General features: G+C 43.1%; 2 pseudogenes; one reads left to right on the top strand and one right to left on the bottom strand.

The window, feature by feature from the left end:
- Positions 1-28603: 28603 nt before the first annotated feature.
- On the top strand, positions 28604-28721 carry LOC126250186 (5S ribosomal RNA; annotated as a pseudogene).
- A 20138-nt stretch (positions 28722-48859) lies between these two features.
- Positions 48860-49929, bottom strand: LOC126249166 (G2/mitotic-specific cyclin-B3-like; annotated as a pseudogene).
- Positions 49930-72089: the final 22160 nt, after the last annotated feature.

Here is a 72089-nt window from a genome sequence, read left to right on the forward strand (position 1 = left end):
TAACCAGTGATGAAATGTCCACTCTATTTGAATCCTAAGAAAATAGGAACCTTCTCACAAAGGAATGTGAGGTGATATCAGAATTTATCCAACATACAAAAATTAACTGCAGGGCTTTCATGTATGCAGTAGTAGCACACAAGGAAATATTATGTCTTGGAAGCGTATATTTCATTTCCTCTTCTCATATTAACGACCTTCTTTTAGTATGAAGTGAGAAAATAAACACGAAAAGCTAAAGTTCCTGAGAAGCATATCAGTCATTTCCTCTTCTATCATAACTTTTATTTTAGTATGACGTAAAAAAGTTTGTGAGGCATAATATGACAACAGATTCTTATCGTAGACGTTATCGGAAACGCAAAACGCAGGGATCTGTCCATTCTTTTGTCCAACAGTCTGTCTCCCGCTAGGAGATTCTTATTTAAGGACTTGCGGGCATCAAGTTCAGCAGAACAAGCCTTATGTTATTGTGCTAATTACGGTATGGAAAAAACGCAACAAAGACGATTTCCCCTAAAGCAGTGGGGATATTTGCAAATGTCTGTATTCAGCAATGACTGCCAGCTGCCACAACACTTCACAGAATCCATGCGACAGGCAACACAACTGTGCGTGCACGTCAGACTTCATTCAGTAAGACGTCAGGAGATGGATGGAAACGTCAAATTAACGTCGCTTTCCGAGTAGTATTCAATCCAGAATGAGGTGTTATTAAGGTAGTAGAGCGTTCTAGCAATTACACTTTTATAATTCCCATATGAGTATTCCGATAGACAAAGGAACCCGTTAGTGTGAAACTATCGGGAACTGCATTAATATCAAACTGCAAGAACTTGAGACAATACGTGAACTCTTCTCTTCGCTGGGTGACCTATTACTGTTATTTAGGATTCTCTCCGTCCTAGACGTAATGCAAATGGAACTTCAGAGGCGCTATTCTGCTATTATTCCACTCGCTCGCGGCCACACTGTATTCCCGCTAGGGTTCGGACGATGCTGTGCGTCTAGCATTGAAAACTTTCGATGACCCGTCGAGACCCAAATAATTATACAGGATGTTTGAGGAGGAATAGTAAATATTGTAGGAGGTGGTGGTATAGACAAATTGCAGAAAAAATGCCATATAACTCCCTGTATATGGATATATGTGTGGTGTCTGTTCTTTCGGGAATGTCCGAAAGAAAAGACACTACGAATCCGTGTTCGAACCTGGTCAGGCACAAATTTTCATCTGACACCGTTGTTCTATTTTAATGCGCATGACAGCCTGGACATCTGTCCTTCAATCTATAATTGATTAACAAGGCTGTCTATTTCGATTCGTAGTGTCTGTTCTTCCGGAAATGTCCGAAAGAACAGACACAAAAAAATGGTTCAAATGGCTCTGAGAACTATGGGACTTAACATTTGTGGTCATCAGTCCCCTAGAACGTAGAACTACTTAAACCTAACTAACCTAAGGACATCACATACATCCATGCCCGAGGCAGGATTCGAATCTGCGACTTCTGAACAATTCCTGTTTAATAAGTGACAGCGACAGTGTCTCTCATCGTTTACTTTGTCGGAAACCTGCTTCTCTCAGCCCTATCCTATACTATAGCAATGAGTGATTGCTCACATTGTTGATACCTCACTGGACGTGCTACTGCAACTGTAGCCAAAGATTCAAATCCCGCTGGAAAAGTATGTTTCGAATCAGATGGGTTTGCTCCTCCCGTACTGTCATTGAAAACGATCACAACGAAATGAAGTAGAGGTATCCTATGAAACCATTGAGTTCATACTGTGGTTCTGTGAAGATGAAAAAAGTAGTTTTTCACAATTATCAGATAACAGATGGAATTTGTCAGATTCCACCAATTATGATTGCATTATTAACTGTTGATTCACAGACGCTTTTCTGCCGCTTATTGTAACTGTTATTTGAATGTCAGAGCTGGAAGAATAGAAACATCAAGTTTTCACCATATGGACTGTTCGAATTCACCGTAAGTCTTCACGCTTCGAACAAAGGCAGAATATCCGTCAGGAAAGCTGACAACAATAAGCCAGGCCATGCCTGTATTCTGGTGGATGTGCCAATGACAGTGATCTCAATAACAATATTGCACAGCAAATATACATTGCCAACTCAACCACTCGAGAAGTTACAAAACTGTGAATCGCGTCTAGTGAAACGCTTTCAAGTTTTCCGTCCGATTAAGTCAGTAAAACACAAATAATTGCCGCAGTTATTAATTTATGACATTTAGTTTGCATTCAGTGCATCGATGTATTACAAGTAATTTTACTCTAGCCCCTAAACTTAGTTACAGAAATGCGAATAAGACTCATTGACATATAATGAGGATCTTGCGGCCCTTGCCACCCACAACATTGAAACGAAGCTATAGTCACTTCCGAGGTCACTCACAGAACACATCAGCTGGTATCCTTTCTGGCAGTATAACTGAAACTTGGCAACAGCGCAGAATATGTTTGGCAACTCTGTGACCGATGAGTTATTGCCTTGATGGCACAGAACTATCCTGCTAAATTCACTTGATATTATCGTGTCATTTCAATTTAATACTGAGTGATTTTAGCTTGATATGCGACATAAGGATATCAGTTAATCCATCTGAGTCCACGAAAGTCATTCCACATGGGAAATACAACTACTGTCGCCTCTTATGTTGCGGTTTATCTGCCACAGGGCTTACTGGGTCAATAAGTAAGTGGAAGACACCGCGCCTATTCGCTAGCTCTTAGGTAACGTGCTTGCCTCTCAGGTGCATGCAGCCTCTGTTCGCCTTTCGAGCCTCCCCGAAAGCTAGATTTTTAATTGATTTGTAGCAGAGCTACAAGCAGGCAGATACAAATTCTATGAGGGAAACGTAAGACAACGCTCTAGCAAAATTCGTCTTGCTTCTTTTAGTAACCCTTAGTGTCAAAGCGAAAACCTTGAGGTACTGTAAATTGTTTTCTGCCGAGATATTTTTTGTTGTTGTGAATACATAATTTTATCTATGAACTGCCACATTTTCATAATACGTGCGAAACAAATCATGTGAAATAACACTTCATCAACTTGTTGGGAAGGTGGAAAAAGCACTACCCTTTCTGGATGCTCTCTCTCTTCCTGGATGTCGAGTAAATGGTTAGAGATGAAGAACCTAGTGGTGAATGAACTCAGAGATGAGATGAATGCGGGAGACTACTCTTGAAAAGAATAAGTAGACGATCTATTCACAGTAAGACTTAGAAAATTTGCTAGTACTATTAAACCTATGTGCAGTGAACATTGTGAAAAAGTATTTAAAGACGAGCCCCACGAGAATTGGTGTAGTATTATTTACGGGGAAGCACGTCCAGGACACATACTGAAAAATTATGTTTCTCGATGAAACTTTAGAGAGGGTTGTAGTGTATCTAGAGGTAGCCCTGGATGGAAAACTATTATGAACACCTCACATAAAGAATATTTTCCTCTGCGAAAGATAATCTTATAAGCACTAGAAGCTGCTGTAGCGTAAACTGGGGTCTAAAACCAGTACGTACTGGATATACATCCCTGAAAAAAGACCAATGATAATTTATTGGCCTATAATATGAAAAACGTCGAGCAGAAGGTGGCTGCTAGGGAGTCTGGCAAAGTGCAGAGACTGGCCTGCTTTCACAAGCAGATGGAATTAGCAGAACATTCACTCTTGGAATGGATATTATGCTAGACATGCCCGCCTTACACCTGTGGCTTAAAATGGAGGCAGCGGCAGCGACATAAAGGCTAAAAATTGGAAATAACTGGATATAATTAGAATATACGGAATCCCAAATCAGTAAGGCGATGGCTGGGGAAATGCACAATAACTTTTAGCTGTTTCAATAAACTTTGTCATGTAACAGTTGGAAACAGGGAACAGTGGAAAAACGAACCACAACACCGTGCAGGAGACATAATATAGTGGTTTACTGACAGGTCGAAAACAGATGAAAGTACCAGGTCTGGTGTACTGCCTAGAATCTCTTTAGGGAAGATGGTCACAGTATTACACGGAGGAAAATTAGAGTAGACCCTACAAAAATCGTAGCATCTACTTTTATTCAGACAGCCAAGCAGCTCTGAAATCTGTATCAGCCCCTGCAACTAGATCGAAGGTCGTTGCAGAATGCCATGAAGCATTTTGTTTCGGACATGTCCGAAAGAACAGAAACCACACATATATCCATATACAGGGTGTTTCAGGAGGAATAGTATATATTTTAGCAGGTGGTAGTACAGACGAAAAAAATTCCATATATGCGTCCACTTTTTATTGAGTACAGAGATACAGCTGTTAGTACGTAACGCTAACAAACACAAAGCAAAGGCAAATGAGGACATTCAAAGTTGATTCTCAAAAATTCACCAACCAACTTCAATGCACATTTGACTTCTCTTAATAACACCACGTGTAGCCTTTGAGGTCGTCTTTGCGTTCTTTTATGAGGGCTGCACTATTCATAAACCGAACGATCAAATCGGCTCTTGGGTTTACTTTTTATTTGTAGATTTCGCCTTTAACCATCCCCGCAGGCAAAAATCCAAAGTGATAAGGTCCGAGGGCCTTGAAGGCCAAGAAAAGTGCCCATATCTAATGATCCAACTTCCGGGAAATGTTAGGTTTGGATAATGTGTCACCCGACGACTAGAACGTGCAGGAGCCCCGTCATGCTGGAGGAACATACGCATTCTTATAGCCAAATGAACCTGCATCTCGGTTCTTACAATAGTGCAACAGGTGGGCACTGGTTAGATGTAACTGAAGAGAGACACCAACTCGGCTTGAGGTTAAGGGCGAATCCCTAGCGCATGGCCACGAACAATTGGGAGCGGAAACTTAATGTCATCGGAACCTTGTTGAAGGACCAAGACATGCGATTGTTAGACCGACTGCAGAAAGTTCACTTTATTAATACATACATACTTAGCAAAATATATCATGTCGTAGCAGTGTTACCGATACTGCAGGTCACTGCACATCAAATCCTTCGATATTTAAGAAGCAATTGTTTTTTGAGGCAATAGAGGTGATTTGCGAACATTTGTCTTGCCATCAGTGTAACGGGACTTCAACGGCATCCAACCCTTAGTCATTGCTTTCTGCCGGCGCTATCCCATGTCATATACATATAAACAAATCGCGGCGGCATTGGGCACTGCTAATCGCTGTACTTGTCGCGAGCCTCGACAACAAGAGCGCACTGTCTCTGCTAACGATACTATGGAATTAATACATCTTACTTAACGTAACGTAATATGCAGGTCGTGCGTTTGTTAAAAATTCCGTTTGTAACTTCCCAGCGGATTAAAATACTTTGCAGTCATATTTGATGCAATATTTATTGTTGGTTGTCTCTCTAATGTTAATAGTATTGATTCAGATTGTGCGTGAACACGAAAACACACACAAACAAACAGTCATTGATTCCAGTGAGGGTGACAACTACTGTGTGTTGAACAACACATGCACCAGTCAATTCCTCAGTTGGCGTCGAGTGGATGAGATTTTTCAATTACCTTGCATTGTAAGGAGGAGACTGAAAGTAAAAGGACTTGTATTTAAAGAGCTGCGACAAAGCAAAGTTTGCCCGAATATCAGATAACTGTCCACATGGGTTTTGTGGACGAGTATACTTTTAGTAACCAACCCACCCACGATCTTTACGTAAGATTTATCGAAGGCGTAGGGGCATTGATTTCATCAAGTCGTCGACAGTATAGCGTGATGGTTTACTTCCCTCCATACGTTTTCTATATTCGTCCAAAGGTTGCTTGCATTTGTAGGTCCACATGGCAATGACCTTGTTACCTCTGCCCACATATTCTCTATCTGGTTGATGTTCGGTGATTGTGGAACAAACGGCAACACCTTTATCCACTCTTGGCCCTGAAACCAATCTCGCACTGCTCTGCTATGATGGATGGGGCTCTGCTCCTGTAAATAAACTGTTATCTCGTTCGTTCATTTATTTATATTTAAATAACATATTAGTAATAAGCACATTGTATTATTATTTTCCACAGTGTTTAAGAATTCAGGCCCTGTCATAAATAAGTGATCTAAATTCAACCGTCCGATTAAGAATGTGGTTTACCCAGTCTATCAAATGATGAGAGTCGCATTCTGATATCCACATTAACCCTGACTGGTTGAATCCGATTAGAACGATCTGGTATCGAAATTACAGAAATCGGATAAATTGAACGTCTGCATTGCAACAATGCTGTGCACATAAATTCCTATGATGGAGTAACAGGTAGCAACTGCCTAAGAAAAAGTGTGAAATATGTCTACTAGCAGCAATGTAACGTAATTATAACCCATATTTATGTGATGGAAATACTGAATCTAACAATGCACATCTGTTTCAGTGGTGGGAAGGTGCACCATATCGTATTTACTGATTACATAATGACAATAATAATAATAATAATAATAATAATCCCGTGAGGCCGATAGGGGAAATCCTCCCTCATATCGTCGGTACCGAGGAAATCAAATACTTGGGGTGAACCAAATACTAACACAATCCTCAACGACTACTCAAACCGTCGAACTCAAATTCCACGCACGTCTGAGTGAAAATCACCGCTACTATGGTCACCGTCTGTTAGCTCAATGAGCTCTGCTGAAAATATTTGCTTCCAAAGGCTTCAACACCCTCTGGTCCTTCCGGTCCTTGAATCACTCAGGCCAAGCCAATGAAACACAAGCAAACATGAACTGTGCAAACTGTCGACAGGCGGCAGTTGGAATTTCGGATTCTGGGGAGGCCAGGTTAGCACGGCAGAGAATATTGAAGATCTCCTGTAAATTTACCTAGAAGCAGAAAACATGCATTTGAAAACTACACGCCGCGCGGAATTAACCGAGCGGTCTAAGGCGAAGCAGTCATTGACTGTTCGCCTGGTCCCGGCGGAGGTTCGAGTCCTCCCTCGGGCATGGGTGTGTGTGTGTGTTTGTCCTTAGGATAATTTAGGTTAAGTAGTGTGTAAGCTTAGGGACTGATGACCTTAGCAGTTAAGTTCCATAAGATTTCACATACATAAGAACCTTTTTTTTTAATAACAAAAATCATCGATACATTGACCAAATACGAAAACTAAATAATCTCACATAATGAATCGACCGCAAAAAAAAAAATTCTCATCGTTGCTCTTCAAGAATCACGACTAACTGATAATGAAACCTTGCATTACGGAAAAGATTGCACGTTCAAGAGCAAAATGCAACAAAAGGTAGCGAAAGACGTACCAATCTTCGGCATGGCATTTCTCGAACACAGATCTATCATCAGTTCTGTCAAAGAAATCACACCCATGTACAATCGACTTATTACTATGCTCATTCAGAGCCCCAGTAAAAAGTAAACACTCATCAATGCACATGCCCCCACCAACGTCGAAAATAAGAAAAACACCAAAAATGTCGAGAATTTCTGGGACTCACTTGAAAACACTATGAGCAAAATTCACCAAGGTGACGTGATAATGCCGGCCGCGGTGGTCTCGCGGTTCTAGGCGCGCAGTCCGGAACCGTGCGACTGCTGCGGTCGCAGGTTCGAATCCTGCCTCGGGCATGGATGTGTGTGATGTCCTTAGGTTAGTTAGGTTTAAGTAGTTCTAAGTTCTAGGGGACTGATGACCACAGCAGTTGAGTCCCATAGTGCTCAGAGCCATTTGAACCATTTGACGTGAAAATACTAAAGGGAGCCCGCATCTCGTGGTCGTGCGGTAGCGTTCTCGCTTCCCACGCCCGGGTTCCCGGGTTCGATTCCCGGCGGGGTCAGGGATTTTCTCTGCCTCGTGATGGCTGGGTGTTGTGTGCTGTCCTTAGGTTAGTTAGGTTTAAGTAGTTCTAAGTTCTAGGGGACTTATGACCTAAGATGTTGAGTCCCATAGTGCTCAGAGCCATTTGAACCATTTTTGAACAAACTCAATAAAGGAATCGTCAGATTACGCTCGAGCAAAATTCGGCTTGCTACTTACAGTAACCCTTAGTGTCAGAGCGGAAACCTTACGGTACTGCCAATTTCATAATGTCACTTTTGTTTTTTGCCGACATGTTTGTTGTTGTTGTGAATACATAATTTTATCTATACAGTGCCACATTTTCATAATACTTGCGAATGATACAGGAAATGAAGTAAATACGGATGTTTTCGAAGTCAAAAGTGTTAAAACAGGCTCAATTGTCTTACAGACAAATAATGCTTTATTAAGATAGATTGCCGTCGTGATGTTTCTGTAGTAAGCTGAATTTAATTTGTATTAGTACAATGAATATTTTAATTGCATTTTCCATTGTTTACTAATCGCAACATTAATCATCAAAGAGAAATTAATCAGCAGGTGAATTTTCTTTCACGATATCTAGAGCAATCTGACTATGCTAAAGTTGTTTGCAAATTCTACGCCTGTAGAAACCTACTGGTTGTAACGATGTCATTAAACCAGTGTAGTTTTAAGAGTATTTACGTCTAGAAATGAATTGCCTTGACGGTTGATCGATCAAGAGCGGGAAAGGTAAAATTTTACGAATATATGACGAGAGGGACAAGTGCTTGAGAGCGGACTTCCCTATCAATACAAGTGCCTGAGAGACGACTTTAATATCATTCTCCTGGATAGTTTTGTTTCTCAAATCAACAGAGTGAGTTATCATGCAGTAGCATAGGTGATGTAGTTTGTTGCTCGATTTTCTTACACTGCGACCGAAAGGTGTCTCAGTTGTTGACAACAAATTCCAGCTGTGTTGCACTCAGCCCTTGGGGCAGAATTCGTGGCCCAACACACACTTTTGGAGCTATCAGATGGAAAATATTATGTTCACACTACTCTTTGCTCTAGTCTACGTCTTTTGGTGGGGCTCAGCCTTTCATTTCTTCTTAGGAAGTTAACGATAAAGGCATCATAACACGTCACCAGTAACAGTACTGCAAAGAAATGCTCAATGAGCGACCTGATGACTTTCAATAATAGTCACTCCGTTGATTTTTGTTGTTTCGAATTAGAGCATGCAGTACTCCTACACCAGACTTCTGAACTTTGCCTGTTGAATGCAAATGTCGCATGATGGTAAATGGTAAAATGTCACATATATAGACTTCCTTAATGTGGAAAAACATTCATGCCAGAACGATCTTTGTTGAAACAAGAATATCTTTTACTGGCGCATTTTTCCCAAAAGCACTCGCTCCACGCACAGTTCAAATCTTTCTAGTTGCCTCCTCTACATTCACCCCTCTGTTACACCAAAAGTAAACGTTGTGTTGCAGATGTTACACCTTCTTCAACTTGCGACTCAATTTTACAATGCTTAACTGTAGTTCATGATTTTCAAGTATGCAAAATCCAATGCTTAACTGCAAGATGATAACAGAACTTCAAATTCGAAACTGGCACTGATACATACACTGACAGCGTGGCGCCGCCTTCACATGGGCGGCGCCGGATTTCAGGCGGCGGGTGGCGTCTGGCCGGTGGCCGCTGCAGCGCGAGGAAACGCTCGAGCGTAAGCTGTTCTGATCGCGACGGAGCGACGATCTGTCCTGCGGAATTGTTTCTGGAATACTTGCTATTACGGGTAGGTAGAATGTTAAGCGGATTGTCTTCGATGTTCAATCAGACTCATAACTTTAGACCGAAATGTGGTAAAAAAAAAAAAAACAGTTGGACGCGAACATGCGACTCTAAGTTTAGCAAGCACGACGATTACCGCAAGACCACGGTCTCACTCCAGCCATATAAGCTCAGAAGTAGAGAACACTTCCTCCTAACACTTCCGCATCTTACAGCGTTGCCAGATTGTGCAGATGGCCGGACTTACAGATGTCAGGGGCCGTCAGTTTTATTGGCCACCTTAAGTGAACGACTCGACCTTAGTCTCTGTGGCGGCCGGCCGGCGGTCAGTTTTTATGTCTAAGACTGTACATGCTGAAAGTAAACTGAGTTCACCTGCTTATTCCATTCGGGAGGACGACGGTTCAATCCCGTCTCCGGCCATCCTGATTTAGGTTTTCCGTGATTTCCCTAAATCGCTTCAGGCAAATGCCGGGATGGTTCCTTTGAAAGGGCACGGCCGATTTCCTTCCCCATCCTTCCCTCACCCAAGCTTGCGCTTCGTCTCTAATGACCTCGTTGTCGACGGGACGTTAAACACTGATATCCTCCTCCTCCTCACCTGCTTATTCTCATTGTCACGTCATTTCAAATTAAAAATTGTTCAAATATGTGTGAAATCTTACGGGACTTAACTGCTAAGATCATCAGTCCCTAAGCTTACACACTACTTAACTTAAATTGTCCTAAGGACAAACACACACACCCATGCCCGAGGGAGGACTCGAACCTCCGCCGGGACCAGCCGCACAGTCCATTACTGCAGCGCCCAAGACCGCTCAGATAATCCCGCGCGGCTCACGTCACTTGCTGTTGTTAATTTATACCAGGTACGGTACTGAAACAAAAATATGGGTTCCTTATCGATGCTCTATCAAACATAGTGTCCATCTGTGAAATACTGATTTCGTTCTCTTTATTTTAGATTCGTTTATGAAACTAAAGGAACATATTTAAGTGCACGTTCCAGTTCTTCTAGCAAATTTTGAAAGATTTTCTAGCTACAAACGCGTGTTGTCTGTCAACAGATTTTCGCTCATATTCGCGATCCTCATACGCTGCTACAGCTCTAAGATGGTTATGCAATTGTTTCCTTCCATCTCCAAAGAATGAGTTCTCTTTTTTAAAAGAATAGCCATTTTGAATTAATTATCCTTTTCTGTGATTTCAGCTCCAACCTACTATAAAGTTTTTCATTACTCTAGTTCGATTTATACCTCATTTTACGTATGTTTTATGTCATCTTGACCCCATTTTATCGATATTTTCGAGTAATTTTAGTGACAATTTTCCAGGTATTTTAGGTCAAAAAATCCTGGCCTTGCGGTTACAGATCGTTTTTCATATTCGCAATGTAACTTAGTTCTCACTAGGGGCAGTTGCCTCCATCCCCTCCCTTGTGGGCGCCCCTGCCATGTAACGATCTCCACGCATTCGCCAAACGTAAACCCTTCTGTCGGACTGACACGGGGTATAGCGTGATTCGTTACTCGAAATCGCTCGCTTCCAATCATCCACTGTTCAGCGGCGATGCTCATTGTACCACCTGAGGGATTGTTTATCACCGAACATACAGGGTTATTGTAGTTAAACTTTAAAACGCTATAGAAATAACACCACTGGTCAGTGTGACGTCAAATTGCAACGGAATATTATCAGAGAAGGGAGAAAACGTATAGCAGAAGAAAAAAATAGTGTGAAAATTGATCAATACCTAGCGCCGTATGTGTCAGATACGTAAATGAAAACACCTGTCATGTGCACGACCCACTGAAGTTTGTATAAACACGCCGGGTACACGGCTTTTCCCCCACCCCCATCTGCCGCCGTGTCGCCTCTATAGTGCTGTTTAAAGTGAATGTTCAGTATTGTGCGCCCCTGTCAGTATTGTGAACAGCCATCACACTGTCACTAGTTGTGTTTTTTATCTCGTGCGAACAGAAACCAGACTGTCGCCGTGGTTTTTAATTGTGCTTGTCTACTTACCGTGTGTCTTCAATCGCATCGACAACGCCGTGTTTTTATATTTTAAATTCCACAACTTCCCGCCATTTTACAGGTTTTTCTAACGTCAAAGTTTTAACACTGTTTTTATGGTTTGTTTATATTCTCATTAAGTTTTTCAGCTTTTCTGTGGGCTGTAGAGCGGCCTATTACGCTGCTGTCAGCCCGCCGCCCCCCCCCCCCCCCTTGCGGAGGGGGAGGAGGAGGGGTGGATGCGAAATGTAATAAGGAGGAAAAAAACGGCTTTTCGTCCTTTCGCGTCTGCGACGTCCGCAATGACTGTCTCAATGCAGGATAACGCTCTGCTTGTAAAGCTGTATTACAAGAATGATGACTGTGCATACGTCGCTTCGCAGAAGGGTTTGAAAAAAGGCGTTGGTCCGATAGCTGCCATTAGTCTGGAGAAAATGATTCGGAAATTCGAAAATACGGGTTCTTTTGATGTGCAACGTGGTAGAGGGAGGAAACGAATTGATTCGACGTCAGTGGAAGCAGTGGCCACAGCATCGCAGGAGGAGACGAGTGGTGGTGGGCAAATGTGTAGTGCACGGAGAATTGCCCGTACATTAGACATACCCGTGAGCACGGTACGTAAAATCCTACGAAACATCCTTCTTTGCATCCATTCAAAATTACCCATGTGCACGTGTTGCTTCCTGCTGACCTGCCAGGAAGGGAGACCCTTGCTTTGGAATTTCATACTCGCATGGAAGTGATCAATGATTGGCTGTGGAAGATTTTGTGGACAAACGAAGTCCACTTCCATGCGACAGGATATGTCAATACACAGAACTGTCGAATATTGGCAACGGAAAATCCACACGCAAATCAACCAGTACCAAAAAATGGCTCTAGGCACTATGGGACTTAACATCTGAGGTCATCACTCCCCTAGACTTAGAACTAACCTACCTAAAAACATACAACTAGCAATGGCTATAATTATTAGCCTGGAAATGAAGTAAATATTGGTGTAATATTGTTCAGTACACCTTCCTTAGTCACGAATAGAAATATCGGCACTTTTAGCCGCTACACCCTGTGTACATTTGAGGCCCACTCTTGTACCTGAATGGTCAGTGTAGATGGCTGTTTTGCGGAGCGTTCCCCATACTGCCAGGGATTTTTCCTTAATGGGAGAACTGGTACGTAGAGCAGTCAGAGCCATGATGCCTACTGAGGAACTACTTGCCCGAGCAGTAGTGGCACCTAGTTCTAGAAAACCGGCAAAACGGCCAGGAGTGCGGTACGCTGCCCACATGCCCCTCAACACCACATCCACACGATGCCACGAGGCGGAGGACAACACGGGAGGCGCTCAACATCTATTGGACCTTGAAGGCCTGGACGAGGAGAACGTTTAAGACACATTTTAATCTGCTTATCACATTCAAGCACTGGTCTCCAGCTACCATTTTTAGCTCCCACACTTCCTACATTACAAAATTAACTGTTCCTTGACACATCATTCTTTCTCTTGGTTTTAGTCACTTTGCGCTACAGCACCATCAAGCTCGTTTCATTGAGATTTGATTGAGTATGTCTCCATTAGTTATCCGATCTATTCATCCAATCTTCCGTAGTCTATTGTCAAAAGCTACTCTTCCACTCTTGTGTGTACTGTTTACTGTCCACGTTTCATATCCACGTAGGGCTACAGTTTAGACAAAAACTTTCAATAAATATTTTTCTGATGCTTAAATTTATAATAGATTTTGCCGGCCGTAGTGGCCAAGCGGTTAAAGGCGCTACAGTCTGGAACCGTGCGATCGCTACGGTCGCAGGTTCGAATCCTGCCTCGGGCATGGATGTGTGTGATGTCCTTAGGTTAGTTAGGTTTAAGTAGTTATAAGTTCTAGGGTACTGATGACCTTAGAAGTTAAGTTCCATAGTGCTCAGAGCCATTTGAACCATTATAATAGATTTTAACATATTTATGTTATTCACAAAATATTTTCTTGTTATTGGTAGTGTGTATTTTATGTCATCTTTACTTTTGCTCTCGTCTTTTATTTTACTGTCCAAATAGCAAAACCCCTTTACTAAATTCATCGTCTCTTTTCTTAACGAAATCTTCCCAGTGTTCAAATGGTTCAAATGGCTCTGAGCACTATGGGACTTAACTTCTGAGGTCACCAGTCCCCTAGAACTTATAACTACTTAAACCCAACTAACCTAAGGACATCACACACATCCGTGCCCGAGGCAGGTTTCGAAACTGCGACAGTAGTAGCAGTTAAGTTCCGGACTGAAGCGCCTAGAACCGCTCGGCCACAGCGGCTGGCCAGCCAGTACCACTTCATCCTGAAAAGGTCACTGCGTGGTGCGGATTTAAGGCAACATTTATCATAGGGCCATATTGTTTCGAAGAGACAGGTGCTTCCGGTCCTGTTACCTGTACCGTCACTTGTAAGCGCTATGAGTGTCTTCTGCGCAACCACGTCATTCCAGCTCTCCAACAGCATGGGTGTGTGGATGGGATCATTTTTATGCAAGATGTCGCACCACCGCACATTGCAAATCCTGATAAGCAGTTGCTGAAGCGCCATTTCGGAAATGCTAGAATTATCAGCCACCATTTTCCTAAAGCCTGACCGTCCCCATCACCTGATCTCAATCCGTGTGACTTCTGGCTGTGAGGCTATCTGAAAGATGAGTTCAGTGTTCCGACTGCAGACTTAGTTGCATTTAAGGCGCGCATTGCGCAGCACTTTCTGAGCGTGACCCCGAAAACACTTCGATCAGTTGTGGAACATGCTGTTTCTCGATTTCAACTTGTTGCAGAAAACAGTGGACAGAATATTGAACACGATTTGCGCCAGTCACACGGAAATTAATAATCCGATTTGATTTTAACTGATGCTTTCTTTCTGTTTTCGGCCTGAGGGCAATTAAAAACCGACTTTTTCCATCCGATGTGATATGACCTTGCCGTGGTGGATGGGCTTACGTAACTAATAGTATCACACCTGTACACCCACGCACACTGAGTAGTAAAGTTTTTTTAACGTCAAACGTACACCTTAGGCATTGTTGTGTGATTCATTTGTCATTTGCAGTCGTTCACAATTAAATTATGATGCTTACAGCGCCATCTATTGCTGCATTTTTTTAACTATTTATTTTGCTTCTACCATACGTTTTTCCCCTTCTCCGATAGAATTCAGTTGCAATTTTACGTCATTCTGACCAGTAGTGTTCTTTCTACAGCGGTTTGAAAGTTTACCTTTAATTATAATCACCCTGTAGATAGATGTGGCTTATGAGGATACTTGATCATCGTACCCCATTTTTCTTGCCTCCCTCCTTAAAGGCACTATGCTAGCTGGAGTGCTGATAGCAGTTTGGAACGCACGAGAGTTTTGTTTTGCGCTGATATCAAGCGAATTTTTCGGCCCTCCCTGTGCAGTGTTCGACGGTGCCCCTTCGTCAGTACATGAGATCTGCCTGGACCTGATTTACCTGTGGGTGTTCGTTCGTATTTCCATTTCACAATCACCTCACCGATAGTCGACTTGGGCAGCTGTAGAAGGATTGAAGTGTCCCTGACGGATTTATTACACAGGTTAAATCCAAAGATCAATCCATGTTAGGAGCCACTGAGCTTCCCTGAACGACCAATTCTGCTGTTATTGCTTGTCTGTTGAAGACAGCATACTCACCGCGTCCTTTCATTTTGGTGAAAGTGATTCTTGTGCTACCCAGTGCTCAGTTCCGCATTACGCAGGGGTGTTCAGACGCTTGAGATCAGACAGCTTAAGTACACTACTGGCCATTAAAATTGCTACACCAAGAAGAAATGCAGATGATAAACGGATATTCATTGGACAAATATATTATACTAGAACTGACAAGTCATTACATTTTCACTCAATCTGGGTGCGTAGATCCTGAGAAATCAGTACCCAGAACAACCACCTATGGCCTTGATACGCCTGGGCATTGAGTCAAATAGAGCTTGGATGGCGTGTTCAGGTACAGCTGCCCATGCAGCTTCAACATGATACCACAGTTCATCAAGAGTAGTGACTGTCGCATTGTGACGAGCCAGTTGCTCGGCCACCATTGACCAGACGTTTTCAGTTGGTGAGAGATCTGGAGAATGTGCTGGCCAGGGCAGCAGTCGAACATTTTCTGTATCCAGAAAGGCCCGTACATGACCTGCAACATGCTGTCGTGCATTATTGTGCTGAAATGTAGGGTTTCGCAGTGATCGAATGAAGGGTAGATCCACGGGTCGTAACACATCTGAAATGTAACGTCCACTGTTCAAAGCGCCGTCAATGCGAGATAGAGGTGACCGAGACGTGTAACCAATGCCACCCCATACCACCACGCCGGGTGATACGCCAATATGGTGAGGACGAATACACGCTTCCAATATGCGTTCACCGCGATGTCGCCAAACACGGATGCGACCATCATGATGCTGTAAACAGAACCTAGATTCATCCCAAAAGATGACGTGTTGCCATTCGTGTACCCAGGTTCGTCGTTGAGTACAACATCGCAGGCGCTCCTGTCTGTGATGCAGCGTCAAGGGTAACCGCAGCCACGGCCTCCGAGCTGATTGTCCATGCTGCTGCAAACGTCGCCGAACTGTTATGCAGATGGTTGTTGCCTTGCAAACGTCCCCATCTGTTGACTCAGGGATCGAGACGTGGCTACACGATCCGTTAAAGCGATGTGGATAAGATGCCTGTCATCTCGACTGCTTGTGATACGAGGCCCTTGGGATCCAGCACGGCGTTCCGTATTACCCTCCCGAACCCACCGATGCCATATGCTGCTAACAGTCTTTGGATCTCGACCAACGCCGGCAGTAATGTCGCGACACGATAAACCGCTATCGAGATAGGCTACAATCCGACCTTTATCAAAGTCAGAAACGTGATGGTACGCATTTCTCCTCCTTACACGAGGCATCACAACAACGTTTCATCAGACAACGCCGGTCAACTGCTGTTTGTGTGTGAGAAATCGGTTGGAAACTTTCCTCGTGTCAGCACGTTGTAGGTGTTGCCACTGCCGCCAACCTTGTGAGAATGCTCTGAAAAGCTAATCATTTGCATATCACAGCATCTTCTTCCTGTCGGTTAAATTTCGCGTCTGTAGCACGTCATATTCGTGTTGTAGCTATTTTAATGGCTAGTAGTGTAGTTCTTGAGCGTATTTTTGTTCTGTGGTTGCAACTATAGAAAAGCGAGATTTTTTTCACCAGACGCGTTTCGCTTTATTGAGGTAAAGCATCATCAGTCGCCTATAATTAAGTTTTTACATTTTGGTTTGATTTTAGATCGAAAAACAGTTCGTTAAGAATTTGTTGATTTGTACTTACGGTCATTTTCGCATGGTTTCTCGCTTACGTGGGGAAATGCCGTCTGCTAGCACATCATTGTTTTTCTGCGCTATACCCTGTTAACTTTGGTCTAATTTTTAGTGGTTCTGCAGCACTATGCATTTCTTACTTTTTTCGCGCCACACCTTTATGCACACCACTGTATTCCGTTTGTTTTTGTACCTGTAATTATTTGTTGTGGTTTGTTGTTTGTAGTGTTGCCAACATAATTTTTTCACTACTTTTTCTTTGACCTACAACTATTTTTTTATTAGATTATTGTATGTGTGTAATTTTCTTTAATTAAATCGAAAAACTTTTTTTGAAAAACTGCTTATTCTTTGATAGCTGATCTTTGTAGATTTTTATGAGCTGAATCCAAATCTAGCCTTAGTTTTTTTGTATCACCCATAGTTTTCGAGCAATATACTTTTTATTATATAGTTTAAAAATCCTATGCTGTACGATAAATGGGAAAATTATTGAAACGCTTTGTTACAACATAAGCGTGGTATATATATATATATATATATATATATATATATATATATATATATATATATAAAGCTTCTTCTACGATGAGTCGCTTGCTGAACTTCTCGGTGAAGTGATCAACAGTAGTTCCCCATCATGTTGGGGTTTCAGCGGCCTTGGCAGCGATTTTCGTTTCTCCATCACTTAAATATCCTGGTGAAAACGCTCCCCCTTGCTTCTCACTAACATCTCCCATATTTTACGGGACTTTAAGTTCATTGTGGATTCAAAGTTAACAACAAACATCCATTTTCGAACGGCAGGTCCGACAAAGACACCTTCTTTTACTTTAGCTTCTGAAATGTGTGGAAACTTTTGGCAGAGATACTTAAAACATGGTCCATCTTTAGGGAAAGCCTTTACAAACTGTTTCATTAGGCCTAACGTTATATGTAGAGGTGGTAGGAGTTCATTTTTCTGGATCCACAAGGTTTCTTTGTAGAATGTTCTTCTCACCAGGTTTTGAGGACTCCCTCACAGGCCAGTTCTTTCTGCATCAGTGTTGAACCCTAGCCCTACTGTCCCATACACACAAGAAACATGGAAATTTGGTGAAGTCACCTTGGCGACGAGGGAGCATACATGTTACTTTTAGATCGCCACATATCATCCAGCCATGAGCAGAGTAGCCTGTTTTATTTAGCACTATTTCTAGGTTCTCATAGCTATCTTTCATATGTATAGAATGTCCAACAGGTATAGATGCATACATGTTACCATTGTGTAATAAAACGGCCTTTAAACTAGTTTTTCATGAATCAATAAACAGCCTCCAGTTTTCCTTTTTGTATTCAATACCAAACTCATTCATCAGCCCAGGAATGTCTGAGCAGTTCACTATGTAAGTAGGCTGTTTAGGTTTTCATATTGGTAACGCCACATAGCGCTCTGTATGAAAATGACTGGCTGTGCTGTGTGCAGTCTGTGGCTAGTCTGCATTGTTGTCTGCCATTGTAGTGTTGGGCAGCGGCAGCTGGATGTGAACAGCGCATAGCGTTGCGCAGTTGGAGGTGAGCCACCAGAGATGGCGGAGTTTTGAAATTTGTAAGACTGGATGTCATGAACTCCTGTATATATTATGACTATTAAGGTAAATACATTGTTTGTTCTCTATTAAAATCTTTCATTTGCTAACTATGCCTATCAGTAGTTAGTGCCTTCCGTAGTTTGAATCTTTTATTTAGCTGGCAGTAGTGGCGCTCGCTGTATTGCTGTAGTTCGAGTAACGAAGATTTTTGTGAGGTAAGTGATTTGTGAAAGGTATAGGTTAATGTTAGTCAGGGCCATTCTTTTGTAGGGATTATTGAAAGTCAGATTGCGTTGCGCTAAAAATATTGTGTGTCAGTTTAAGCACAGTCATGTATAAATTTTTCTAAGGGGACGTTTCATATGGCGACCCTGCCAGGATACCTCACTGGAATCTTCTGATTTTTTCTTGTAGTTTGTGTAATTAGTGTAGATTTTGTTTATTGCTAGCGCGTAATTGTAGAGAGTATCTCCTTTGTAGTTGCAGTCTTTCATTGTTGTACAGTAAAACAGGTGTGGCATGCATGTAAAGCCCGCATCTCGTGGTCGTGCGGTAGCGTTCTCGCTTCCCACGCCCGGGTTCCCGGGTTCGATTCCCGGCAGGGTCAGGGATTTTCTCTGCCTCGTGATGGTTGGGTGTTGTGTGATGTCCTTAGGTTACTTAGGGTTAAGTAGTTCTAAGTTCTAGGGGACTGATGACCATAGATGTTAAGTTCCATAGTGCTCAGAGCCATTTGAACCATGCATGTAAATTTGCACCAAGTATTTCGCAGCTGCGCTTGCAATTAACTAGATATTATTTTCAGTGCTATGTTAATGTGTTCTCTTATTTTTGCTCTTCAAATTGTGTTTTTCTGTGTTGTTGTGTGAAATATTGTGACAATAATGGTGAGTGAAAAACGTAATGCCGGCCGAAGTGGCCATGCGGTTAAAGGCGCTGCAGTCTGAAACCGCAAGACCGCTACGGTCGCAGGTTCGAATCCTGCCTCGGGCATGGATGTTTCTCATGTCCTTAGGTTAGTTAGGTTTAACTAGTTCTAAGTTCTAGGGGACTAATGACCTCAGCAGTTGAGTCCCATAGTGGTCAGAGCCATTTGAAAAACGTAATACTAGGGTCCAAAGTAAACTGAGAAATGACAGTGAAGACGAAAGCAGTGTGTTAGCGGCACCATGTAATGAATTAACTAATGTTCAATGTAGTAATTTGGTAATTGTGGATAGGGAAATGGAGCGGGCTGCAAATAATGGTGTAGGCAGTGAAACAATTAGTGAACAGGGAAGCATTATCGATCGATCGGTCGGCAACAGCTCGCCTCAGGATTTCGAAATGACAGGAACACAACAATTACAGATCACATCCGTCACAATTCCGCCATGAATGAAATAATAACTGGACACGACTAGGCTATTCTTACCAAGCAAATCGTGAACAAAACAGACACCACCCACATGACAACCACTGGCAGATCGCACTTCCATAATTATGAATATGACAGAGACAATCAGAGAAACAGACAATATGGGAAACAAAATAATTATTATCAAGGGAGACATAATAACTTTAGACGCAACGGTCCAGCGCACAGTTACGATTCAGGGAGAAATTCTCCACCACGTGACCGACAAGAAAGAAACTATGGAATCTACCGACATGACGACAGACGATATAATCGTAACGACAGACTTAAATTGCATCAGAACTGGCGAGATTCAAACAGAGCAGGGCACTCTTGACAAGGTGAATTTGTAGAAGTCAGGCCTCCTAATCCCAATAACGACGCGCGCCAACAAAGAGACAAACAATGACTTGCACCGCAGGCAGCCACGTGCGCCGGCTGGCTGGGAGAAAAATAACATAGCTAACCGTGAGAGAAATTCCAGTAGTCTTTACCGACGTATACCGCATGATAATTACGTTCAAGCTGAAATTCTGAGTACTGTGAAGAGTAAAGGATTGCACCACATTTCACATGTAAAACCGTTTATTGAAAGGTAATCTGCTTTTTAACTTAGTCTTTGCCATAAAATTTTTCACTTCACATTTCTAGTATGATTGTCAGACTTAAGAAACTGTTAACATGCAACAATGTTTGAAGTTAAATATCCAGTCAAGAACCAAGAGAACTTATTTAAACAGAAATTACGAATGAATTGTTATTGCAAACAGACGACACAGTGTTATTGTGTGTGTACATTCTTGCTTGTTAGTTGCACGATTACGTAACGACTATAAGGCTTACATACTTAGGACATATACTGGTACTGCTAATGAGATTTTAATGCAACATTTTGGTTTACTTGAAAATACATTCTGGATTTAAATTACTTCCAGTGAGATACCAGATGACACAGTGGTTAGTTTATGTGGCAGCTACACGATTTTATCACGACGCTACTAATGAGTGACAATTTACAATGTTGCTTTTGCGGTGTTTCTGTTTTATGTCTGCACAGTTTTACGTATTATTCTGGAAAGTAAAACATGTTTTAGTAGTAACTTTTGTGGTATAGCTACAATGAGACAGCCTTTTCCGTAGCATAACAATACGTTACATTATAGTACTTTCTTGATCACGGTAAGGTATGTAATAACTACGATATCTATACGCAAAGCATTTCACTTTTGTTTATCATGAGGTAAGTACATTGACTTCTACAGAACTTAGCTTTCGGAGGACGATAACTACAACACTTTCACAGAGATTATCTTACAACAAGAGCACAGTTTAGCGCTACAGGACACGCATTTGAGTGATTAATTTTGTACTTAAGACATTTACTTTTAAAGATTTTTGAATTACAAAGAAAGTTTTCCGTGATACATTTCATTCCATTGCTGTAATCTGTAACACCTGAGGGTATAATTACATTTATCCTCTGGGGGGTACACGCTTACTTTGTATACCGTGTGTGTGGCAAGCACAAGGAGCCCTAGCTAATATGGTATTTGCTTATACAACTTTACACATCGGTACCATATTTCTACAACACAGAATTACACAGCTATGTGATCATTTAACTGAGAGAGACAAATATTTATTTTACTATGTCAGTGACAGATGTTTATGCAATTACACAGGTGGATAACTTCACACTTATTAAATTGTATTTCGTCTGTACTGTGTGAACCTGTCATATTTTTCAGAACCATTGTGATACTATGAGGGCTTTGAATGATGTATTTGGTATGAGATCATGATTTTTAAAGTACGTTTGAGGTAGATGAAACTTTTGACATGAGCAGAGAATTTTTTTTAGGTTTTGATATTATTGGAGGAAGCTACAACGATTTTAAGAATTGACTGAGATGTTATGATATTTTTATGATGACGATATGTATTATGCTGTTGAGGTAGGTTAATGATCAATAAGCTGAGAATCGTACTTTAAAGAGTTATGAAATGTGTGTACATGCGTGGATGTATCACAATGCCGCAAAAAATTTTTTGGACTCTGTTATATTGCTAGGATTTTGTTTCTACACATTTGCAACGCAAATTCTCGACCTGTGATATTTTTTATATGAGACTGTCACTGTAGTGCAAACTGCTGTCATAAGTTTTCGGTAAGAAAGTTGAATGACCTGCACGTAATGCGTCGTGGCCACCCAGATGTGCCACCTGCCTGGAGAAAAAGCCATTAGTGTGTGCGTTTCAGTGGCACAGGTAGAAAAAAAGGAGGCCATTATCCTCGCTATTGACATTTCTTTGTAGAAAGCATCGCAAATACGACACGCTCAAACTTGAAAACATATGATTATACTGTGGAGCTCTTAATTTATGATATTTACTAAAATGCCTAATGAAATGATGAGAAACATTTTACGTCTTTTGTCTTTCTAGTTGAGAGTTTGCGCATTTTGTTTAACATATAGTTTCTAGCTGCACTGCAGCATTGGTTAAAATAAAATTTTATGGATGTACTAATATAGATATTTTATGCCTACAGATCCAGTAAATAATAACTTAAAAAAAACGAAGGAGCACAACAAGACATTTCCCTTCACAGGACTTGCATACATAATTTTCTTTTCAACTACTTGGTAATATTTTTCGTAGAATAAGTTGTGGTGCACCACTTTAATTACATAGACATTAACATGTGTGTAGACATTTCCCTTATATGCATTGTTGTCTTTAGGTTACTATTCTTTCTGCTTGAGCTTTGTCATGTTTAGATATAAGTTATTGCATTTGCTGCTGCTGTGTGCCAGGCATAGTGCTACTAAATTTCACTTTGTATTACTCTGTTAAGCTAGTTTTACTACTGATTTATTTTTCTTGTTCTGCACATTGACTCATATTAGTTGTAATGTTGCATTTGCTTTGCTAATTTATGCTGCTTGCTTTGCTATTTGTATTTTTTATGATTGCTGTTGTGATGAATCGGAAGAAATGCATTGAGAAGTTATATGAAAAAAGTACAGAAAGCAGGTATAGATAGGACTTTTTGGGACTAATGATGAACGAAGGGAGATCTCCAAGAAAAAAAAGTTTTGTTTGCAAAATACTGCAGTACCAAATGTTACACTGAAAACAAACCCTGTGCTTTCCCCCTGTGTTATTCTGCTACGTGTTTGTGTACTCTTGTGTATTTGTGTTTTTCCTGTCTTTATGTGTTTAGCTAATAAGATTTATGTTGTAGAATTTTTCAAATACTTTGTTATTTTCTTTGTAAAGATGTTTAGACATTATCTATTCTGTTCTGTTTCAATGCTCATGTGTGAAGTTGATGTTTTAAAAGTTATTCTGATCTTTATGTATGTACTTATGTCATAATTCCTGTAACACTGATGTATATGTATATTTCTATTCTTTTGTAAAGCCTGTATTACTACAAATGTTATCTGTATTTTTGTTCTTTAATGATGTATTTTGTACCTTTGTTATTGTATTCTTATGTTATAAAATTGTAATTGACATCAGTTCATCAAATTAAGTAACTTGTAAGTTACATTTCACTGCACGCGTTTCTGTTGGTCATAATATATGCACAGTATGTGAGAAGTTGGGACTGTTAGTGTCTGGACGTGTGTTGATAATTCTGCAAGGGACTGGTTAACAGCATTGCTGGTTCTCAGGACAATTCAAAAACTTTGTGAGTGCACAAGTGGTGGTTTATGGACTTGCTATATCTCCGCAATGGTGATTGTGCACCTGCACAGACGCAATGGATGGCTGCTAGCCATCTCTACAAGGACTACAGTGGGTCTACACCTTTGATGACACACCAATACCATTATTTCTAGAAGGACTGCAGTGGGTCTGCACCTCTGGTGGCCCACCAATACCATACTCTCTACCAGGACTACAGTGGGTCTACTCTGTGATGACCTACCTACCAATATTCTTCAAAACTTCGACTGACTCCGCTGTGGGTTTGCTCTGTTGTGGCCCATTACCTGTCTGCATGTCGGGAGTCAGCACTGTCTTTCCGTTGGAAGGACAACACTACTTCTTCGAGACTGCATGGAAATCCACTACTTCCCTGTGCATTTTCTTTTACTGCTCAGACTTTGAGAAAGACACTGCAATTTTACTGTGATGAATGATCAGGACTGTCTTTATGGACTGTGAGAAAATTTTAGCTTTGGACCAACATTGTATCAATAAGTGTGTGCATTTGATATCTTTGTTATTGTAATTATGAAAAATTTTTTCCAATCTGTATTGGCCACTGCCCAAAACAATTTGTAAAATTTTTTGTGGGGAGCATGGGGGCTATGTAAGTAGGCTGTTTAGGTTTTCTTATTGGTAACGCCACGTAGCGCTCTGTATGAAAATGACTGGCTGTGCTGTGTGCAGTCTGTGGCTAGTTTGCATTGTTGTCTGCCATTGTAGTGTTGGGCAGCGGCAGCTGGATGTGAACAGCGCATAGCGTTGCGCAGTTGGAGGTGAGCCGCCAGCAGTGGTGGATGTGGGGAGAGAGATGGCGGAGTTTGGAAATTTGTAAGACTGGATGTCATGAACTGCTATATATATTATGACTATTAAGGTAAATACATTGTTTGTTCTCTATTAAAATCTTTCATTTGCTAACTATGCCTATCAGTAGTTAGTGCCTTCCGTAGTTTGAATCTTTTATTTAGCTGGCAGTAGTGGCGCTCGCTGTATTGCTGTAGTTCGAGTAACGAAGATTTTTGTGAGGTAAGTGATTTGTGAAAGGTATATGTTAATGTTAGTCAGGGCCATTCTTTTGTAGGGATTATTGAAAGTCAGATTGCGTTGCGCGAAAAATATTGTGTGTCAGTTTAAGCACAGTCATGTATACATTTTTCTAAGGGGACGTTTCAACTAAATCACCTTCTTGTTCAAAAATATTGGAAAATTGCTGCTCACTCTTTCTATACATTTATATACTGGTTCTAACTGCCAATAAGTTCTTTTCTTTTAATTTAGAGCCAAACAATTCAGCTTTTATTTTCGTCAAGCCCAGATTCCTAACCTAATCGTTAAGCTCTGTCTGAGTAAACAATTTGGGCTCTAGACTTTCTGTATTACATTGAAATTCATCATCTGGTTCAGTTAAATCACACTGTACATCAGAAAATACTTATGTTGAAATATAATTTTAATCATCTGGTGGTTTAGGAACCGGCAAATCTACACCATGCGCTACTGTTCGGATGGTGGACGGAAGGTTAGGGTAGCTTATTACCGTCTTGTTTTTCTTATTATGACCAGTAATATCAATACTGAAAAAGCAGCAATCATCGAAATTATTTCTTGGAACCCTCCATATCATAGCAACAGCAATTTTTTTAAAGGGTATTTTCTCCATTTTGGACCATTTTCTCAGATCTTCATCATACACATAACACACCTTATGTGGTGCCCAAGATTTATCTTGATCACCAAGTTTAGATCCAAAGTATAATAGATAAACCTTTTTCACAAAGTCTGTAATGTTTGTTTGGTGTTTTTTAATCACAAATTCACAACAAATACAACAAAAACTGTCAGCAGAGTTTTTACTACCACGATTAGTCATTGTACTGAGCACAGCTACAGGAAACGGGAAAGTGAGGTCAGTCTTACAGTAAATGTGAAGAAATGGAGGGTGATACAGTTTTTGAAGTATCTTATTTGGATTTCCCACCCCGAAAAACATAATAATAAGGTATTTTCAGCAAAAATGTTTTTCCATCTTTGGCCTGTGTTATGTTTGTGTGTATTTATATACTGTGTAAGAGTAGGGAAGGAATAGTAAAGGAGGGTTTTTTTTTGGTGTAGAGCAGGGGAAACCATGATGGATGGACATAAGTGTACAGGAGTGTGATGGAGTGTGAGTTAGAGGAGAAGGTGAGGAGGAAGAAGTGAAAGAAGTGAAATGAAATTGTGCGGGGGGGGGGGGGGGGATGTGGTTGTCGGAGAGTGGCGGGGAGGGGGGCCATGAAGGATGGAATAGGCTCTTTTCTTTTTCATGTAATTTCATCAGTTATTTCATATAGAGTCTTGTTTCTAATATTTATTTGTTCATTGAGCAACTGTTTATTTTGTGTTAACGCTTTTCATATGTGGAAATTTTCTTGGAAAGGGAGGAGGTGTCTGTCGTTGCCGATTTTTATGACATTGATTTCATTTTCAATATTGCTCGGTCTATGTTGATCTTGTTTTAGATGTTCTGCAAATGTTGAATGGTTCGTACCGTGTTTAAATGCTCTGATGTGTTCTTTATATCATGTGTCGAATGTCCTGCCAGTCATTCCAATGTATATCTTGTGTATATCTTTTCACAATCTCTGCAACCGAGCTGATAGATACGAGATTGTTGGTATCTGTCTGGTTATGATTTCAGTTTTGGGACGTGCTTTTGTATTGAGTTATTTGGTTTTTAAGCAACGTTTATGCCCTGTTTTTTGAATATGTTACCTATTTTGTGTGTGAATTTGTTGTGGTAGGTCATTATATGCCATTTCTTTGTTGTAGTGCAAGTTGCATGAGTTATTTGTGTCTTTATTTTTTGTTTAGTTTGTCTATCACTGATTCTTTGTGTCCATTTTTGATGCTATTTGTTTTATAATGGCTAGCTCTTTCTGGTAATCAGAATTGTTTAGGGGGATCCGGTTCAACCTGTTTAACATGTATCCGATTGCTGCTTGTTTGTGGTTCTGCAGTTGGTTTGAGGCTGCATTTAAGATAATGTCACTTATTGTGGGTCTTCTGTATATGTCAAATGTGTGTTTATTATTGTCTTTTCTTATGGTTATGTCTAGAAAGTTGAGTGACTTATCTTGTTCTTCTTCTATTGTGAACTTTGTTTCTGTGTACAGTATTTATGTGTTCGTGTACTTGCTGCATTCTGCTTTTAGGTTCATGTACCATGCATATTATGTCATCCATTTATCTGTACCAGTAGATGACGTTGTACCTTTCCTTTGTTATTATGTCTTCAAATATTAATTTTTCTATGTGATTCATGAAAATGTCGCCTTATGTTCCTGAAACAGGTGATCCCATGGGTAAACATTGTACTTGTATGTACTATTCTTGATTAAATTCAAAATAATTTTGTGGTGTTATTAACTGTAACAATTTTATTCTTTCATCTATGTGCTCCTGAAGGTGCTGGCAGTGTGTTTTCAAGTATTCATCAATAATTTTTGTGGTTTCATCAACAAGGATGCAACTGTACATACTTTCTACATCAAAGGAGAGCAGTGTTACTGTGCCAAGGATTTTGTGACTATTATATATCTGCTAGCAAAACTAATGGACTCACAGCTCACCCAGAACTATAAACTATAAAATGGTGGAACAATCAGAAATACCTCTTATCTGGTAGAACAAACTGGCAATACAAAAATTTCTCTCACAGAATTTCGTCCTATGCATATTTCTGGCAGTAAATGGACGTTAACGATAGGCAGTCTGGCAACACTCCAGTCTAATGTACGGTAACTACCTCCATGAAGCCGGCCGCTGGTGGCCGAGCGGTTCTGGCGCTACAGTCTGGAACCGCGCGACCGCTACGGTCGCAGGTTCGAATCCTGCCTCGGGCATGGATGTTTGTGTTGTCCTTAGGTTAGTTAGGTTTAAGTAGTTCTAAGTTCTAGGGAACTTATGACCTCAGCAGTTGAGTCCCATAGTGCTCAGAACCATTTGAACCATTTGAACCATTTTTGAACCTCCATTAAACAATTTCTGTAGTATTGTGGAGCTGCAGTGGATAGCGTTTTAGGTTCTATTCTGGATCGAAACTTATTTGTTTTTATTTGCTAAAAGTAATCTGTGTGGTACGGCATCTGGTGTCCTAATCGTTTACAGTGGGTCTTCTACAAAATATTTGCAGTTATGTACTACGAACACAGAAATGGAAGTACAATCATTTCCACTGATCAGCTTTTAAAGAAGCCTTTTGCACGTCGTGAACGCGAACTGTTTCGTGCCACAGCATCTACTAGATTCGAAATCTGTTTTCTGTGTACACTCGTCAATTGGGCCTATCGAAATTATTTGCAAAGCACGTTTCTAGCCATACTGGTGACGTAAGGCCCTAACGAAATATAATGGACATGAACGTGGCAAGAATAATGGTTCGTATTAATAGAAGGGACCATTGGGGAAGAGTACTCAAAAAACAAGCTTGGGCTTTAGTAGACGCAGTGGTGTGAAACAATTCGCGTCCACGACGTGCAAAAGGTTTCTTTAGAAGCTGACCAGTGAAAACGATTGGATTGCCATTTCTGTGTTCGTAGTTCTTAAATGCATGACGTTTTGTACAAGACCCACTGTAATTGTTACGTAACGGTTAAGACGCCAGAAAACGTGCCTTTATAAGCCTCCACCCACAATCGTACCCTCGACTTCCTACATACTAACCTAAAACGCTATCCACTGAACCAACTGCGCGGCGCTACTGGAATATCCTGACAGGGGTAGTTACTATACAAGAGGTTAAACTGTTGCCAGACTGCCAGTCTGTAACGTCCATTTACTGCTCGAAACATGCACGGGACGAAATTTTGTCAGACACTTTTGTATTGCTAGTATGTGAGGAATCGCGCTGCGAAGTCAGAGTACGCGAATTTTCTTCACCCTGTATATCAAGTGGGCAACGGCCTTGCCGCAGTGGATACACCAGTTCCCGTGAGATCACCGAAGTTAAGCACTGTCGGGCGTGGTCGGCACTTGGATGGGTGACCATCCAGGCCGCCATGTACTGTTGCCATTTTTCGGGGAGCACTCAGCCTCGTGATGCCAATTGAGGAGCTACTCGACCGAATAGTAGCGGCTTCGGTCAAGAATACCATCATAACGACCGGGAGAGCGGTGTGCTGACCCCACGCCCCTCCTATCCGCATCCTCCTCTGAGGATGACACGGCGGTCGTATGGTCCCGGGAGGCCACTCGTGGCCTGACGACGGAGTGTTGTATATCAAGTGAGAAGCCCCACCCTTCTTACCAATGATATCATTATCACTTGGTAAGCGATGAGCTGTCCACTCCCCCCTCCCCATCTCCAGGCAGTTTCGGGACAGTATTGAAATTGAGCACCCAGTCACAGCATAATATTTTAGAGGGAACTGAAATGAAATTCGAATTTAGCCACAGAGGCGCCATCTTGGTTGTGACCAAAAGCATCTGAAAGATATGAATTGTTTTGCGTAATGTTCAAAGTATAGTTATTCTCACGTTCCTATGCCAGTCGCAATTGCTGATTAACCGGCCGCTGAAACAGCATACGACAGTCGCTGCACCCACTCATCAGACTGGCACCTGTGCCTCGTGGTAGTCCGTCCACGGTATACAAGATACAGTCGTAACGGCGCCCTATCAGTGCCGACCTATCCCAGCCTGCTCATCGTACATTTAGCTTACATCTAGCAATAGTAAGGGGGATTGGGGGAATCTGACGCAAAGAGTAAACTAATGCATGTCAGTATGTCTTAAACTATGAATGGTAGTCTTATCTGTTCGGTGCTGTCACCTGGCCTCAGTTAAATAAGCATACAAAACGCCGTAACTGTTACTTGAGAGTAGGAACAACAAGCGGCAATGCGTTTTGTCTTTGTTTCTTCTAATATCTGATGTGTAGTTTCTAAGACGTAAGCCATTTTCTCTTATGTTAAAATACAAGTTTTTGTTATTATACGTACCTCTGCACGCTAAAATTTACTATTACATAAGTACACTAATGGCCATTGAAATTGCTACACCAAGAAGAAATGCAGATGATAAACTGGTATTCATTGTACGAATATATTATACTAAAACTGACACGTGATTACATTTTCACGCAATTTGGGTGCATAGATCCTGAGAAATCAGTACCCAGAACAACCACCTCTGGCCGTAATAACGGCCTTGATACGCCTGGGCATTGACTCAAACAGAGCTCGGATGGCGTGTACAGGTACAGCTGCCCATGCAGCTTCAAGACGATACCACAGTTCATCAAGAGTAGTGACCGGTGTATTGTGACGAGCCAGTTGCTCGGCCACCATTGACCTGACGTTTTCAATTGGTGAGGGATCTGGAGAATGTGCTGGCCAGGGCAGCAGTCGAACATTTCCTGTATCCAGAGAGGTCCGTAAAGGACCTGCAACATGCTGTCGTGCATTATCCTGCTGAAATGTAGGGTTTCGCAGGGATCGAATGAAGGGTAGAGCCACGGGCCGTATCACATCTGAAATGTAACGTCCACTGTTCAAAGTGCCGTCAACGCGAACAAGAGGTGACCGAGACGTGTAACCAATGGCCCGAGGCAGGATTCGAACCTGCGACCGCGGCGGTCGCGCGGTTCCAGACTGTAGCGCCTAGAACCGCTCGGCCACTTCGGTCGGCTTTCCCACGTAAACCCTGTCCTTCAGTTAGCCCTACAACCCAAACTCACAGGGAATGAGATCAGATGATCGTGCCGGCCAAGCATTTCTACATCTACATCTACATACATATTCTGCAATCCACCAACGGTGCGTGGCGGAGGGTACCTCGTACCACTAACATCTTTTCCCCCTGTTCCACTCCCAAACAGAACGATGGAAAAATGACTGACTATATGCCTCTGTACGAGCCCTAATCTCTCTTATCTTTTCTTTGCGGTCCTGAAGCATTTCCGTAACACTCGCGTGATGATCAAACCTAACAGTAACAAATCTAGCAGCCCACCTCTGAATTGCTTCTATGTCCTCCCTCAATCCGACCTGATAGGGATCCCAAACGCTCTGCTGATAATTCTATCGTTTCCAAATGTGTTTCGGAGAAGCAGGTGAACTCCACGAGCGATGTGCGGTGGGGCCTCATCTTGCATGAAAACTGTTGAGAGCCGTCCGCTGTGGCCGAGCGGTTCTAGGCGCTTCAGTCCGGAGCTGCGCTGCTGCTACGGTCGCAGGTTCGAATCCTGCCTCGGGCATGGATGTGTGTGATGTCCTTAGGTTAGTTAGGCTTAAGTAGCTCTAAGTCTAGGGGACTGATGACCTCAGATGTTAAGTCCCATAGTGCTCAGAGCCAGAACTGTTGAGTTCACTGCGTCTTTCTCCTTTAGGGCGGGTATGACATGGTGGCGAAGCACGTCGCAGTAACGCTTGCCCGTCAACTGCACGTCTTCGGTCCTTGAGCGCGGACCTGTTCAGAAAATAATGGGTCAATGATGAACGTAGCCGTGAAGCCTCATCATATAGTGACACGTTCACCATACAAAGGAACTTCATGCACAGTGACTGGAGCTGAAGATCCCCATACTTGGCAATTCTATGTTTTGACCTCACCCGTCAGAGAAAAATGAGCTTCGTCGGTCCATAGGATGGTCCAGGGCCAGCCCTCGCCAATTTCAGTCCTTGTGAGAAAGTGAGTCCGCAGCTCGTGGTCGTGCGGTAGCGTTCTCGCTGCCAGCGCCCGGGTTCCCGGGTTCGATTCCCGGCGGGGTCAGGGATTTTCTCTGCCTCGTGATGACTGGGTGTTGTGTGATGTCCTTAGGTTAGTTAGGTTTAAGTAGTTCTTAGTTCTAGGGGACTGATGACCATAGATGTTAAGCCCCATTGTGCTCAGAGCCATTTGAACCATTTGAGAAAGTGAAGAGCGTTGTCAACACGTTGTTTTGGGGCCTGTGGTGCGAACTGCTGTAAGATATTGATCTTGTACGTGTACCATTTGAAAATGGTTCGAAGTACCTTCCGTACCGTGGACCACGGGATGATCGACTCTCGTGACACAGCACGCGCTCTGCCTCATGATCGGGAATTGCGCCAGCATTGTCTGCCATAGCAACAGCGATTTCATCAACCACTTGTGGTGCAACCGGTCGTCGGCCTCTTCTCAGAGCACACCCAGTTCTACAATTGATTCGAACTTCATCATGCTCCGCACAGCAGGTTGAGAAAAAGGACCGTTTCATAATTCTTTCAGCCGGCAATATTCTCGAAGTGCAGCTGCAGCATTACTGTTGTTTTGACAATAGAGCTTCACAAATAATGTCCTGCTTCTTTTAACCAAGCTCATATTGACACATCAACAAGTGCACTGCGACTGGTCAGGTGTCTGAGACTATGAATCACAATGACTAATCACTATGGTATATGAAAACGCTGATCGCACTCCCAGTAACTAGCCGCGAATTATATTCGCACATGCGCATTGAAGTCATCGAATACTTGAATAGCTAGTCGGGAAGAAATGAAAGACATGCTTATTATTATAAATTGAAGTGGCTTAGGCTTATTGGAAGGTTATCTACATAGCAGGGCTGAACAAATGGGGGCATATAACGTTGTGTTGATTATGATGTCAGTTCCGATTATGATTCATAAATTGTAGAGCACATGGATACTCCGCATGCTGTCGTGTGGCGCATGGTGGCCACCTTATACCACTATAAGCCATTCCGTTTCCACTCTCAAATAGAGTGTTTCCATACAGCCCTGATTTCTCTTGCATCGTCTTCAGGAAATGCACGTCGGCGGCAGGAAACTCATTCTGTTGCCAGCCACGAATGTTTGGTCACTTAATTTTGTCAACAACGCTTTGAAAAAAGAATGTCACTTTCCCTCCACGGATTCACATTTCAGTTTACGAAACATTGTCATAACATTCACATGTTGATGGAGCCTAACTATAACATTTCCTAGTTTTCACCTGTGTATACCAGATCTGCTCTAACGATACAAAAAACATAAGCGTCTGTGTCACAGTTCACCACTACACCACTGGCTTTAAACTGTTATGGAATACCTATGAATGCCCACCCCGACTGATCTAAAATGGAATTATTTATCGCCTGCATGACACGTTTCTTGGAAAATGATGCTGATTTTCAAGTGTGTTTTTGTGCTGAACATGAATGCTTACAGATCTCTGATTGCGGATCACAACTATCGAAACGCTGCTCATAGATTGGTGTCGCTGTATGTATATCTTTCCCAGACTATAGTGTAATTCAATTGTCACTTTAGAATGTATCTATAAAGTTAGATTTACTGCCTAAGAAGGTGTTTTGGGGTGGAGAGTAATGGTATACGTACGAACAGAGAGATATGCTGCTTGCAGCAGAGCTGGTGGGATGTAGCGAATTGCAGAAGATCGATGATTAGTACAGGTACTGTGGTAGGGGGAGGGGTTGAAAAATAATGTTATTCTACGTGAAACAACGTGCAAAATCAAGACTGTTTGTCTGTAAGAGAAATGAACGTTTTCTTTTTTTACCATTTTGTCTGAATGATTGCATAGATCAATGAGATTCCATTATGTAGAAAGACCTAATTAGTGACAATATATGAAGATGTTGTCTTGTTCATAATAGTGTTTCATACATAATGCGCTGACATAAGCCGTATATGCTGGGTAACCCTTAACTGGAGTGCAGTTTGGTGTGAGATATTTATTGTTTTAAGGACCTGTTGGCGAGAGCGCTGTCAGTCGCTTTACGGCGTCCGTAGCCATGACAGGGCTGTGTGAGCGTCCTGATTTTATTGTTGTTGTTTTTATTTGATAGTATATCCAAAATGCTGATCGCACTGCTGGTAACTAGGCGAGAATCGAGTTTGCACATGTGCATTAACGTCATTCCACACTCGAACAGCAAGTGGAAAAAATGACCAACGTAATAGTTATAAATTGATGGTACTTGAGCATCTGGGAAGGCTGTCTACGTATATTAAACCAGTGGCTAAATGTATGTAAGTAGTTCATCGACACCGTGTGTCGTATGCGTTTGGCGGGGGTGGGTGGTGGGGGAATCATGTGACAGGGGACACACAATCACCTAAATAAAGTATGGGATTGATGGAACTTCTGCTGTAGGTATCGCTTTACTGCGCAACGCTCTATATAGAAGTCATATTAATGCACGGATACATAACGGTAGAAAAAATGGTTCAAATTGCTCTAAACACTATGGAACATAACATCTGAGCTCAGCAGTCCCCTAGACTTGAACTACTTCAACCTAACTAACCTAAGGACATCACACACATCCATGCCCGGGGCAGGATTCGAACCTGCGACCGTAGCAGCAGCGCGGTTCCGGACTGAAGCGCCTAGAACCGTTCGGTCACAGCGGCCGGCTAACGGAAGAAAAGGGCGATGTATTTCTCAGGAAGCACTATTGAGAGAAAATACATTCAAAGTGGACCGTCATTCCACAACCGTCATATATCTGGCATAGCGATCATACGAGGGACCAGGGTGTGCTATAAACTACGTAGGTGTAAGCATCTGGGGCGACATAATGTAGGATGCGTAGAATCATACACTAGGTCCAAATTAACTTGCAGAAATGCATTTGTTATGTCGGAGATAAGTTGTAACACCACAGCTCTAATGCTCTATTGATTTATTTTGCCTCTTGTTTTATTTAATGTTACATCGTTGAGTTTCTGTAAATGTGTTTGACTGAATCGATAACACAAAACTGGATACTCCATTCTTTGTAAAAAACGTTGATGTCTTTTAAAGTGTAGGAAGTGTAATCGCTGTAATATATACAATATGACCAAATTATATGTTTTGTCTTTGTCATATAATCTCTTTGGTTATCTAAAAAATTAAATAATTTTATGTAGAACTACCAATATATGCAAATGTTCTGTTTTATTTAATGTGTTTGGTTGCTGTTATGTAAACTGCTGACCTTCACTTAGGGTTCTTAGTTATTTTGTACGTAAAAGGTGTTGTGGTTCCTCTCCGGAACGGAACTGTGTAGCGCGCGCAAATTGTGGTTGACCTAGGCAGAATAGGTGGAACAAAGAGTCAGTCGAGACGAGCTACCAAAATGTCAACTGCTCATGTAAAAGTTGTATATTGTGCTGGTGCCGAGAGAGGCTCTCCGTGCCGCTTTCCAATGCCTCGGATGGATGGATAAAGAGCTGGGACTATTCTGGAATTGGTATCTATCATCGCCACCAAGAAATGACAGAGTCCAGAAATTCTACCTGCAAATCCACCTACCAACATGCAATCACCACCACATTGCGCAATCACTGTAATGGAACACTATAGTAATGTATAGTGAAGGACCAGCTCATAGGATGTTATAGTCTATCCAAATATAAGGTAAAAAATTGACTGAACTCTTATACCTACCGTGATTTATACTCAGTCACATATCCACTTAGGGTCCCTCCCACGCTAAAGTGTTTACCGAGTGTCCTTTATTGAAGGCATATTAAAATTAATATGGCAACAGAGTGTGCTAAAATTAATATTGTTTGTTGAAAGGATCTTACAAATACCTCAAATTTGTGTTTCACTGCAGTAAAAGTTCAGAACTGCAACCGTTGAGAGTTATATGTTCATACTTGCTAAGTACTTGTTTCTCTAGTGTATTGAAAGTGCTTTTAGTTTGCTCTGCTACAGTGGTCAAGATTCAGGGGCCCCCCTCCATTGAAAGTAGTTACTTAATTATAGAAAGTTTTAATTACTCTTACTATTCAAGTCAAATTCTGTACTATATTGGATTCCTCTTGTGTATTGAAAGTGCATATTAATAGTGTAATAGATCCACAGTTTATCCTTTAAGCTCATGATAAGTAACAATTAATAGAAAGACCACTATCTATGAAAACAGTAAAATATTTTTATTCATAATTCAGTGAGAAATGGTTTGTTAGTGAAATACATTTAACTTTCATTCTAAATAGAAAAGTATTTAGCTGAGAGAGACTTAACCTATGACCAGTTCATAATTATGCAGTGTCGGACCTCCTTTAGCCTGAGGTAGTGCAGAAACTCGACGTGGCACCCACTCTACGAGTCGTTGGAAGTCCCCTGCAGAAATATTGAGCCGTACTGCCTCTAGTGGCAGTAAGGTGGGTAGATCACGTAACTAATGAGGAGGTATTGAATAGGACTGGGAAGAAGAGAAGTTTGTGGCACAACTTGACTAGAAGAAGGGATCGGTTGGTAGGACATGTTTTAAGGCATCAAGGGATCACAAATTTAGCATTGGAGGGCAGCGTGGACGGTAAAAATCGTAGAGGGAGACCAAGAGATCAATACACTAAGCAGATTCAGAAGGATGTAGGTTGCAGTAGGTACTGGGAGATGAAGCTTGCACAGGATAGAGTAGCATGGCGAGCTGCATCAAACCAGTCTCAGAACTGAAGACCACAACAACAAAAAAATGGCTCTGAGCACTATGGGACTCAACTGCTGTGGTCATAAGTCCCCTAGAACTTAGAACTACTTAAACCTAACTAACCTAAGGACAGCACACAACACCCAGCCATCACGAGGCAGAGAAAATCCCTGACCCCGCCGGGAATCGAACCCGGGAACCCGGCCACAACAACAACACTGCCTCTATAGCCATCCATAATTGCGAAGTTGTTGCCGCTGCAGTATTTTGTATAGGAACTGACCTGTCGGTTATGCCCCATAAATGTTAGATGGGACTTTTGTCGAGCGATCTGGGCGGCCAAATCATTCGTTCGAATTTTCCAGACTGTTCCTCAAATCAATCGCGAACAATTGTGACCCAGTGACATGGCTCATTGTCATCCATAAAAGCCGGCCGCGGTGGCCGAGCGGTTTTAGGCGGTTCAATCCGGAACGGCGCGACTGCTACGGTCGCAGGTTCGAATCCTGCCTCGGGCATGGATGTGTCTGATGTCTTTAGGTTAGTTGTAAGTTCTAGGGGACTGATGACCCCAGATGTTAAGCCCCATAGAGCTCAGAGCCATTTGAACCATTTGAAATTATCCTGGTGAACAAGCAATATTGACAATGCAGCTCGCTCTAACGTTACGCTGTTGGAAGTGACACTGCGACTGAGTGCTGAAAAACTACGACAAAAATTATATTAGCTTCAATGCACTGAGGTGACAAAAGTCGTAGGATACCTCGTAATTTTGTGTCGGACCTCTTTTAGCCCCGCTCTAGTCATGGACTGTGCGGCTGGTCCCGGCGGAGGTTCGAGTCCTCCCTCGGGCATGGGTGTGTGTGTGTTTGTCCTTAGGATAATTTAGGTTAAGTAGTGTGTAAGCTTAGGGACTGATGACCTTAGCAGTTAAGTCCCATAAGATTTCACACACACATCTTTTAGCCCAGCGTAGAGCATCAAAATAAAATGGCTCTGAGCACTATGGGACTTAACTGCCGACCAGTCGCGTGTGAACACCGGGGTCTGCGACACACTTTTTTAATAAATAAAGTGCGTTTCCTCTACGGGTTCCTACCCTATACAATGGCGGGAAGAGAGAGTGGAGCGACAAGGAGTACAGCAGGGTATACAGTCATTATACAATGCGGCAGAAGTGGACGACAGCCAGGCCTAGGCGGTCTTTGTAAATGTTTCTCTGAATCGCCATCATGATGATACCCACTAATAATCCAGGGTGAATGTAGCGACTGCGTATTTGGTGCATTGCTTATATTGTTTTGTGACGCTGTGATTCTTGTTTATCGATATACCGGGTGATCAAAAAGTAAGTATAAATGTGAAAACTTAATAAACCACTGCATAATGTAGATAGAGAGGTAAAAATTGACACACATGCTAGGAATGACATGGTGTTTTATTAGAACCAAAAAAAAAAAAAACCTGCTAGACGCGTGAAAGATCTCTTGCGCGCGTCGTTTGGTGATGATTGTGTGCTCAGCCGCCACTTCCGTCGTGCTTGGCCTCCCAGGTCCCCAGACCTCAGTCCGTGCGATTATTGGCTTTGGGGTTACCTGAAGTCGCAAGTGTATCGTGATCGACCGACACCTCTAGGGATGCTGAAAGACAACATCCGACGCCAGTGCCTCACCATAACTCCGGACATGCTTTACAGTGCTGTTCACAACATTATTCCTCGACTACAGCTATTATTGAGGAATGATGGTGGACATATTGAGCATTTCGTGCAAAGAACATCATCTTTGCTTTGTCTTACTTTGTTATGCTAATTATTGCCATTCTGATCAGATGAAGCGCCATCTGTCGGACATTTTTTGAACTTTTGTATTTTTTTGATTCTAATGAAACCCCATGTCATTCCAAGCATGAGTGTCAATTCGTACCTCTCTATCTACGTTATTCCGTGATTTATTCAGTTTTCAAATTTATACTGACTTTTTGATCACCCGGTATTTTGTCAGAATAATGCGCTACAGTACTGGTTAAACGTTCTTCCTTATCACAGAGGAGTAGGTATTTGGGGATCTTATGTCACTCCTCGTGCCACAGTATTGTCGATCGGGCACCCATACAGATGGTCTGCAACCTGGCACAATTGCGGTGGAGAACACCAAATAGTAGTAATGCTGCTGCTGCACTCGTATAGCGTTGTTAATCCTATACCTCATCACGCGCTTATAATTTTTTCCAGCTGCCGACCTACAACGCTGTGTATCGGCGCTGCTGCTATGGAAACAATAGATATATGCGTTACGTTAATTGGATCACGGCTGGTAGACCGCATATGGAAATATTAATTTTGTTCAACTACCTACCCCACAAACCACTGCGTATTGACACTGCTGCTGCTTACATCGCATCACGACCGGCAGACCTACATATGGAAATATTAATTTTTAGTTTTTCAACTATCTGGCCACACTACTGTGTGCTGATGCAAAAACGTTAACTTGCTAGCAAACGCCAGATCTATCCTGGTGCCGGCCGCTGTGGCCGAGCGGTTCTAGGCACTTCAGTCCGGAACCGCGCGACTACTACGGTCGCAGGTTCGAATCCTGCCTCGGGCACGGACCTATGTGACGTCCTTAGGTTAGTTAGGTTTAAGTAGTTCTAAGTTATAGGGGACTGATGACCCCAGATGTTAAGCCCCATAGAGCTCAGAGCCATTTGAACCATTTGAAATTATCCTGGTGAACAAGCGATATTGACAATGCAGCTCGCTCTAACTTTACGCTGTTAGAAGTGACACTGCGACTGAGTGCTGAAAAACTACGACAAAAATTATAATAGCTTCAATGCACTGACGTAACAAAAGTCGTAGGGTACCTCGTAATTTTGTGTCGGACCTCTTTTAGCCCAGCGTATAGCATCAAAATAAAATGGCTCTGAGCACTATGGGACTTAACTGCTGAGGTCATCAGTCCCCTCGAACTTAGAAATACTTAAACCTAACTAACCTAAGGACGTCACACACATCCATGCACGAGGCAGGATTCGAACCTGCGACCGTAGCAGTCGCGCGGTTCCAGACTGTAGCGTCTAGAACCGCTCGGCTACCCCGGCCGCGTAGAGAATCATCTCGACGTGGCATGGACTGAAAAAGTCGTTTCAAGTACCTTGCCGAAATATTGATTTATGCTGCCTCTATAGTAGTCCAGAATTGTGAAGGTGTTACCGGTGCATGATTTTCTATACCATCTGTCTCTCGATTATGTCCGATAAATCCTAGGTGAAATTCACGGCCGGCCATCTGGATGGCCAAATCATTCGATTGAGTCCTCCAGAATATTCTTCAAACCAGTCGCGAGCAATTATCATTCAAAAAAGTTCGATCTTTCGTAACATAAAATCCATAAATGGCTGCAAATAGTCTCAAAGTAGCTTATCATAACCAGGACCCAGTCCACTCCGTGTAAACGCAACCTACACCATTACGGAGCCATCACCAGCTTAAATAGTGCCTTGTTGACAACTTGGGTCCATGGTTTCGTGGCGTGTACGTTACACTCGAATCCTACCATCAGCTCTTAGCAGCTGAAATCGGGACTCATCCGACCAGGCCACGGTTTGGTATTCTCGGCACACTCTTGACACTTTTGATCTCGGAATACTGAATTCCCTAATGGACTGCCCCATGCGTCTATCTCCAACTAACAATCCTCGGGCCGGCTGGGGTGTCCGAGCGGTTCTAGACGCTACAGTCTGGAACCACGCGACCGCTGCGGTCGCAGGTTCGAATCCTGCCTCGGGCATGGATGTGTGTGATGTCCTTAGGTTAGTTAGGTTTAAGTAGTTCTAAGTTCTAGGGGACTGATGACCTCAGAAGTTAAGACCCATAGTGCTCAGAGCCATTTGTACCATTTTTGAACATTCCTCGGTCAAAGTCTGTTAATTCCAGTCGTGATGCCATAATCGTGACGGAAACTTTTCGCGTGAAAAACCTGAGTATAAATGACAGCTCCGCCAATGCACTACACTTTTCTACATTGTGTACACGATACTACAGACATATGTATATGTGCAGTGTATGACTAATACTTACTGACTGCGTGCCAATACCAATATTTGGCAAATACTATTTGCAAAGACTTACTGCCAGCTGTTTGCTGCTGCTGCAGCTGCTGTAGTCGAGCGATTTGCACTGGCTCTGCGCATGCAGTAGATGGCTTCCCAAGCACTCGGCCCATTGGCCATCAAGTACTTGGGGCTGGGAGGGAGAGGGCCGGGCCAGAGAGAGAGAGCACAGTTACATAACAGCCCAATTACCAGACGTTCTTAACAAGGGTCAGGGGTCAACATCATTAGGATGGCGTAATCACTGATTTACCGTGGGCCAGAAGAGGCCCAGTGTACCTGCTTAGGTTTCGGTCACCTTCTCTATCAAAACATCTGGCGTAACATATAAACTGTTTAGCGCGTCATTTTGTTTTCGCGTGGACGAGTACTGTTTTAAAAACTCCTTCTAAATGTCATCTTAAGTCTCGCATTTTTTGTCCGATTTCATTCCCCAAGCTTCTTCTTCGCCCTGCATTCTCGACACAACAAAGCGTATATTCAGCTTTTCATGCCGTAGTTCAGGTAGCACACCTTTAAACCGATCTAAATAGTCCCACGGATGCAATATTCCGTTTGGATCGCATTTTCTAAAATTCTCGATCCTGAGGAAGACTTCATACCCACTATGTTTCCTACTGCTACGCCCTCATCGCGTAATAATGATTTTATTGATTTTTTACCTGTTGCCCAACTTCTTACTTAACATTGCGATCGTGTCTTGGCTACGTCATCAGACACTGGCTCCACATGGCATACGCTAACATCTTGTTTTGATACAACAGCATGAACCATGTGTTTGTACTCCTATACCTCCCCATCCAGTCTCTCCAGGCGCTCATTGTAGACCACAGTTTTCACGTTGAGTTCTTTTTGCGCTTCTCCAATTTCAGTGTAAACTTTCTCTCAACGTTTCGCATGCTCTGTGACCTTTTGATTGAACCGATCAAAGAGCGAAACTGTTTTATGATCACCTCCATTGTCCATCTTCTTTATAGCTTTATTAGTTTCATCAATCTTTGCAATAAGTTTCTGCTCCAGTTGCTTACTATTATGTTCCATTTGCTCACTATTCTGTTTTATTTTCTTTTTAGTTTTTTCTATTTACTCACTAGTTTAGATTTTCAGAGAAATATCATCTACACAATTCCGAAGTTAGGAACGGCAGATAGGTGCGAAAATTATCGCACTATCAGCTTAACATTTCATGCATCCAAGCCGCAGGCAAAATAATATACTCAAGAATTGAGAAGAAAATTGAGGCTCTGTTAGATGACGATCAGTTACCCTTTCATAAAGGTAAAACCACCACATTGGCAATTCTGACTTTGCGCTTGATAACGGAAGCAAGACCGAAGAAAAATCGGGATAAGATTATAGGATTTATCGATCTTAAAAAGGGTTCGACAATGTGAAGTGTTGCAAGATGTTCCAAATTTTGAGAAAAATAAGATTAAGCTAAAGGGGAAGGCGAGTAATGTGCAAAATGTGCAAGAACCAATTGGAAACAATTAGAACGGAAGACCAAGAGCGAAGTGCTCGGATTAAAAAGTGTGTAAAACAGGGATGCAAGTTTTCGTCCCTTCTCTTCAATCTGTACATCTAAGAAGCAATGGAGGAGATAAAAGAAGGGTTAAGAGTGGGATTAAAATTCGGGGTGAAAGGATGTCAATGATAAGATATGCTGATGACATTGCTATCCTCAGTGAAAGATAAGAAGAACTGTACGATTTGTTGAATGAAATCTAATGAATAAAAACTATGGATTGATGTTAAACGGGAAAAAGATAGAAGTAATGAGAAGTAACGGAGATTAGAGTAGTGAGAAACATCACACCAAAGCTGTTCGCCACGAAATAAACGAAGTTATGGAATTCTGTTACCGTAGAGGCAAAATAAGCCATGACAGATGAAGCGAGGGGTTCATAAAAGGCACACTAAGACAGCCAAGGAGGGAATTCCTGGCTAGTAGTCTACTGGTGTCAAACATATTCCTTAATCTTAGGAAGACATTTCTGAGAAAGTGCGTTTGGAGCACAGTATTTTATGGTAGTGAGTCATGGACAGTGAGAAAACCGGAAAAGAAGACAATCGAAGCGGTTGTGGTGTGGAGCTGGAGATGAATGTTGAATATCAGGTGGACTGATAAGATAAAGAATGAGGAGGATCCCAGCAGAATCACCGAAGAAAGGAACTCATCAAAAACACTGACATGAAGAAGGGACAGCATGATAGCACATGTGTTAAGGCATCAGAGATTAGCCTCCACAGTACTAGAGGCAACTATAGAGGGTAAAAACTGTAGGGGAAGACAGAAATAGGAACACATCCAGCAAATAATTTGGGATGTAGAGCAGAGCGTAAGTGCTCCTCTGAAATGAAGAAATTTGCACAGAAGAGGAATTCATGGTGGGCCTCATCAAACGCCTCAGCAGACCGATGACTCAAAAAGAAATAAACTATCTTCAACTCCCTTCTTCGGCATTTCCATTAAAGTTGTGAACACGTCACACTCAGACCTACACTCTTCCGGTTTGTGTGTGTCCAGGATTCTTGGACGTCCCATGTATATCAACAAACTGCAGTCCCCTGTACCGGATTCTTTCGACATCTCACTGTCTGCTTCATATTTCATCTCTGCCGGATCATTTTCGCTCGACAGGTCCATATGTACATCCCAGATGATTCCAGCTGCATTGATTTCGTTATCTGACGTCATGAACTGAAATATCACATGAACAGAATGAAACGTCCCCTTTAGAACAATTTTACATGACTGTCCTTAAACTGTCAGACAATATTTTTTTTAGCGCAACGCAATCTGACTTTAAATAATCTCTACAAGAGAATGGCCCTGACTAACATTAAACTATACCTTTCACAAATCACTTACCTCACAAAAATCTTGGTTACTCCCACTACTGCAATACAGCAAGCGCCACTACTGCCAGCTAAATAAAAGATTCAAACTATGGAAGGCACTAACTACTGATAGGGATAGTTAGCAAATGAAAGATATTAATAGAGAACAAACAATGTATTTACCTTGATATCATCATATACATATAGCAGTTCATGACAAATTTCAAAACTCCGCCATCTCTCTCCCCAGATCCACCACTGCTGGCGGCTCACCTCCAACGGCGCAACGCTACGCGCTGTTCACAGCCAGCTGCCTAACACTACAATGGCGAGTATTACAACAATGCAAAGCAGCCACAGACTGCACACAGCACAGCCAGTGATTTTCATACAGAGGTGGCGTTACCAATAAAAAAACCTAAACAGCCTACTTACCAGAAGAATACAGGGTGACTTTTTCCACTGCGTGCAAACTCCAGGGATTGATCCATGAGAGGATATGGAACAAAAAAGCTCTAATGAACTTACTAGGTCTACAACTTTGGTTCCGCCGTTTTTTCTCGAAGTTCGACACTTTATTGCGAAACACTCAAAACATTTACGATTAACAGTATTGGCCATCGTTAGCCACTGATTTCTCCTAGCTTTAGGGCAGCATACGAATTTCGTAGTGTATAAACTAGGCATCTTTTGAGGGGAGCCATGAATCGATCCAATTTTGCACTTGTTCATATGACCGCAAGTGCTAGTCAGCTAGGGTGTGTGTCATAGATCGAGAAAGGTGGCAGTCAGAGGGAGGAATATCTGGAGAATACAGCGGGTGGGGTGGAACTTCCCATTTCAACGTTTAAAAGTATGTTTTGGCGGGATTTTCGACATGGGGTCGTGCACTGTCATGCTGCAAAATCATTTTTTCATGTCTATCGCTTTAGTGTGGCCGTTTGTCTTTCAGTGCTCGGCTCAAACACATCATTTGTTTTCGATAACGATCTCCTGTGACTGTTCCCGTCGGTTGCAGTAGCATCGAAAGCTTTTCTCTTCCACAACCATGCCGGTTTTCAAAGTCAGAATCACTATTCTTGAAGCATGGAAACAATTTTCTGCGAAGTTATGTCACTAACAGGCGTCTCATCATAAGTCTTACTCATATCACTATGAGCCTCATCCGGAGATTTCTTCATATCAAAGCAGAAAATTAAAACCTCTCGCAGATGACCAGAATTGGGCTCATAAGTTGACGTATTCAGTCGAGAATAACTTTATAATGCAGTCAAAAATCGACTGATATTTTGATATTTTGATGGCATTATGTTCTCAAATGCCTAAGCTTAGTGTATGACACTTACGACGAACGACTTACACCACTACTTTCCACTACTGCCGTCTATTCCAAAACGGCGGAAGCAAAATTGTAGAGCTAATATGTCCGGAAATGCATGGTTACCATGCTAGAGGCCATTTAATCAATCATATATTGTTACAGAGACTGCGGTCTTGTGTTGAAAATGGTTTCCATGTGCCTCAACACATGCGTATACGCGCCATAGCATGTTTTGTCTCACACATTCACATCGGCCAGGCTGCATCCGAACGGTGTCAAACGTAACATGAATACGCTATTCCAGTGTCTCCACATCTGGAATGGGCTCTGCATACACAGTACATTTGAGATGGCCCAGTAACCGGAAATCGCACGGCTTGAGATCCGGTGAACGAGCAGGCCATGCAACTCGACCCCTTCATCCGATCCATCGACCAGGGAAGACAGTCTCTGTAACAAAGTATAACTTAATAAATCATCTTAAGCATGGAAACCATACATTTCCGGACGTAAGTTCATTAGAAGTTTATTATTCCGCATACTCTCATCATCAGTCCGTAGAGTTTGTAGACGGTGGAAAGAATCACCCTGTATAATGGCAAAATTGAATTACAATAACTCTCGTCTACAGTAACTAAAGGAGAACAATAAGTCAAACTGCAACGCCCTATTCAGTTAAACACTGATTCCGGAAACAGCGATCGTGTGAGACCCAGAAAATATTAGATACAGGCTCCCAGGTAGATGCCATTTTCCTTGACTTCCGCAAGGCGTTCGATACAGTTCCGCACTGTCGCCTGATAAACAAAGTAAGAGCCTACGGAATATCAGACCAGCTGTGTGGCTGGATTGAAGAGTTTTTAGCAAACAGAACACAGCATGTTGTTCTCAATGGAGAGACGTCAACAGACGTTAAAGTAACCTCCGGTGTGCCACAGGGGAGTGTTATGCGACCATTGCTTTTCACAATATACACTCCTGGAAATGGAAAAAAAGAACACATTGACACCGGTGTGTCAGACCCACCATACTTGCTCCGGACACTGCGAGAGGGCTGTACAAGCAATGATCACACGCACGGCACAGCGGACACACCAGGAACCGCGGTGTTGGCCGTCGAATGGCGCTAGCTGCGCAGCATTTATGCACCGCCGCCGTAAGTGTCAGCCAGTTTGCCGTGGCATACGGAGCTCCATCGCAGTCTTTAACACTGGTAGCATGCCGCGACAGCGTGGACGTGAACCGTATGTGCAGTTGACGGACTTTGAGCGAGGGCGTATAGTGGGCATGCGGGAGGCCGGGTGGACGTACCGCCGAATTGCTCAACACGTGGGGCGTGAGGTCTCGACAGTACATCGATGTTGTCGCCAGTGGTCGGCGGAAGGTGCACGTGCCCGTCGACCTGGGACCGGACCGCAGCGACGCACGGATGCACGCCAAGACCGTAGGATCCTACGCAGTGCCATAGGGGACCGCACCGCCACTTCCCAGCAAATTAGGGACACTGTTGCTCCTGGGGTATCGGCGAGGACCATTCGCAACCGTCTCCATGAAGCTGGGCTACGGTCCCGCACACCGTTAGGCCGTCTTCCGCTCACGCCCCAACATCGTGCAGCCCGCCTCCAGTGGTGTCGCGACAGGCGTGGATGGAGGGACGAATGGAGACGTGTCGTCTTCAGCGATGAGAGTCGCTTCTGCCTTGGTGCCAATGATGGTCGTATGCGTGTTTGGCGCCGTGCAGGTGAGCGCCACAATCAGGACTGCATACGACCGAGGCACACAGGGCCAACACCCGGCATCATGGTGTGGGGAGCGATCTCCTACACTGGCCGTACACCACTGGTGATCGTCGAGGGGACACTGACTAGTGCACGGTACATCCAAACCGTCATCGAACCCATCGTTCTACCATTCCTAGACCGGCAAGGGAACTTGCTGTTCCAACAGGACAATGCACGTCCGCATGTATCCCGTGCCACCCAACGTGCTCTAGAAGGTGTAAGTCAACTACCCTGGCCAGCAAGATCTCCGGATCTGTCCCCCATTGAGCATGTTTGGGACTGGATGAAGCGTCGTCTCACGCGGTCTGCACGTCCAGCACGAACGCTGGTCCAACTGAGGCGCCAGGTGGAAATGGCATGGCAAGCCGTTCCACAGGACTACATCCAGCATCTCTACGATCGTCTCCATGGGAGAATAGCAGCCTGCATTGCTGCGAAAGGTGGATATACACTGTACTAGTGCCGACATTGTGCATGCTCTGCTGCCTGTGTCTATGTGCCTGTGGTTCTGTCAGTGTGATCATGTGATGTATCTGACCCCAGGAATGTGTCAATAAAGTTTCCCCTTCCTGGGACAATGAATTCACGGTGTTCTTATTTCAATTTCCAGGAGTGTATATAAATGACATAGTAGATAGTGCCGGAAGTTCTATGCGGCTTTTCGCGGATGATGCTGTAGTATACAGAGAAGTTGCAGCATTAGAAAATTGCAGAGAAATGCAGGAAGATCTGCAGCGGATAGGCACTTGGTGCAGGGAGTGGGAACTGACCCTTAACATAGACAAATGTAACGTATTGCGAATACATAGAAAGAAGGATCCTTTATTGTATGATTATATGATAGCGGAACAAACACTGGTAGCAGTTACTTCTGTAAAATATCTGGGAGTATGCGTGCGGAACGATTTGAAATGGAATGATCATATAAAATTAATTGTTGGTAAGGCGGGTGCCAGGTTGAGATTCATTGGGAGATTCCTTAGAAAATTATAGTCCATCAACAAAGGAGGTGACTTACAAAATACTCGTTCGACTTATACTTGAGTATTGCTCATCAGTGTGGGATCCGTACCAGGTCGGGTTGACAGAGGAGATAGAGAAGATCCAAAGAAGAGCGGCGCGTTTCGTCACAGGGTTATTTGGTAAGCGTGATAGCGTTACGGAGATGTTTAGCAAACTCAAGTGGCAGACTCTGCAAGAGAGGCGCTCTGCATCGCGGTGTAGCTTGCTGTCCAGGTTTCGAGAGGATGCGTTTCTGGTTGAGGTATCGAATATATTGCTTCCCCCTACTTATACCTCACGAGGAGATCACGAATGCAAAATTAGAGAGATTCGAGCACGCACGTAGGCTTTCCGGCAGTCGTTCTTCCCGCGAACCATACGCGACTGGAACAGGAAAGGGAGGTAATGACAATGGCACGTAAAGTGTCCTCCGCCACACACCGTTGGGTGGCTTGCGGAGTATAAGTGTAGATGTAGAAGCACACCAGACGCACATACAATGAAATAACACTGGAAAATCCTATGTTTATACAGTAGATTCAATTCTGATTTAGCTTTGCGTTAAAAAACTAGTGTGGGCTACTACGGAAAAATGGGGTAACGATATTTACATTACTGTGTAATAAGTGTCGTCGTATAATACCAGCGTTATAAGTTACCGCCACTATTTTCAATTATTACTGTGTTAACCTACTGAAATTATTTGATGAATGTCCGCACTGCCAGTCACTTACAGACCGATATTTTAATTCCGTGAGAAATCACAGCTCCTAATCAACACCTACAATAGACAGCTGTCTGCACAGCGGCGTGCGTGGCTTTGACGACACACAATCTCGAGGCGTCGCCGTATTGACATACAGCAGTACCGCCTGCTGTCCACCCGATGAGCTATTGCAACGGTCGCTTTGAAGTAGATCTCACTGTTCATAAGCGTCGCCCGCGCCGCAGGTGACGTATCATGGAATAATAGAATCACTCTTCAACACAGGTTCTTTGCACTGCACTCAGACGAGTGTACATATGATCGTATAGCGTTGATGGCCGGGAGTCCCCACCTGTGTTGCAAGTCTTTTCAGGTGATTGCACATTAGGTGACTTTCGTGCCGATGATGAACATGAAATGGTGATGATGGAACACAACACCCAGTCTTCCACTGGAGAAAATCTTCAACGTAGCCAGGAATCGAACCAGGACCCGCTGCATGGCAGTCAGACACACTGACCACTCGTTTCTTTGTTTGCCTGTTTGTTTCTTTTTTTTAATCGCAAAGAAAAATTTTTACATTATTTATGGAATTTCTCGCAGTCGTTTGTCATAAATACATAAAATTATAAGTTTCCACGATATAATCAGGAATGATGGTGAGTAGTGGTGCCAAGCAGCAGATTCATAATTTTAAGGAAGATATGTGTTAGCAGTGCTATGCTGGCAATACAAAAATGACTTAAAAGTACACACACGACTGATTACATTTGTTTCAAAAAATTTATTTTCGAAAAACTTAAAATGCTGCACTGAAATATGTACATCTAAAACTGTGTATTGATTCAAAGTAAAGAATATAAAAACGTTTTTACATTGGAAGTATCACTCTCTAATTGTATAAAACCTCAGTATAGGTCTATTAATAACAGACTATGTAAAAGTTATAATGAGAGAGAGAACAGTAAACAATGAAGAACTGAACAACAATGATCACTGCAGGGCACCTCCAGAATGGCATTTTCGTTCATCACAGGTTGAGTTCCACTAATACTGGTTCTTTGGAAACTTCAGAAAATATCTTGTGGGAATATTTGTTTCTTACTGTGGATAACGATTTCTTCGGCTTCATCTTCAACATTTCATTCAATTAAAAACCAGATCCTTGATTTCACCAAGATTGTAACCAGAATAATACTGAATGGTTTCTGTCCACCCTGATATTTCTTTCATTTCTAAATCTAGTACTACAGCAACTGCAGCCAACTCTGAATCCGATTCGGACACATATGTATATTCCGTAAGAGAGAGTTCAAGAATTTAATGTGCCAATGTGAGAACTGGTAGCGTTACTTGGGAACACCTTCTGTATCTCCTAAGAAATCTGTATGAGAGTGGGATGCCTAATTCAAATCCTACATTATTCAAAATATTTATTTCCATCCTTATGAATTCATTCTTGTCATAAGCTATATCACATACATATGATGTTTCATAGAGCATTGGGGCCATTCATTCATCATATTTGCTGACAATAAAGATGTCAATTGCACCAACTAATTGTAAAGTTTCGTTGGATACAGTAACCTTTGACAGATATAAATCTGTAAGGTTAACAGCAAAGTATAATGTTTCATGGTTAAGCTCAAAATTCTCTTGTATTTTCACCACCCAGTCGACAAGCTTAGTGTTTATACTGGTTGGCCTCTCCATGTAGTTACCAATTACAAACTTGGCTTCTCTTTCTTTGTGGTAACTGAATATATCCATAGCATATTCTGAAACATGGACTGAGTCACCCATATTTTCTGCATGAAAGTGTTCAACACCAGGTGGAGGTAGTGGTGCTTTATTCGTTTGCTCATCCTTTGTAGTCAGTTTTTTACTGGACGATCCAAGTTCTTCCACAGCTGTGGAATACAGCTCATTGTCAGTCGAATCTGGCGATCCAAGTTCTTCCACAGCTGTGGAATACAGCTCATTGTCAGTCGAATCTGGCGATTTCACATGAAGGGAAGTTAGAACTTCTGTTTTGTCACGTATTGGTTTCCAAAATGAGCTTTGGTGTACCTTTTCAGGTTTTATGTTTGCTTTCGCCATTTGCACTTTTCGAGGGAATGTTGGAATATTATTCCTTGCAGTTTTTTTTTAATGTGGCATAACAGCCTTATTCCTATTTTCTGACTTTTTAAGGTATTTCTTAGCAATATGATAAATCGTTTCCACATTCTTTTATGAGTTTTTTTTATTTGTTGCAATTTTCTTTGATAGATCAAACACTGATCTTTTAGGCAACTATTACATCGGAGAAACATCTTTCCGCTTTGAAGTTCAAAAATGGTTCAAATGGCTCTGAGCACTATGGGACTTAACAGCTATGGTCATCAGTCCCCTAGAACTTAGAACTACTTAAACCTAACTAACCTAAGGACATCACACAACACCCAGCCATCACGAGGCAGAGAAAATCCCTGACCCCGCCGGGAATCGAACCCGGGAACCCGGGCGTGGGAAGCGAGAACGCTACCGCACGACCACGAGATGCGGGCTTTGAAGTTTCGTCAACCAGTTTCACATCAGAGTTCTTTTTCGTGCGTTTACTAGCTGATCTTTTCGACATTGATGTATCACCAAGAGATTTTTTTGATGCAGTTTTTTTTTTTTGTGCCGCATTAAACATGCAGATGTTACGCACACGAAAAACACGATTGGAGAATCCAGGATAGACGCTATTCCCAGCGGTACTTGTGTTTTCTGCGGCACTACAGCACAGAACTAATTAGAAGTGGTACACAGAAATACTACTCCAGGAAACTCAGTCTGGAACCCTATGGAAATTCTGAACAGTTTTCGAAATTCTGATTACTGTTAAGATCACATGCAGTTGGTTGAACCTTGGTCACTCAGCTAAGGGACAGACGCTCAGACGAGTATACCACTGCAGTCCAAGCTCCTAGCTCCGTACTGCGTAGGGTCTGTTTGACGTCACACAACAATCAGAATATTTGTCACATTTTATTCACAGTCACTCACAGTTTTCAAGTGAAAAATCGGCACCTCTTCACCGAAGATCACGTGTTCTGGAGCACACATCGCCTTGTATCACGCCCAGGGGATAAAACTTCCTAAAAACAACTGATCTTTCTCACTTCGAATGCTGAACAAAATCACATAAACACAGGGACGAGAATCACATATTTTATGAGTGTATGCCTAAGCCCTGCGTACCGGTTTTTCTCACAGTGTCTGTACTTTTGCTTCTCACACTACCTGTTATAGACGGAACCCTCCAATGTTCATCATTTCACAGGTAGGGGAAGCACTCACACAAGGGGATTCTCTTGCTTCTCCCAAGGTCACCAATGTTTATCATTTAACAGGTTGGGGAGACGTTCGATGAGATCCAACTTTCTCTGGTAAGTTTCCAATATATTCTGTTAATCGAGCTCTGTAAATCTGGTCTGACTGATCACAACTAATATTATCAAAATGATCGACGTACTCATTTACTGGAACATTGGTCATGTAGCTTAATGGAATGTAATGATGTGTAATGTCGTAACGTTTACCACTCATTTAAGATACTTGGTTCACTGCATATGAAATCCAGTATTCAAACAGACTGTCAGAAGTTTAGACGAGTGGTACATTTCTTGCAAATAGAATTAATCGGTTCTAGGGGCATTACAAATTATTTTCACGAGCATATGCGTGAACAAACGTGACGCGGGTGTTCGAAGATTTGGTGGTACGATACAAAAACGAAAAGTATCTCCGCTCGTGAAATTTTTTCAAACCTATTATACGTCTCTCTTTTGGAATTTTCAGATGAATCACTGTCCAGTATATTTTGCGTCATCACCATCGTAATTTGTTCATTATTGTTCTCGTCACACGACATACGATTTCGGATTTATCACTCCCAAATAAATAACCGATACTTAACCGTCAACACTGATGTGAAATACACATACATCTACATCACACTCCGCAAGCCACCTTATGGTGTGTGGCAGAGGGTACTTTTTGTTACACAAACTGAGCCCTCCTACCCCACTCCACTTGCGAATAGCGCGTTGGAAGAATGATTGTCGGTAATCCTCTGTATTGGCTCTAATTTCTCGAATTTTCTCCTCATGGTCATGACGTATGTAGGGGGAAGTAACATGCTGTCCAACTCTTCCCGGAAAGTGCTCTCTCGAAATTTCAATAGTAAATCTCTCCGTGATGCACAACCCCTCTCTTGTAATGTCTGCCATTGCAGTTTGTTGAGCATATCTGTAACGCTCTCGTGCCGATTAAACGATCCCGTCACGAAACCTGCTGCTCTTCGTTGGATCTTCTCTATCTCTTCTATCAGTCCTATCTGGCAGAGATCGCAGACAGATGTACAATATTCAATAATATCTCGAACAAACGCCTTCTAAGCCACCTCCTTCGTGGATGAGTTACATTTCCTTAAGATTCTTCCAGCTGTAAGGTGGCAGAATAAATGAAGGTCAATTTTGCACCTTACATAAGGGTTTTATACATCGTAACTGGAAGGTGAATATGACAGCTAACTTACTACGGTGGTAATGAGCAGATCTGTCTATAAGTATGCAATGCAAAAGGGATGACACTCAATCGACGATATTAACACATCTCTCCTATATAATGCATGTCAATGAGCAGAAGATGAAACAAGCAGCGAGAGGAAACGTTTTCTGTGGAAGCAGCCGAAGGCAGAAGAAGAGGCCGCACCACAGGAGACACCACGAAAACCTCTTATGGGACATCCAGCGGTGGGAGTCAGCGACTGGACAGGTGATGCATACTGGAGAGCAAGTAACGGGCCTCCAGAAGTAGGACAGAAAGAAGCTTTAGAAAACTGCCTTTCGGAATTCCAAATGGATACGAACAAAACCAGTGATGCAGCTGATCATGTGAACAGCGAGTGGTTCACATGAAATGTACTCTTGTAACTTTTAGGCGTCTGGAGCGGGCACAAAACGTCCGACTGGGGGAAACGAACTAGGAAGGAGTAAAATGCCGAGATTTCGACGCAGTTTAATGGTAGGGCCCTTGCGGTTGACAGACAGAGTTTCCACAAAATAAGAGGAACGCTCCTATTGATAGAAAAAAGCTGTGACATGGAGAAGGAAAGAACCCAGGTGGGGTGACAGTTTGGCTACAAGAAAGAGAAGAGCGAAATTTTCGGGGACTCTTCTCTGAACTGGCGTGCAGAATGGGGCACATAACGCTCTGTACAATGCAGAGGAGAAATTTGTGTTGACACTGCGTTCACTGCAGCTGACATTCAGCTAGATATTAGCTGTAGCGTCGTTGAGCTCTAACTGTGGTGAAACGTACCAGCCAGTTAGTTAGTTGTTCTTGCGAGGACTGAGGGGGCATTTAAACATGCGCGCTGCTCCAGCCATGCACGTGCATATCGCCATATTACAAGACTAGGGATGAGTACATGTTTTCTCGCATAACGAGAAACACAGGGAGAGATTCTGCTGGAAAAATCATCAGAGGCTTAATTAGTTTTTATAAGAATTTCAGAGGACGAGTGCAGCCATGCAGATGACAGCTCATTGCAGCTAAGGTAAATACCAGGAGCAGAGGCATAAACTTGTTGGTTCACCACCTTGCGTCCACTGTAAATTCGAGCGACCTTGGGTAATCTTTTGCTCAACTTATCACAAAACTAACAATCCTCCGTAGACTTGATTGTCATCCTAAACAGTAGCGAACTTTGAACCGGAATAGGATGATTTATCATAGTACTGGCAACATCGTGATGTAGTCGTAAGAATAATTTTGTAAAGAAACTTTCTGATGAGATGCGTTCGTTTGACAACTGTCGTAACATTCTCACATTGTAAACTGTGTAAATGCGTGTATTTCTGTGATAAGATGGCAACATTAAACCAAAAATATTTATAGTGATATTCATCACGGGTTTGCAGCCGGATCATGTCGTCGTCCAGACACATAGCGTGTATCGGAAACCCACTCATACTGACCGCTATCTTCATGCGACCAGCTGTCATCCAGCACACCAACGTAGTGGAGTTTTGCGGACTCTGGTGAAAAGAGCTTATGCCATTTCTGACGAGGAACATATGAAAGAAGAACAAGATCATTTTAAGATTGTTTTTAATCAGAATGGATATACGGAACAACAAATATGCCGTGGTCTTCAGTTTGGGCCGTAACGCGAGCCAATAGAGGATACTTTTGAAGCTGTTGCTTATTTACCCTTTGCGGAAGTATAACATCCAAAATTTCAAGAATTTTAAGAAAATATAATATTAAAAGTGTTTTTACGCCCGTGGCCAAGACTAGAGCCCTTCTTGGCTCAGTTAAAGATAATTTGGGCTTGAGGAGGCCCGGGGTCTATGAAATTCTGTGTCACTGTGGAAAGAAGTATATTGGTCAAACTATTCGAACCATTCAGGACCGGTGCGTGGAACATCATCGGCACACTCGGTTGTTCCAGCCTGAGAAGTCGGCAGGTGCGGAACATTGCCTTAACGAAGGACACAGGATGATGTATGACAGGACACAATTGATCTCTCCTATTTCTCGCAATTGGGAATGTGTTCTTAAAGAATCCATTGAAATTAGATTATCCAGTAATATTATTAACAGGGATAAAGGTTTTCCTCTAAGTAAGATATGGAATCCGATTTTGTCCGACATTAAACAAAAACGGTATTCTTTTCGATCATTGGATTCTTCCAACTAGTGCTGTTGCGATTTATCGTTTCTGCCGTCTTCTCCCACCGGCGCGCTGCGTGTCTACTTGCCGCCAGGAGGCGCTTCCCTTCATCTCACACAGGCGCGGTGCTCTGTTCATGGTGTATAAATGTTTCCGTCGTTGTGGCTGGAACACAGTTCCGGCGAGGCAGCGCACGAGCATTAACTCACCCGAAGATGGCGGCCAGCTGGTCCGCCGAAATATTGTGTCTGGACGACGACATGATACGGCTGCAAACCCTTGAAGAATATCAGAAGTTATTACGCCGAGAAAGTCTACGAAATCAAAAATATTTACAGCTTACACAGTTGTTGTTCTGTCCTCAAAACCTTACACAGTGAATCTGAGTCTGGCATCTGCTTCTCCCACTATTTCGCTTACACTGTAGTGCCAAAGAAGCTGGTATAGGTATGTATGTTCAAATACAGACATATATAAACCGGCAGGAAACGGCGCTGCGGTGGGCAACGCCTATGTAAGACAACAAGAGTCTGGCGCAGTTGTTAGATCGGTTATTACTGCCACACTGGCAGGTTATCAAGATTAAAGTGAGTCTGAACGTGTTGTTGTAGTGGGGGCATGAGCAATTGGACACAGCATCTCCGAGGTAGCGATTAGGTGGGGATTTTCCTACACGACCATTTCACGAATGTACCGTGAATATCAGGAATCTGGTAAAACATCAAATCTACGACATCGCTGCGGCCAGGAAATGATCCTGCAAGAACGGGATCTACGACGATTTAAGAGAATCGTTCAACATGACAGAAGTGCAACCCTTCCGCAAATTTCTGCAGATTTCAGTACTGGGCCATCAACAAGTGTCAACGTTCGAACCACTCAATGAAACGTCATATGGGCTTCCTCAGCCAAAGGCCCACTCGTGTACCCTTGACGACTGCACAACTCAAAGCCTTACGCCTCGCCTGGGCCCTCCAACACCGACATTGGATTGTTGGTGACTGGAAACGTGTTGCCTGGTCGGACGAGTCTCGTTTCAAATTGTATCGAGCGGATGGACGTGCACGAGTATGGAGACAACCTTATGAATCCATGGACACCGCATGTCAGCAGGGGACTGTTCAAGCTGGTGGAGGCTCTGTAATGGTGTCGGGCGTGAGTAGTTGGTGTGATATGGGACCCCTGATACGTCTAGATACGACTCGGACAGGTGATATGTACATAAGCATCCTGTCTGATCACCTGCATCCATTCATGTCCGTTGTACATTCCGACGGACTTGGGCAATTCCCGCAAGATACCGCCACTCCTCACACGTACAGAATTGATGCAGAGTGGCTCCAGGAACACCCTTCTTTGTGTAGACACTTCCACTGGGCACCAAGCTCCCCAGACATGAATGTTATTGAGCATATCTGGGATGCCTTGCAACGTGCTGATCAGGAAGGATTTGGACGCCCTCGTACTCTTACGGATTTATGGGCAGCCCTGCAGGATTCATCATGTCAGTTCCCTCCAGCAGTACTTCAGGCACTATGCGAGTCCATGCCACATCATGTTGCGACACTTCTGCGTGCTCGCAGGGGCCCTACACTATATTAGGTAGGTGTACCAGTGTCTTTGGCTCTTCAGCGTATATGGTCATTCCACTTAAGGTTGCTCCGGATTGTTACTCCTAGATATTTTAAGACAGATGCGGTTTCCGGCAGTTTGTTATCAATAGTGTAGCTATACAGTAGTGGATTTCCTTTCCTATTTGCAATATGTTTCATTTACGTACGTACAGCATCAACTGCCAGATCCTGCAGCATTCATCAATTGTCTGGAGATCATTTTGCAAATCGTTACTGTCTTCTGGCGTTGCTACTTTGTTACAGACTACCGCAGCACCTGGGAACAGCCTTAGAGAGCATCCGACGCTTTCTACTAGATGATTTATATATATTGTAAACAGTAACGGTCTCATCACACTTCCTTGGGGTACGCCGGAAATTACCTTTACATCTGTCAATTTTGTTCCGTTAAGAGCGACGTGTTGAGTTCTGCGTGCAAGGCAGTCTAGAATCCACTCACAAATCCGCTCCGATACTCGATAAGCTCGTATTTTTTTCACTAACCGGCAGTGCGGAACGGTGTGAAATGCCTTCGCGAAATCAAGAAATACGGCATCAACCTGAGCGCCATTTTCTTCGGCGCTGTGGATCTCATGGAGGAACAGAGTGAACTTAGTTTCGCAGGATTTCTGTTTGCGCAATTCATATTGATTTTTATAGAGGAGATTTTTCTTGTTCAAATCAGGAAGGACCTGTACTTTCGTCCAATCACTAGGTACCCGTCCTTGCTTAAGCGATCTACGATAAATCACTGCTAGAAGGGGAGTAAGTGCTTTCGCATAATCTTTGCAGAATCTTATAGGTATCTCATCTGGTCCTGACGCTTTTCCACTACTGAGCGAATGTAGTGATTTTTCTTTTCCGCAGTCGATTATCTCATTATCTGCCATTTTGACGTTCATTCGATGACTGAAAGGAGGAACCGTGCTACGAGCTTCTGCGATGAAACAATTTTGGAAGACCAAGCCAGTATTTCGACTTTCTCTTTGTCATCTTTCGTTTCCGTGCCAGTTTGGTCACTGAGTGAATGAATAGACGATTTTGACCTACTTACTGATTTTACATACGATCAAAACCTGTTAGTGTTTTTACTCACATCAGTCGACGTCGTTTTACTTTCAAAGTCACTCTTTCTTCACATGAAGTGCTGAGTGCTATTGACAAGGGATTTCAGATCGATTCCATATTCCTGGATTTCCGGAAGGCTTTTGACACTGTACCACACAAGCGCCTCGTAGTGAAATTGCGTGCTTATGGAATATCGTCTCAGTTATGTGAATGGATTTGCGATTTCCTGTCCGAAAGGTCACCGTTCGTTGTAATCGACGGAAAGTCATCGGGTAAAACAGAAGTGATTTCAGGCGTTCCCCGAGGTAGTGTTATAGACCCTTTGCTGTTACTTATCTATATAAACGATTTGGGAACAATCTGAGCAGCCGTCTTCGGTTGTTCACAGATGACCCTGTCGTTTATTGACTAATAAAGTCATCAGAAGATCAAAAGAAACTGCAAAACGATTTAGAAAAAATATGTGAATGGTGTGAAAGTGGCAGTTGACAAATAACGAAAATTGTGAGGTCATTCACATGAGTGCTAAAAGGAACTCGTTAAACTTCGGTTACATGATAAATCAGTCTAATCTAAAAGCCGTAAATTCAACTAAATACCTAGGTATTACGGTTACGAATAACTGAAATTGGAAAGGTTGTTGTGGGGAAGGTTAACCAAAGGCTGCGTTTTATTGGCAGGACGCTTAGAAAATGTAACAGACCTACTAAGGAGAGTGCCTACACTACGCTTGTCCGTCCTCTTTTAGAATACTGCTGCGCGGTGTGGGATCCTTACCAGATAGGACTGACAGAGTACATCGAAAAAGCTCAAAGAAAGGCAGCACGTTTTGTATTATCGCGAAATATGAGAGAGAGTGTCACAGAAATGATACAGGATTTGGGCTGGAAATCATTAAAAGAAAGACGTTTTTCGTTGCAACGGAATCTTCTCACGAAATTCCAATCACCAACTTTCTCCTCCGAATGCGAAAACATTTTGCTGACGCCGACCTACATAGGGAGGAACGATCACCACGATAAAATAAGGGAAATCAGATCTCGTACGGAAATATATAGGTGTTCATTCTTTCCGCGCGCTATACGAGATGGAATAATAGAGAATTGTGAAGGTGGTTCGGTGAACCCTCTGCCAGGCACTTAAATGTGATTTGCAGAGTATCCATGTAGATATAGATGTAGATGAACACTTCTCTCATTGCTCTCCTTGCGGTCATTTTCACTTGTGTTGCGGTGGCGCCGGCACGAAGGTCAAGAACGATAGAGCAGAGAGCGCTGTGAGACGACGTCAGCCAATAGCACGCTGACTAGGACGTCACCGCGACAGGAGCGGGCTCTATACGGAGAGAATAAAAGCGACGCGCCGCCTAGCCTCGTCTGCACTAGAAGAGAGGACTAGAAGAGCCGCCCTAGAAGAGCCATCACTTGTGATCAATTACTTGCACGGACACTATATATTTCGAAGGACCCTGATTATTTACATGTCGCCCACTGCTTGCGACATCTCGTTGTAAATACAAAGTTAAGTACTGTCAATTCAGTTACTGTAATAAACTCTATTAATATGATGTTGTCTAGCTATTCGAGAAAACAGCTTCCTAGGACCCTTGTAAGTAGGCTGTTTAGGTTTTTATGTTGGTAACGTTACGTAGCGGTCTGTATGAAAATCACTGGCTGTGCTGTGTGTAGTCTGTGACTGGTTGGCATTGTGTCTAACTTTTGAAGCTTTTGTCCCATTTGTTGCATTAATTGTAATAACAGTGCACTGGTGTCTGAAACATGTTCCTCAGTGCTATTTGGTAGTGCCTTTGAATCGGCAATATTCACATTTTGAAAAGCAGAAAATGTGTCTTGACTTATTTGAGAAAACGGTGAGGACGCAAAACATGAATCCACAGTATTTGCAAGATTGTGTCCTGTCATTTCGGGATCCTGAGGCGAGCTGTTGCCAACCGATCGATCGATAATACTTCCCTGTTCACTAATTGTTTCACTGTCTACACCATTATTTGCCATCCGCTCCATTTCCCTATGCACCAACATAAAAACCTAAACAGCCTACTTGCATAGGAAGGACAACACTACTTCTTCGAGACTGCATGGAAATCCACTACTTCCAATTGCATTTTCTTTTACTGCTCAGACTTTGAGGAAAAAAAAGAAAACTGTAATTACTATTGTGACGAATGATCAGGACTGTCCTTATGAGAACAATTTTTGCTTTTGACCAACATTGCATCAATAAGTGTGTATATTTGATATCTTTGTTATTGTTATTATGAATAATTTTAATAAATCATTATTAGCCACTGTCCAAAACAATTTGTAAAATTTTTTGTGGGGAGCATGGGGGCTATGTAAGTAGGCTGCTTAGGTTTTTTTATGTTAGTAACGTCACGTAGCGCTCTGTATGAACATCACTGGCTCTACTGTGTGTGGTCTGTGGCTGGTTGGCATTGTTGGAATATTCGCTATGGTAGTGTTGGACAGTTGGATGTGAACAGCGCGTAGCGTTGCGCAGTTGGAGGTGAGCCGCCAGCAGTGTTGGATGTGGGGAGAGATATGACAGAATATATATATATATATATATATATATATATATATATATATATATATATATATATATATATATGATGACTTTTGAATATTATTAAGGTAAATACATTGTTTGTTCTCTATCAAAATCTTTCATTTTCTAACTATGCCTATCAGTAGTTAGTGCCTTCAGTAGCTAGAATCGTTTATTTAGCTGGCAGTATTGGCGCTCGCTGTATTGCAGTAGTTCGAGTAACGAAGATTTTTGTGAGGTAAGTGATTCATGAAAGGTATATGTTATTGTTAGTCAGGGCCATTCTTTTGTAAGGATTATTGCAAGTCAAATTGCGTTGCACTAAAAATATTGTGTGTCAGTTTAGAGTTGATCAGAATAAGTAAAGAGAGAAATGTCTGAGTACGCTCAGTTCTGGTCAGCTGTTTGAAAATCAAATAACGTAAGAGGTTTATCAGCACAGTCATTTACAATTTTTCTAAGGAGACGATTCAGCCTGTATTACACCACTGGGCAGGATCCCTCAACTGCATTCAACTTTTGTTTATCAGCAAAGCCACGACTCTCTATAATCGCGTTCTCTACTCACCAGTGACGACTATCGACCAGATGTGGCATCATGTATCGATTTCTCCCCACAGGTGCCGTTACGTTGGTAATGGAATTGCAAGTTCCTGTTCGACGCCAGTAGCTATCATACGGGATCTGGCGGACCCCCATGGAAAACGTCAGCTGAGCCACACCTCCAACGGTTCTGTACTACAAGCGCCCTCTGCCGTCGCAATATACACAATGTGATCAAAAGAATCCGGACACCCCCAAAAACACATTTTTCATATTAGGTGCATTGTGCTGCCACCTACTGCCAGGAACACCATATCAGCGGCCTCAGTAGTCATTAGACATCGTGAGAGAGCAGCATGGGGCGCTCCGCTGAACTCACGGACTTCAAACGTGGTCGGGTGATTGGGTGTCACTTAAGTCATACGTCTGTACGCGAGATTTACACACTCCTAAACATCCTTAGGTCCACTGTTTCCGATGTGATAGTGAAGTGGAAACGTGAAGGGACACGTATAGCACAAAAGAACACAGGCGGGCCTCGTCTGTTGACTGTCAGAGACTGCCAACAGTTGAAGAGGATCGTAATGTGTAATAGTCAGGCACCTATCCAGACCATCACACAGGAATTCCAACCTGCATCAGAATCCACTGCAAGTACTATGAGAGTTAGGCGGGAGGTGAGAAAACTTGGATTTCATGGTCGTGCGGCTGCTCATAAGCCACACATTAGGCCGGTAAATGCCAAACGACGCCTCGCTTGGTGTGAGGAGCATAAACATTGGACGATTGAACAGTGGAAAAGCGTTGTGTGGAGTGACGAATCACGGTACACAATGTGGCGATCCAATGGCAGGTTGTGGGTATGGCGAACGTCCGGTGAACGTCATCTGCCAGCGTGTGTAGTGCCAACAGCAAAATTCGGAGGTGGTGGTGTTATGGTGTGGTCGGGTTTTTCATGGAGGGGCTTGCACCCCTTGTTGTTTTGCGTGACACTGTCACAGCACAGGCCTACATTGATGTTTTAAGTACCTTCTTACTTCCAGCTGTTGAAGAGCAATTCGGGGAAGGCGATTGCATATTTCAACACGATCGGGCGCCAGTTCATAATGCACGGCCTGAGGCAGAGTGGTTACGCGACAATAACATCCCTGTAATGGACTGGCCTGCACGGAGTTCTGACCTGAATCCTACAGACCACCTTTGGGAAGATTTGGAACGCCGACTTTGTACCAGGCCTCACCGACCGACATCGATACCTCTCCTCAGTGCAGCACTCCGTGAAGAATGGGCTGCCATTCCCCAAGGAACCTTCCAGCGCCTGATTAAACTTATGCCTGCGAGAGTGAAAGCTGTCAAGGCTAAGGGTGGGCTAACACCATACAGAATTCCACCATTACAGATGGAGGGCGCCACAAAGTTGTAAGTCATTTTCAGCCAGGTGTCCGGATACTTTTGATCACATAGTGTAGCACGGCCGGCGGCAGCAATTCAGACCATTTGCACTTAGAGCCACTGTGCTAAGACACCTTCGTTCGTGCATCATCCTTGTTGATATAATAATAACTGGAGTCTGTTTCTTGCTGCTTCACTGTAATGAGTGTTTGGAGAAATACAAGTTAAGTAAATCTTTTGTTTACTGTGTTAATTTGCTCGCTGATCATTTCTTCTCCGGTCCGGCTTTCCTACGACGACAGTTGCTGCACCACGCTGTAGGCCACATCTCCTTACTGCTGCGTACGAAGTCGCACACAATATGGGATATGCGGGATGGGAAGCGATACTGCAGTATGCTTACATACTAACAATTTATATAATCACCTATGGTGCGTGTCTATGAAGTTACGTTGTTATCGGCACATGTCATCTGGGTGCTTCACGGTTTTTGTCAGGCAGGGTACGTAGTGTGTTATGTGCACCCAATGCCATAACGTTCTGCATCATCAATGTATATCAAGCACTTTATAAATGTCTTAATCTGTGGCTAAGGTTATGAGACGTCCTCCACATTCATAATTTTCAAGACCACTTCCAAAATTACAAAAACTCCGAATGTTTTTTCTCCATTTCTGATAAGCAGCTTAAAACATGGTACACTACTGGCCATTAAAATTGCTACACCAAGAAGAAATGCAGATGATAAACGGGTATTCATTGAACAAATATATTATACTAGAACTGACATGTGATTACATTTTCACGCAATTTGGGTGCATAGATCCTGAGAAATCAGTACCCAGAACGACCACCTCTGGCCGTAATAACGGCCTTGATACGCCTGGGCATTGAGTCAAACAGAACTTGGATGGCGTTTACGGGTACAGCTGCCCATTCAGCTTCAACACGATACCACAGTTCAACAGGAGTAGTGACTGGTGTATTGTGACGAGCCAGTTGCTCGGCCACCATTGACCAGGCGTTTTCAGTTGGTGAGAGATCTGGAGAATGTGCTGGCCAGGGCAGCAGTTGAACATTTTCTGTATCCAGAAATGCCCGTACAGCACCTGCAACATGCGGTCGTGCATTATCCTGCTGAAATGTAGGGTTTCGCAGGGATCGAATGAAGGGTAGAGCCATGGGTCGTAACACATCTGAAATGTAACGTCCACTGTTCAAAGTGCAATCAATGCGAACAAGAGGTGACCGATATGTGTAACCAGTGCCACCCCATACCATCAAGCCGGGTGACACGTTGAGTACACCACCGCAGGCGCTCCTGTCTGTAATGCAGCGTCAAGGGTAACCGCAGCCATATTCTCCGAGCTGATAATGTATGCTTCTGCAAACGTCGTCGAACTGTTCGTGCAAATGGTTGTTGTCTTGCAAACGTCCTCATCTGTTGACTCAGGGATCGAGACGTGGCTTCACGATCCGTTACAGTCATGCGGATAGGATGCATGTCATCTCGACTGCTAGTGATACGAGGCCGTTGGGATCCAGCACGGCGTTTCGTATTACCCTTCTGAACCCACCGATTCCATATTCTGCTAACAGTCATTGGATCTCGACCAACGTGAGCAGCAATGTCGCGATACGATAAACCGCAATCGCGTTAGGCTACAATCCGACCTTTATCAAAGTCGGAAACATGATGGTACGCATTTCTCCTCCTTACACGAGGCATCACAACAACGTTTCACCAGGCAACGCCGGTCAACTGCTGTTTGTGTATGAGAAATCGGTTGTATACTTTCCTCATCTCAGCACGTTTTAGGTGTCGCCACCGGCGCGAACCTTGTGTTTATGCTCTGAAAAGCTAATCATTTGCATATCACAGCATCTTTTTCCCGTCAGCTAAATTTCGCGTCTGTAGCACGTCATCTTCATGGTGTACCTATTTTAATGGTCAGTAGTGTATTTTACAGGGTAAAAATACACGTTCTTACCAATACTAGAATTTTACTGATTAGGTTTCGAATTTTTAACCCCTTGTCTAGGCTACAAAAATGGTACATGACCAATAAAACAGTGAAAACACAATCTTCACCAACAGTGAAATCAACGAAAATCCTAAGAATGTTGTGGCCTAATCTTATTTCAGTTTAACCACTTGTATGAAATTCACAAAGCAGTCTCTGTTAATGATGCTGCATAAACAAAATTCATTCACATATCACGGTGACCCAAGACTTACGTTATTGCGCAACACTAACATAATGAGAGCTAAATTTCGCTTCTTCTGTCGTTATACCTGCCCACGGCCGTGATACTGTCTTCTTGCCCCATTTTTTTTCTAGTCCTACGGCAATTATTCTGGAGGTTCAATTACGCGTTCGACCATTAAGACTTGTTTCCGTGACCTGCGACATCGCTTAAGGCGAACGCCGGGATGTTTACTTTGTTAGCGACGTCCCATCTCCTTCCCCATCCTTCCTAAGCCCGAGCTCGCGTTTCGTCGTCGACGCGACGTTAAAACATAATATCCCTCACTCCCTTTTCTGCTGCAATTTATTAAACTCGTCTTTACACATCCGTCTGAATGATCACAGTAACAACATATCCCTTAGTGGCCAATATTAAAAGCCTTAATTCGCTTTTTTTAACGGCAGCGCAACGGAGGGTTTGTAGAGCACGTAATGCGTCACTGTGCACAGGACTAGACAGCAGGGCGACTCCCGTCTAAGGTCAGGCACGTGGCGTCCCTAGATGCGGCAAAAGCGCGACCGACGCGGACAGCGGCAAATGGAGTCTGTTTTTATTCGTACCAAGTGAGACAACGCAGCCGTAATATGCAGGAATCACAGTTCTAAGTCCAATCCAATGCTCTGATTTAGCTTTTCTAGTCGTTTCCAGACACTGTTACAGAAAATCCGCTACTTTTGCTTCTTCTTCGAGCCTTTATCTTATGGCGCTTCTGACAAAAACAGGAACTGTTTCTTTCGGACCATCATCATCTACACTTCATTTCCCGTGATTTTAACTGTCTTATTTGTGACGCTACGGTCGCAGGTTCGAATCCTCCCTCGGGCATGGATGTGTGTGATATCCTTAGGTTAGTTAGGTTTAAGTAGTTCTCATGGACTGTGCGGCTGGTCCCGGCGGAAGTTAGAGTCCTCCCTCGGGCGTGGGTGTGTGTATTTGGGCTTAGGATAATTTAGGTTAAGTAGTGTGTAAGCTTAGGGACTGATGACCTTAGCAGTTAAGTCCCATAAGATTTCACAAACATTTGAACATTTTTCTGCTTAAGTAGTTCTAACAAGGGAACCTCCCCATCGCACTCCCCTCAGATTTACACTCCTGGAAATGGAAAAAAGAACACATTGACACCGGTGTGTCAGACCCACCATACTTGCTCCGGACACTGCGAGAGGGCTGTACAAGCAATGATCACACGCACGGCACAGCGGACACACCAGGACCCGCGGTGTTGGCCGTCGAATGGCGCTAGCTGCGCAGCATTTGTGCACCGCCGCCGTCAGTGTCAGCCAGTTTGCCGTGGCATACGGAGCTCCATCGCAATCTTTAACACTGGTAGCATGCCGCGACAGCGTGGACGTGAACCGTATGTGCAGTTGACGGACTTTGAGCGAGGGCGTATAGTGGGCATGCGGGAGGCCGGGTGGACGTACCGCCGAATTGCTCAACACGTGGGGCGTGAGGTCTCCACAGTACATCGATGTTGTCGCCAGTGGTCGGCGGAAGGTGCACGTGCCCGTCGACCTGGGACCGGACCGCAGCGACGCACGGATGCACGCCAAGACCGTAGGATCCTACGCAGTGCCGTAGGGGACCGCACCGCCACTTCCCAGCAAATTAGGGACACTGTTGCTCCTGGGGTATCGGCGAGGACCATTCGCAACCGTCTCCATGAAGCTGGGCTACGGTCCCGCACACCGTTAGGCCGTCTTCCGCTCACGCCCCAACATCGTGCAGCCCGCCTCCAGTGGTGTCGCGACAGGCGTGAATGGAGGGACGAATGGAGACGTGTCGTCTTCAGCGATGAGAGTCGCTTCTGCCTTGGTGCCAATGACGGTCGTATGCGTGTTTGGCGCCGTGCAGGTGAGCGCCACAATCAGGACTGCATACGACCGAGGCACACAGGGCCAACACCCGGCATCATGGTGTGGGGAGCGATCTCCTACACTGGCCGTACACCACTGGTGATCGTCGAGGGGACACTGAATAGTGCACGGTACATCCAAACCGTCATCGAACCCATCGTTCTACCATTCCTAGACCGGCAAGGGCACTTGCTGTTCCAACAGGACAATGCACGTCCGCATGTATCCCGTGCCACCCAACGTGCTCTAGAAGGTGTAAGTCAACTACCCTGGCCAGCAAGATCTCCGGATCTGTCCCCCATTGAGCATGTTTGGGACTGGATGAAGCGTCGTCTCACGCGGTCTGCACGTCCAGCACGAACGCTGGTCCAACTGAGGCGCCAGGTGGAAATGGCATGGCAAGCCGTTCCACAGGACTACATCCAGCATCTCTACGATCGTCTCCATGGGAGAATAGCAGCCTGCATTGCTGCGAAAGGTGGATATACACTGTACTAGTGCCGACATTGTGCATGCTCTGTTGCCTGTGTCTATGTGCCTGTGGTTCTGTCAGTGTGATCATGTGATGTATCTGACCCCAGGAATGTGTCAATAAAGTTTCCCCTTCCTGGGACAATGAATTCCCGGTGTTCTTATTTCAATTTCCAGGAGTGTAGTTATAAGTTGGCACATAGGATAGGCCTTGAAAAACTGAACAGATCAATCGAGAAAACAGGAAGAAGTTGTGTGGAACTATGAAAAAAAAATAAGCAAAATATACAAACTGAGTAGTCTATGTGCAAGATATACAACATCTGCCCCCCCCCACCCCATGAACCATGGACCTTGCCGTTGGTGGAGAGGCTTGCGTGCCTCAGCGATACAGATAGCCGTACCGTAGGTCCAACCACAACGGAGGGGTATCTGTTGAGAGGCCAGACAAACGTGTGGTTCCTGAAGAGGGGCAGCAGCCTTTTCAGTAGATGCAGGGGCAACAGTCTGGATGATTGACTGATCTGGCCTTGTAACAAAAACCAAAACGGCCTTGCTGTGCTGGTACTGCGAACGGCTAAAAGCAAGGGGAAACTACGGCCGTAATTTTTCCCGAGGGCATGCAGCTTTACTGTATGGTTAAATGATGATGGCATCCTCTTGGGTAAAATATTCCGGAGGTAAAATAGTCCGCCATTCGGATCTCCGGGCGGGGACTACTCAAGAGGATGTCGATATCAGGAGAAAGAAAACTGGCGTTCTACGGATCGGAGCGTGGAATGTCAGATCCCTTAATCGGGCAGGTAGGTTAGAAAATTTAAAAAGGGAAATGGGTAGGTTGAAGTTAGATATAGTGGGAATTAGTGAAGTTCGGTGGCAGGAGGAACAATGACTACAGGGTTATAAACACAAAATCAAATAGGGGTAATGCAGGAGTAGGTTTAATAATGAATACGAAAATAGGATTGCGGGTAAGCTACTACAAACAGCATAGTGAACGCACTATTGTGGCCAAGATAGATACGAAGCCCACGCCTACCACAGTAGTACAAATTTATATGCCTACTACCTCAGCAGATGACGAAGAAATTGAAGAAATGTATGATGAAATAAAAGTAATTATTCAGATAGTGAAGGGAGACGAAAATTTAATAGTCATGGGTGACTGGAATTCGTCAGTAGGAAAAGGGAGAGAAGGAAACGTAGTAGGTGAATATGGATTGGGGGTAAGAAACGAAAGAGGAAGCCGCCTGGTAGAATTTTGCACAGAGCACAGCCTAATCATAGCTAACACTTGGTTCAAGAATCATAAAAGAAGATTGTATACATGGAAGAAGCCTGGAGATACTGACAGGTTTCAGATAGATTATATAATGGTAAGACAGAGATTTAGGAACCAGGTTTTAAATTGTAAGACATTTCCAGGGGCAGATGTGGACTCTGACCACAATCTATTGGTTATGAACTGTAGATTAAGCTGAAGAAACTGCAAAAAGGTGGGAATTTAAGGTGATGGGACCTGGATAAACTGACTAAACCAGAGGTTGTACAGTGTTTCAGGGAGAGCATAAGGGAACAATTGACAGGAATGGGGGAAAGAAATACAGTTGAGGAAGAATGGGTAGCTTTGAGGGATGAAGTGGTGAAAGCAGCAGAGGATCAAGTAGGTAAAAAGACGAGGACTAGTAGAAATCCTTGGATAACAGAAGAAATATTGAATTTAATTGATGAAAGGAGAAAATATAAAAATGCAGTAAATGAAGCAGGCAAAAAGGAATACAAACGTCTCAAAAATGAGATCGACAGGAAGTGCAAAATGGCTAAGCAGGGATGGTTAGAGGACAAATGTAAGGATGTAGAGGCTTATCTCACTAGGGATAAGATAGATACTGCCTACAGGAAAATTAAAGAGACCTTTGGAGAAAAGAGAACCACTTGTATGCATATCAAGAGCTCAAAGAAGGGAAAGCAGATAGGTGGAAGGAGTATATAGAGGGTCTATATAAGGGCGATGTACTTGAAGACAATATTATGGAAATGGAAGAAGATGTAGATAAAGATGAAATGGGAGATATGATACTGCGTGAAGAGTTTGACAGAGCACTGAAAGACCTGAGTCGAAACAAGGCCCGGGCGTAGACAACATTCCATTACAACTACTGACACCCTTGGGAGAGCCAGTCCTGACAAAACTCTACCATCTGGTGAGCAAGATGTATGAGACAGGCGAAATACCCTCAGACTTGAAGAAGAATATAATAATTCCAATCCCAAAGAAAACAGGTGTTGACAGATGTGAAAATTACCGAACTATCAGTTTAATAAGTCACGGCTGCAAAATACTAACGCGAATTCTTTACAGACGAATGGAAAAAGTAGTAGAAGCCGACCTCGGGGAAGATCAGTTTGGATTCCGTAGAAATATCGGAACACGTGAGGCAATACTGACCCTACGACTTATCTTAGAAGCTAGATTAAGGAAAGGCAAACCTACGTTCCTAGCATTTGTAGACTTAGAGAAAGCTTTTGACAATTTTGACTCGGACACTGTCTTTCAAATTCTGAAGGTGGCAGGGGTAAAATACAGGGAGCGAAAAGCTATTTACAATTTGTACAGAAACCAGATGGCAGTTGTAAGAGTCGAGGGGCATGAAAGGGAAGCAGAGGTTGGGAAGGGAGTGAGACCGGGTTGTAGGCTCTCCCCGATGTTATTCAATCTGTATATTGAGCAAGCAGTGAAGGAAGCAAAAGAAAAATTCGGAGTAGGTATTAAAATCCATGGAGAAGAAATAAAAACTTTGAGGTTCGCCGATGACATTGTAATTCTGTCAGAGACAACAAAGGACTTGGAAGAGCAGTTGAACGGAATGGATAGTGTCTTGAAAGGAGGATATAAGATGAACATCAACGAAAGCAAAACAAGTATAATGGAATAGTCGAATTAAATCGGGTGATGCTGAGGGAATTAGATTAGGAAATGAGAGACTTAAAGTAGTAAAGGAGTTTTGCTATTTGGGGAGCAAAATAACTGATGATGGCCGAAGTAGAGAGGATATAAAATGTAGACTGCCAATGGCAAGGAAAGCATTTCTGAAGAAGAGAAGTTTGTTAACATCGAGTATAGGTTTAAGTGTCAGGAAGTCGTTTCTGAAAGTATTTGTATGGAGTGTAGCCATGTATGGAAGTGAAACATGCACAATAAATAGTTTGGACAAGAAGAGAATAAAAGCTTTCGAAATGTGGTGCTACAGAAGAATGCTTAAGATTAGATGGGTAGATCACATAACTAATGTGGAAGTATTGAATAGAATTGGGGAGAAGAGAAGTTTGTGGCACAACTTGACTAGAAGAAGGGATCGGTTGGTAGGACATGTTCTGAGGCATCAAGGGATCACCAGTTTAGTATTGGAGGGCAGCGTGGAGGGTAAAAATCGTAGAGGGAGACCAAGAGATGAATACACTAAGCAGATTCAGAAGGATGTAGGTTGTGGTAGGTACTGGGAGATGAAGAAGCTTGCACAGGATAGAGTAGTATGGAGAGCTGCATCAAACCAGTCTCAGGACTGAAGACCACAACAACAATAACATATAACATCAAGGAGATTGTAAGGTGAGGAGCGCCGTGGGCCCGTGGCTAGCGTGAGCAGCTGTGGAATGAGTGGCCCTCGCTTCAAATCTTCCCTCGAGTGAAAATTTTACTTTCTTTATTTTCTCAAAGTTATGATCCATCCGTTCGTTCATTGACGTCCGTGTTCACTGTAATAAGTCTAGTGTCTGTGTTTTGCGATCGCACCGCAAAACCGTGTGATTAGTAGACGAAAGGACGTGCCGCTCCAATGGGAACCGAAAACATTTGATCGCAAGGTCATAGGTCAACCGATTCCTCCACAAGAAAACACGTCTGATATATTCTACACGACACTAGTGACGGCATGTGCGTCACATGACAGGAATATGTTGTCGACCCACCTAACTTGTACACATGGCGAATGGGTAAAAAGATTCTTCTACCTTGCCCGATTTAGGTTTTCTTGTGGATGTGATAATCGCTCCCAAAAAAGTGATGAAAACATAAGAGTTTGTCACATAAACTGCAACAGTTTCACAGTCGCACAGTTTTCCCAGTGCTCTGTCAAAACATATGTTTTTAACGTTTTCAAATTTTTCCGTGTGTATACCGTCAAATCCTGCAAATGTCCAAGCAAATCTCAACATGTCCTGTAATTTTGGAGAGCGAAGTTGATTATGTGTGACTGCCTGAACTTTGATAATTGTCTGAAATTAAAAAATTAAACTTCTCACTCTTTTTTTTTCATTTTGTTCGTTATTGATCACTGTGTTTGGTCGTTGCGGACGTCGCAAGACATCCTGTTCAAGTTCGGTGGTTGATCCTTCCACTCAGTTTTTTATTACAGAGGCCATCCGGTTCTCTGACCGAACACGCTGAACTACCGTACCGGCAGTTTTTCTCATTTTGTTAATTTTTGTTCGTTGTATCCGCTCGGGGCGGACGTCCCAAGACACCCGTTTCAGTTCGTCGTTGATCCATTAACTCAGCTTTTTTTTTACAGAGGGCAGCTAACCCTCTGACTGAACACGCTGAGCTACCGTGCCGGCTACTCGAGGACAGATTTGAACCAAGGACCTCTCGTTCCGCAACTGCTCACGCTAACCACGTGACCACGGCATTCCTGAGCTCACACCAGCATTGATGTTGCCTATCTTGCGTATGGACTGCTCAGTGTGTATATTTTGCTTATTTTTTTCATAGTTCCACACAACTTCTTCCTGTTTTCTCGATTGATATGTGTTCCGTTTTTCAAGGCCTATCCACTGTGCCAACTTATAACTAAATCTGAGGGGGGTGCGATGGGGAGGTTCCCTTGTAAGTTCTAGGGGACTGATGACCTCAGAAGTTAAGTCCCATAGTGCTCAGAGCCATATGAAACATCTTATTTGTGATGTATACCAGGTGATGAGAACTGGTGAGGTACACTTATCGGTTGTCATTATCCTATTACACCACGCGTGCTTCGTGGAAACGGTGCATCCAAGATATTTCGGGTGAAATGCATTTTAGGCAAACCACTGACAACTAATTGTAGAAAGAAATTCACATCAGTTAATGAAGAGCCTCTTCAGATTGCTATCTTTTTTTTTTTTTATTTTAGTCTGCGACGTAGTTTCACCACTGAAGAATTTGCAGATTCATTACAAACTGGCTTAAATATAAATGCGGAAACCAGTCGTGGACTACAGTAAAGAACATATTAGCCAAAATGAAATGAGCGTGTGGCATTGTTGACCGGGAGGCCCCACAGGGGGAAGTTCGGCTGCCGAGTGCAAATCTTATTTCAGTCGACGCCACATTGGGCGACTTGCGTGCCAGTGATGACGGTGAAATTATGAGGAGAACAAAACAACATCCAGTCCACGAGTGGAGAATATCTCCAACCCGGCCGGGAATGGAACGCGCTTCATGGTAGACACGCAAGTTACTATTTTTTTTTTCTTTGATCTTATGTTGTTCTATATTGTTCGTTGAATTTGTTCGTGGTGGACGTCCAATGACACTCGTTCAGGTTGTTCGTTGATCCGTTCACTCAGTTTTTTTATTAAAGAGGGTAGCTAAACCCTCTGACCGAACACGCTGAGCTACCGTGCCGGTACCACTCAGTCACGCAGGCGGACAACATATTAGCAACTTGGTGGTTATTCATTAACGTAGTACTAAGTTGCGAATTAGCAGCACTCTCCAAACAGGGAGAAAATGTACGGTCCAGCCATATT

The sequence above is a fragment of the Schistocerca nitens genome, chromosome 3, assembly GCF_023898315.1.
Source record: "Schistocerca nitens isolate TAMUIC-IGC-003100 chromosome 3, iqSchNite1.1, whole genome shotgun sequence".
Lineage (NCBI taxonomy): Eukaryota > Metazoa > Arthropoda > Insecta > Orthoptera > Acrididae > Schistocerca > Schistocerca nitens.